The 61548-nt window shown below is 44.5% G+C and overlaps 4 protein-coding genes and 1 long non-coding RNA gene across 10 annotated transcripts; 3 read left to right on the forward strand and 2 right to left on the reverse strand.

Moving 5' to 3' along the window:
• Positions 1-8278: 8278 nt before the first annotated feature.
• On the reverse strand, positions 8279-25670 carry LOC125712771 (kielin/chordin-like protein). Its single transcript, XM_048983239.1, has 17 exons — positions 25527-25670; positions 23276-23829; positions 22309-22381; positions 20418-20563; positions 19943-20090; positions 19702-19784; positions 19177-19270; positions 15819-15971; positions 15648-15745; positions 15294-15387; positions 12352-12507; positions 12098-12180; positions 11814-11907; positions 10610-10780; positions 10363-10415; positions 9840-9876; positions 8279-9593 (listed from the first exon to the last, which is right to left on the reverse strand). The coding sequence occupies exons 1-17, from the start codon at positions 25648-25650 to the stop codon at positions 8716-8718; spliced, it is 3039 nt and encodes a 1012-aa protein (XP_048839196.1). The 5' UTR covers positions 25651-25670; the 3' UTR covers positions 8279-8715.
• A 2676-nt stretch (positions 25671-28346) lies between these two features.
• Positions 28347-34612, forward strand: cdhr5-rs (cadherin-related family member 5, related sequence). The gene is made up of 13 exons (XM_049020360.1): positions 28347-28434; positions 28991-28996; positions 29121-29329; positions 29926-29982; positions 30166-30255; positions 30337-30423; positions 30508-30618; positions 30735-30905; positions 31051-31141; positions 31455-31561; positions 31864-32064; positions 32507-32638; positions 34607-34612. Exons 1-13 carry the CDS (start codon positions 28347-28349, stop codon positions 34610-34612), a joined length of 1356 nt encoding a protein of 451 aa, XP_048876317.1.
• A 117-nt stretch (positions 34613-34729) lies between these two features.
• On the forward strand, positions 34730-36566 carry LOC125713365 (uncharacterized). The gene is made up of 2 exons (XR_007383575.1): positions 34730-34841; positions 35292-36566. It is a non-coding gene; the product is annotated as an uncharacterized LOC125713365 (long non-coding RNA).
• A 3094-nt stretch (positions 36567-39660) lies between these two features.
• Positions 39661-46555, forward strand: irf5 (interferon regulatory factor 5). 6 transcript variants are annotated; one of them, XM_048983766.1, is made up of 9 exons: positions 39661-39940; positions 42835-43027; positions 43579-43765; positions 43869-43900; positions 44032-44059; positions 44374-44766; positions 45031-45420; positions 45758-45876; positions 46120-46555. In XM_048983766.1, the coding sequence occupies exons 2-9, from the start codon at positions 42854-42856 to the stop codon at positions 46318-46320; spliced, it is 1524 nt and encodes a 507-aa protein (XP_048839723.1). In that variant the 5' UTR covers positions 39661-39940; positions 42835-42853; the 3' UTR covers positions 46321-46555. The 6 variants fall into 6 exon arrangements, with proteins under 6 accessions (XP_048839723.1, XP_048839627.1, XP_048839456.1 ...); XM_048983670.1 differs by having other exon boundaries at positions 39661-39936; positions 42752-43027; XM_048983499.1 differs by having other exon boundaries at positions 39662-39936.
• Positions 46556-47444: 889 nt separating this feature from the next.
• Positions 47445-60709, reverse strand: tnpo3 (transportin 3). Its single transcript, XM_048983370.1, has 23 exons — positions 60425-60709; positions 57968-58168; positions 57381-57454; positions 56869-57025; positions 55553-55696; positions 55199-55374; positions 54723-54861; positions 54475-54621; positions 54202-54309; positions 53799-53890; positions 53287-53426; positions 52899-53090; positions 52397-52488; positions 52235-52311; positions 52076-52136; positions 51802-51942; positions 51596-51712; positions 51403-51497; positions 50735-50891; positions 50481-50648; positions 49666-49778; positions 48541-48616; positions 47445-48158 (listed from the first exon to the last, which is right to left on the reverse strand). Exons 1-22 carry the CDS (start codon positions 60542-60544, stop codon positions 48556-48558), a joined length of 2772 nt encoding a protein of 923 aa, XP_048839327.1. The 5' UTR covers positions 60545-60709; the 3' UTR covers positions 47445-48158; positions 48541-48555.
• Positions 60710-61548: the final 839 nt, after the last annotated feature.

Here is a 61548-nt window from a genome sequence, read left to right on the forward strand (position 1 = left end):
GCCATGAAAAATTACAATAAAACTTCTAAAACGTGCGGGCAGGCAGTAGGTAGGTCAGCCAACAAAGACACTGTACTGTACAGCGCTGCCTGACGTGTAATGTTACAGTACAGTACTGGACTAAATGTTTTATATTATGCTTTAATAATCCAGAATAAAGTTTACAATACAGCGCAATCTGCAAAGTGTCGTGATCAGTCGCGGGGAGAGCGGTGATCGTGCGGGCAGGCGTGCAAAGAGCAGGCGAGACAGGCGAAATCGGGGCAAACTACTGGTTTTAATCAGGGAACGAAGAGCAGGAGACATGAATCACAACTAACCACATTGAATCCACAATGACGGACAAGGGGAACAGGTAAGACCAGGACTTAAATAGGACGTGACTAATCAAAATAAGCAGACACAGATGGGTACAATCGGGGAAGCACACGTGGGTAAGCAGGGGGCGTGGCACACACGAGGAGCGGACGAGCCGGGCATGATACAAAGTATACAAACTATTTCATACTGTAGGCATCTTGCACTACAGCAGGGCAGACTAGCCTGTGACTATGGATGTTAAACGGGGGATACCTGTACTTATCTGTAAGTATTGTTTGTATGTTTGTCCATCACTGCAGGTAGAGGGTATGGAGCATTTTGCCTACCTTGCTTGTACCTGTTTTTGGGTGTTAGGGAGATAAGGCAGCTGTACGTATTTTACCTTTCTTTGGTTTTGGTAGGTAAGTGTAGTGTGAGTTGGGTGGAGTCAGTTCGCGGACTTTGTTTGTTATTTTGGTCCAGCTTGGCTCTGGAGAAATAGTGGCTGGTGAATCTCATGCTGTATTGGGCAGGCACAGGGCACAGAAGTGGCCGCACAGCAGGCGTGGGACGAGGTGGGAGAGCACAAACCGCTGGGGGTTAATGATGGAGCAGAGGCGGCTCCCTACTCTGACAGGTACTGTGGGCCGGCCATCGGCGAGGAACTCTGCCCAGCCGAGATGTGATTCTTCAGCTTGTGCCACTTTAAACCCCATATCCTGCAGCAGTGAGGCAGCGGAGCACGCTGCCCCCCCCCCTATCAGGTGTCAGCTGCCTCCCCCATGACATCCTCCTCTGCTGGACGCTTTTATTTTCAGCTCTCTTCATCCTCCGCGGCCTCCAGCAGGGAAATGTCAATGACGGCTGAACTCTGCCGCGTGATTTTCCCCCCTAATGCCACAGTGCTCTTCGTTTCACCCGGTTAATATTTGTTAACGTTGTCGAGAAGGAAGCTGCTTTTTTTTTCTGCTAATAAAACAAGTACACAAACTCAGGCTTTTACATATAATTTATATGAAGTTAAAGTATGAAGAATTTGGGTTTCTGAGCTTGTGTCCTTAGACAAAGGGAGGAGGGGCCTATCACAGTAACCCAGGTGACCAATAAAGCTGGAGTGGGGTGTCTAATGTCTAGACCAGACTTTATTTAGCGATGGTACCTGTTATTATATCAAAGGAAAACAAAGTAAACCTGTGGCTGGTCTTATTCCTACTGGTGCAATTAGCTCAATCAGGGCCTGACGTGCTTCCGGAATTAAACGGCATGGGGGATTATTAGCGCTCTCAATGGAAAAGCAGTATCGCGCCGGTCATGCCGTTAAACACACCCGCTGCTGCGTCACGGTTAGCATTGATGATGCTAAATGAAGCGAAATGAAGGTAAATATACACAAGTGGCTGAATGCACACGGTGACATATCTGAGCTGGACCCCCCCCCCCCCCCCCCCCCCCGCACTGCCATTTCAGGCTAATACGAATAACAAAGGGCCGTCTGTTTATCAGGCAAGCAGATGCGGGTCTCATTTCCATGAGTGATTGTTCTTATGAATGTACGGCGGAATGTCTGTCCACAGAGGCAGGGCTCCTTCATCTGCGCAAGCCTGATCATCCTGAAATGGCAACCGCCCCTAGTCCCATGGTATGTCAGGCTTGGGTCCTCCTAATGTGGTAAATACACACACACACACACACACAGGTCTGTAATTCTATCTTTGTGAAGACTCTCCATTCATTTCTATGGGAAAACTCTAATCCCAACATGACGACCTTAACCCCTACCCGGCCCTAACCTTAACCATAAGTAATCAAACAAAATACATGGCATTTTTAGATATTTCACTGGATTCTCAGATCTTTGTGGGGACCTGAAAAATGGTCCCCACAATGTAAAAATAGCAGGTTTTTGTCACATTGTGGGATACATTTGGTCCCCACAATGCAGTATAAATATAACACACACACATCCATACACGCACATGCAGACAGACAGATTGCTACACATCCTTCTACATGCACACGCACTGTTTACAAAGTAAGCTGACATAAACCAGCTATTTTCAAATATCCATTATAAACAAAACTCTCTAAAGAAAATGTTCTTGGTTAACATTATTTAAAATGATAAAAAAACTAAACTTTGGCAAATGACTGAGCTTTGCTTTGTAGATAAGAAATTGGCTTCCTATTCCAACAGCTATTTTAACTCCTCATAAAATGTGTTATTTACTGGTTGGTTGAATGATGGATTACATGCAGCTACTATGCTATCATACTGCCAGGATTGTGGGGGCAGTTCTTGGAACGTTTGTATGGAGTCTGCAGGTTCCTAACTCTGTTCAGATTCTTTTCCTTTGGGTCCTCAGGTTTTCTAGCACCTTAAATTTACAAGTATAAATCTCATGCTGATTATTCATCATACATTATTATTATTATATATAGTTTGTTGTCTAATTTTTTGTCAGGTAAACTTAACCAATGACATTGCTCCGTGCTGTAATTTTAACCTTACAGTGATTTGCTAGTTGTCATTGTCATTGCAGCAAATGTTTTATGTTCTGGTGTGGTGCGATGTCACCTGCAACCCTCCTTTGCTTGGCAGGAATTGGGGGGGGGGGGGGCAGCATTTGCTAGTTTTTGCCAGGGGGTGCTTGATTGGTACGCACCAGCCCTGAACCTACCCAAGATTACTGGCTGCACTATTCGTTACTCCTTCACGATCGGTGCTGATGGGCGAAATTACTCTTTCTAGGACACAGTTCAGCTAAAACGTTCGCTCTTATTCATTCAGCACCTCGTTCACTCCTTCGGGTCTCTCGTTCTCATTCTCCCAACAAAACTATTCCAACTACATAAGAGTCTCATCCCAAATTTCCTTAGGATGATTACATAAACACGTCACCCTTAATCGCACGATTTAGACCTATATATAAAAGGCACATTTATATATATTTTTATATGTACTATATCATTTTACATTCTGTTATCATTATAATGTTCCAACAAAATAAATGCAAAACCATTAATTGCTGTCAACTGCATTGTAATTATGTACAGTTACTGGGTTCGAGATTCACCTGATGCAAAGAATCGCCAACTGGAAACAGCCAGAAAGCACAATGGGAGGGAAAAAAAATCTGATCATATTGTTCATGATGGTGAGAAATAGAAGCTTCGAAAGCAGGAGGAGCTTAAAAGCACATGAAGTTCTTACCACAGCTAAGCGCGACAGCAGCAGAATATTCCACATAATTACCAGTTAATATGGGAAAAAGGGTAGGCGATCGTTTTTGACGGCATTAAATGGGAAGTGGGGATACAAATCACAGATGTGGATAAAAATGTTCGATTCAAAGAAGCAGTTTGGAGGGCTCTTCGTGCTCCTGCTATTTATTCTATTTGGTACCGGGATCGGACTGGGAAAACATGATATCATGCCATCTCTAATTGGTAATGGTGCCAGTTTGGGAGATGGTCTAAAGTCCTTTAAAACTTTATTTTTGAATAGTTCAATACTTTAATTCTGACTCAGATCTGCAGTGCATGCGCGACTTAAATCCACGGTTGACTCAGATCCTGTAGTGACATACCCATAAGAACATAAGAAATTCACAAAAGAGAGGACGCCATTCGGCCCATTAACTTCATTTGGGGAGAACTTTACTAAGAGCTCAGAGTTATTAAAATCTTATCTAGCTCTTATTTAAAGGAACTAAGGGTTTTAGCTTGCGTTACACTAACAGGAAGACTATTCCATACTGTAACTACATGGTGTGTAAAGAAGTGCTTCCTCAAGTTCATTTTAAAAAATTCTCCCGCTAATTTCCAGCTATGGCCACGAGTTCTAGGATTTAAACTAATATTGAAATTGTTATTTGGCTGAACAGCATCCAGACCTGTTAGAATCTTGTCCTCCCTTAGTCTCCTTTGCTCAAGGCTGAACAGATTCACCTCAGCTAGCCTCTCCTCATAAGACAGGAGGGGGTCGGTATACAGCACCTTAAATTGCCTTTAGGGGGGACAGGAAGGCGTTGCACAGACACCTGGCGCCAGGACGCCTATTGTATTATGTTATCGCAAGCAGCATCACTCGGACAAAAGGGGGAATTGGATAACACCTTGCCTGGGGGGAAGGGATGAGCCTAGCCAGCTCACCCCCTGCCCACAGGCAGCACCCAATTTAGTATAAAGGACGGGGAAAACTCAGTACTGACTGGAGCTCGGCCGTGGGATAGAGCGCGCAACACCCGGCACTTTCTTGGAACACACGTGTTGGTCTCTTGCCAGGACTGAAAAGGGCTCCCCAGTCCGTGTGTGAAGGTGGGTGATGAGGGCATGTCCGAGTGTAAATAGTTTTGCTTTTGCGTTTAATTGATCGTGGGGATTAAATTTCACCGTTTGTGATAATAAATTCACATTATCTCTATTTTATTGTTTCTTTCCTATATATATATTCATATAATTCATACTATTCTATATCTCTGGTGGTATAAGGTTATCTTGCATTGTTTTTAATTGATATTGATATTGATTTTAATGTGAGGTTATCTTGTATCACTTGTATTAAAGTGTTTTTGAGTGAACCTAAGCGTGCCTGTTTGTTCCTCCGAGAGCCCTATATCCCTCTCTCATCCATTTTAAGACACCAAGGAATTATATAATCATAGCATCTTAGAGATAATCACACATTTAGAGATATAACCCAACATCCTATTAGCCTTTATTATTGCTTCCCCACACTGGAGAGAGTGAGACATGGAAGCATCAATATACACATGGAGGTCTTTCTCATAATCAGCTACCTTTATTTCAGTGGAACCCATAAAATATCTGTACTTTATATTTCTGCTCCCTGCATGGATTGCCTTACATTTATCTATGTTAAATTTCATCTGCCAGGTATCAGCCCAGTCGCTAATTAAATCCAAATCCCGTTGTAGCCTCTCCGCTGCTAGATTTGTATCTGCTACACCAACCACCTTGGTGTCATCTGCAAATTTAACCAGGTTACTTTATGTATTGTTGTCAATATCATTAATGTAAATTAGAAACAACAGTGGTCCTAAAATTGAACCCTGCGGTACCCCACTATGAACGCAGGCCCACTGTGACATTGTGCCTCTAATAACTACCCACTGCCTCCTGTCTGTGAACCAGCTTTCGATCCAAGCTGCTACAGTTCCTAAAATCCCTGCAGGTTTCAGTTTAAGCAAGAGCCGTTTGTGAGAGACAACATCAAAGGCCTTCTGGAAATCTAAGATCACATCGTAGGCATTTTGTGATCAGTTTCTCTTGTAGCTTCCTCAAAGAACTCAAGTAGATTAGTTAAACAGAATCTACCTTTCCTAAATCCATGTTGGTTATCCCTCAGAATGTTATTTGAATCCAGGTAATCTACAATTTTCACTTGGATTATAGCTTCCATTATTTTTCCAGTAATGCTAGTTAAACTGATTGGCCTATAGTTTGCTGGGTTACTTCTATCCCCTTTTTTGAATATGGGTGTTATTAGCATGCTTCCAATCAGAAGGTACCGCATCCGCAGATGAGCATTTCTGGAATATTAAAGTTAAAGGTTGGCTAATTATATCCCTCATCTCTTTTAAATCTATAAGTAAGATGTCATCAGGGTCCTGCGATTTATTTATTTTGAGCTTAGCTAGGCTTAGTACCACATCAGCCTCAGTTATACATATATTGGTCATAGCTGACGCTGTATTCGTACTAAATGGTGGTAAGTTACTCGTGTTCTCTACTGTGAACCCCTGTGTAAAATAATCATTCAACTCATTTACTATATCAGTTTCATTTTCAATTATTAGGTCCTTACTATCCTGCAAATTAGTGAATTCAGCTTTTAGAGTAGTTTTGGATTTAAAATATTGGAAGAAACATTTAATGTCGTCCTTAGCCTCCAATGCAATCTTCCTTTCTACATTACTCTTGGCGAGTCTGTTATCTTTTAACTCAACCTGTAGACTTAGATACTCCTGATTAGTTTTGAAATCATTAGTTCATTTCCATTTTCCTCCTTCTTAATTTCCTTAGTAAACCACCTTGGTTGCAGTTTCCTAGATTTAGTTTTGCTGGAAACAGGTATGAAGTCCTCTTGCACTTGCAACAATGAGCTTTTAAAAAATTCCCAGGCCTCTTCAACCAGTTTGCTATTTAACTCCATCCAGTTTACAGTTTCTAGTTTCAGTCTCATACCATTAAAGTTAGCCTTCCTAACATTGTATACTTTTGTTTTGGACTTTGCTCTTTGGACAGTAAAATTAACCTCAAATTTAACCATGTTATGATGGCTACCATCCAGTGGATATAAAACCTCTAATTTTTTATCCTATCCTGGTTATTAGAGAAAACAAGATAAGAAGGGCTTCTCCCCTCTTAGGGCTATTAACAAACCGAGTAAAAAAACAATCCTGTACTAATTCCACCATCTCAAGTTCATTTACAGAAGAGCCAGAGACTGTGTCCCACTGAATCCCAGGGAAATTAAAATCACCCATAACCACCAGAACCAATATCTTGTTACAGCACAGATTGCCTCTTTTTGTAAATATTAACAGGATTTAACACACATAGTGAAAGGGCTTGAAATGCAGAAATCATCGGTGTACACCTTGCCCTGTGGACATCAAAGGTCTGCGATTAAAACCTGGAAGTATACCCTTTAGAGTCAGTCACATATAAGCCTCAATGAAATATTTTCCAACATCATACAGTAGTCCCCCCCTTATCCCAGTGGGATATGTTCCCTGACCCCCAGTGGATGCCTGAAGGTGCGGGTAGTACTGATCGCTGTACATACTAGCCTACTATTCACACATTGGTTGTTAGACCATTTTTAATACAACCTTGAATGAACAGTGGGTGTTGTCATTGTAGTGTAAATGTTTTTGGGTATTGAATGTTTGGATATTGATTTTGGTAAAGCATATTTCCACTTGCATTGGTCTAGAATTTAGCTTGAAGTGGCATTAAAAGGTCTTAAAACGTCTTAAATTTCACATGAGGATTCCCGCAGACACTCTGGATAAGCTGTCGGCGATGTAGCCGGAGAGGAGACGCTAACTCTTGGTTTCTCCCTGGGTTTTTGCTTCTTATGAGAGACGCACTTTTCTGCCGGCTAAAAAGAGACCATCTGTCCAGGCAGCCGCGCTGCTCACAGAACCTGAGTTTTGCGCTGATTCACATCCTTGGTACTTGAATTTTTATTTGGAGCATTTGGTTGCAACTATTTGTTTTTTGCCAAAATGAATGACCATATTCCTGCTAAATGAACATAGCTAATTGTGGATCCATGGTTAGTCACCCTTGCTATCCATAAGTAGCCTCCAGGGTTTGGGGCTTGATTCCATAGTTCAGAGACATGTTGTTTATATTAACTGCTATCTCTAAATTGTGTGTGCGTACCGTTACGCACTGGAATCCTGTATATGGTGTCCCTTACCGTGGGTCCAGTGCTTCCTAGGCAAGGCGCGAGGTTTACGGAGAGATTCTAGGATGTGACTCTAAGGGAGCCCTGGAAGAAACATGAGCCCCCCACAAAAAAATGCAAAAAGGGGGTGGGGTGTAACTATATAGTTTTTAGAATGGGGGGTTCAACATTTATAAGATAATACAGGGCAAATCATTAAGTGCTATTACATTTTTTCAGGGGGGACTGAGACAAAAACTTGGACGGCTGAAGCACCCCCCCTAGGGTCTAGAACTTCATAATTGTATATTCTGTGACCCTGTATTGGACAAGCAATATGGAAGATTTTATAATGATTATACTAAACTTTAAGAAATGTACTGATTGGTGAGGTGAGGCTTGAAATACCATATGCGTCAATATACTTCTACAACAACTGTACTCTGGCCTGGTATGTGTGACATGTTGGGTCAAGCTGGGTTGGCACAGATTCTACCAAAAAGGTGGGCACTGCACTTCACATGATCAAACTGGAATAATATCACACCAGTGAGTCACTTTCAGTAAAGGAGGCTTTTAATTCCTCTTTATGAGAAGATATACAATACAGTGTTGCTTGTGTGACTACCTTAAGCTGTAACCCACATGACATCAATAAGCTATGGTCATAATAAATCAGAGGATAAACTGGTACACCATATAAAAGTATTCTATGGAAGTATTTAACCTTCCTTGCACTATGATAATTTTCCAAAGTGTACAATTCCTACAGTGAAACTTACAAGCCTGTAAGAATGATACACAAAATTATTTTGTGTTTGCACCTGTACCTTTATGCTAGCTAAATGAAAAAGATGTCGCATAAGAGACTTGGCATAGTGAGAGTGTTTAGAGGTGGGAAGATGCAAATGGAATCGTGTACATTTGCTCCAGAAAATAACATATCCAGTGGTCTCCTTTCGCTTCCATTTCTTCTGACAGGACTTAGATGCTACTTAAGTCTTAGCCGTTGGGATTGGTTGGAATGGATTAGCTGCTGCAGGATTGCGGGCCTTCCTAAGTCTTAGGGATGTGTGACGTGTGCGGTGATTTTTATAGCGACGGAGGAGAGGATTGGGAGCTGCAGGTTTGCTGTTGACAGGGGCAGTGGATGGGCATGGATTGTAGTCAATGGGACGTGAGCAGGGGCTTTGAGTTGTGCTAAGTTGGTGCTGCTCGCTAGAACCAGGGCAATGTCTGTGTTGCTGGCAGGGATTTTGGGTTTCATAAGGTTGGTTCTCCATGCAAGGCTCGGAGTTAGGGGAATGTTGTGGGCAAGGATTTTGGGTTTCGCAAGGTTGGTGCTGCACACAGGGTCGGGGGGTAGTGGAAGGTTCCTGTTGTGGGCAAGGATTTTGGGTTTTGCAAGGTTGGTGCTGCACACAGGGTTGGGAGGTAGTGGAAGGTTGCTGTTGCTGGCAGGGATTTTGGGTTTCACAAGGTTGGTGCTGGACACAACGATTGGAGTTAGGGGAATGTTGTGGGCAGAGATTTTGGGTTTCATAAGGTTGGTTCTCCATGCAAGGCTCGGAGTTAGGGGAATGTTGTGGGCAAGGATTTTGGGTTTCGCAAGGTTGGTGCTGCACACAGGGTCGGGGGGTAGTGGAAGGTTCCTGTTGTGGGCAAGGATTTTGGGTTTTGCAAGGTTGGTGCTGCACACAGGGTTGGGGGGTAGTGGAAGGTTCCTGTTGCTCGCAGGGATTTTGAGTTTCACAAGGTTGGTGCTGGACACAAGGATTGGGGTTAGGGGAATGTTGTGGACAAGGATTTTGGGTAGTGTGTGGGCACTGGTGGACTGGCTGTGGCTTGCAGCGTGGTTGGCAGTCACCAAGATCTATTGCAAGTTGTGTAGGTAAAGGAAAAAAAAAAACACAAAAACAGACATGAATGGTTCATATGATTCACAGAGATAAATGACCTTACACCAAAGGTGAAAATTAGATTACTTTAAAACACAACACAGTACACTACAGAGCACATTTTTGCGCCAATCCAGAATTAGACTCCATTAATTTCCTGGACAGACTCATTTAACGGTTCCCACCCCTCCCCTGGTTCAACCCCCTTGCTGGCACTCTACCTTGGTGCTCAGGGCAATAGCTTCGGGGGGGCTCGAGCTGTGGACACAGAAAACACAATCTCTGACAAAACAAATTCTGCAGATTTTCCATGCAGGACATACCTCCATATACCACCAAAAGGTCCGAAAATAAAGTCAAGTCACATTTAAAGCCAAATTAATTTGTATGAATATTTTCCAAAAACACCACTGGTAAATTTCATGTGGTGTATGTTATAAATCAAAGTATAACAGTTCCTTGTCTGTGACCAGAGTTTTCTTGGTTACTTTAAGAGTTCCTGATACCAAAAATTCCCATCAGCTGTCATTTGCTGGTGATGGGAATCCTGTGGCAAAAGCAATATCAATTTAAATGTCCATCAAATAAAGCAGTTGTACCTTTATCTGAGCTGAATGAAACTGGCCATAAGTTTCACAGTAAAATGCAGCTTTTGCACAAAAGCGATTGGAAAAGAGAAAACGATGAAGCACTTTCGATTTCTCAGGCAAAAAGAGCATAGCTAATGATGAGTTATCAGCTTACCTTCCTTTGATCGTCGGTTTGTACACATAACTCCCCTTCGTCCCCTTTGAGGTCTAAATGGAAAAGAAACAGTATGGTTGCAGGGAAGGGCTTGTGTGTTGGACTTACATTTTGTTTGTCAAATGGCTATCTTAAAACAAGGAAAATGTCTAGAAATGAAAGACAAGTACATGAAACATGGAAGATCTGCGTGTGACTGATGTCTTCAAATCAGAGAACCTGAGTTTTGACCCCACATCATACTCACCAGGACCTGTTGCTGTTATAACTTCAGGATAGCAGCGGTTCTGGGGGGCCAGCTGCTTGTTGTCCTGGCAGGTCACTTCCCCATTACTGCAGAAACATGACCTGCGCCTATCTTGCGGGTCACGGAAGTGCTCTGAGTGTCTATATATGCGTCCCACGTAAAGGCATTCATCTAGGGGTACCAGAGGCACTGGTGAGTATGCCCCATTTTCATTTTCTATCTCAAGTCATTGGAACCATTAGACCAATGTTTCTCAATGTGGTTCCCAGAGACCCACAGACAGTCCACGTTTTTGCTCCCTCTCAGCTCCCTGCCAGACAGTCCACGTTTTTGCTCCCTCTCAGCTCCCTGCCAGACAGTCCACGTTTTTGACAAAAATATGGACCATCTGTGGGTCCCCAAGAACCACATTGGGAAACAGTGGTCTTTGGTACAATACATTTGTCAGGTCCATTGTTAGGGGCTGCCGTAGACCAAATATATTTAAGCTTGTAAACATTGTTTTATAAACAGGAAATAAGAGCTCTGATTCTGTAAAGGGAAGGACCAAATGGATTAACACATTCCACATGGAGGGAGGTGGATGGGCAACGCTTATCATCCTCCTAAAGAGGTACTCTCAGACTGAAGGTTGACATGTAGACAGACTTCAAGACTTTCCAGAGAAAAACTGGACTGAAAGGACTTCATCATTACTTGTCTCACAACCCCATGGCAGAACTCATAACTTCATTACATTACATTCATTACTTCAAAATGCCAGATATATACACACATCCTGGTACTATGATAGCGGTTACAACTGGGTAAGTTAACTTGGGCTTTGTCTGTCCGTCTTCATATAAAAGGGGTGGTGTCGGCACTGTAAACTAATTAGTCAAAGAGTCGGCCTTTTATAGGCAAACTTTATCATCATCACTCACCAGTTACACCAGTTTAAATCTGAAAGCCTTTACTTAAATCTGCTCGAAGCAGTTTAGGCATGCAGTGTAAATTACCAATACCAAAACAACTTGACTTAATATGAGTATGATTCGTAGTACTCCAAACATGGAAGTAACCCTTAAGAAACCTCAGTAAGCCAGTAAACCCGCTTCATCATACACTCCTCTGGACATGAGGACAGAGCGTAATCCCCAGAAAAGGGTGTTATTTTCGTGTGTTATTTGTTTTCAGTCTTGTGGTTCCAACTGCAGTTCCACACCTGAACATCGAGGGTGGCACTCTCCAGGAACCAGATGAGGGTCGCTGCACTGAGATGGGGGACGAGTCGTCATCAAGCACTGGACATGGCCATTCTGCAACAAAAACAAGGCATCAAACTCATAGGATGACCACTGTAACCAATACTGTGCCTTTTCACAGAAGACCATTCTAAACACCACACCCACTACTGTACATTAAACATGTTGGAAGTTTGTAGCCTGTATCTTAAAGTGTTACTCATGGACCAAGTGATCTGCTGACATTTTCTTGACAGTAACTCACAACACAGCGGCACGTCTTGCATTTGTTGGTAGGGTGGACAAACTCCATTCCATTGAGGTACTGCTCCCCAGCATAGTAGCAATCTGAAATGTAGAAACATCTCTGTTGATGTTATTGACATAGGTGCCCACTATTAGGGTGACTGTGGTTTACTATAGTATGAAATAAGATCACTGACCAGAAAGGTGCTTGGACAGCATGTGTGGACATGTGAGGTGCCATTTTAGGAGGCCAAATCCAAGGTTTGTAGTTACCGTTGCGGTTGTCCTGGCAATAGGATGCAGGCTGGGGGTGGTTACAATGGGACTCGCAGGTCACCTCACCCCCCAAACAAGTGCACTCTTGACATGGATCCCTTGGGTTGGAAAACAGCTGACCATCGAGGTACACAGCATTCTCAAAAAAGCATTCTGGACCAGGACGAGGAAACACACAGGGAGCAGAGCATCAGCATTACTAGAGAATGGAAAAACACTAGAAGTGACATAGGCACAATCGAATCGTACAGTATTTAGCCGAGCGTGCCCACCCCCAGTGATAAACAAAAATCAGAAATATCAAAATTACTGTCAAAACAGGATTTTTCTTTTTTTATCCAATCAGGCACAAGCAACAGCTTGAATATGCAAATACAAGGTATACGACTGAAAAATTATTAATCATGGATGATATTTACAAGAGAGTGGTGATCATGGTCAAGTAATTGGTTAGCTGGGGGCAAGTTACAAAAATTTATTTGTAAGATGGTGATCAAGTTATTGATACTATGGTACTTTTTCCTATAGTTGTGTTTAATAATTCATCCATAGATCCACCTCTCTCTTCGCCACGACAGAACGATACAGCGTCTGCCTTATCCATCTGTTAATCTCCTGCTCTCTTCTTCTGCCCTCACTCATGAACAAGACCTCGAGATACTTAAACTCCTCCACTTGGGGCAGCAACTCAGCCCCCACCAGGAGTGGGCAATCCACCATTTTCCGGTCAAGAGCCATGGCCTGAGACTTGGAGGTGCTGATCCGTATCCCGGCCACCTCACGCTCAGCTGCAAACCGCCCTAGTGCCTGCTGCAGGTCACCGGCTAACGACGCCAACAGGACTACGCCATCCTCAAAAAGCAAAGACGCGATTCTGAAGCCGCCAAACCGGACCCCCTCCACCCCTTGGATATGCCTAGACCTTCTGTCCATAAAAATTGTGAATTATGATTGGTGACAACGGGCAGCCATGATTGTCATGATTGACAAATGGCAGCCCTACACCTACCGAGAATGAGTCTGACTTACTGCTGGCAATGCGAACCAAGCTCTCACTCCATTTGTATTGGGCTGATGGCCCGCAACAACGGACCCTGTACCCGATACCCCTGAAGCACCCCCCCCCCCCCCACAGGTCTCCCCAGAGGGACATGGGATTTTCCAAAAAGTCCACAAAGCACATGTAGACTGGTCATGCAAACTCCCATGAACCCTCCAGCATCATTGTGAGGGTGAAGAGCTGGTCCAGTGGTCCGCGGCTGGGACGGAATCTGCAGAGTTCCTCCTGAATCTGACGTTCGACCAACAAATAGACCCTCCTCTCTCATGTGTCAGTGCCCCAGCATAGACATTCCCAGGGAGGCTGAGGAGTGTGACACCCCTGTAGCTGGGACACATTCCCCAGTCATCTTTCTTCATACATAGATGCAACAGAAAAAACAAAAATGTAACTTCCATTGATTTATCATTCATACCTTAATAAGTCCAAAAATAAATCCTTGACATGCATTAAGGACCCCTGACAAACTGACACTGTTGATGCCATACATCGAATAGTTGAATAATCAAACAAACACTTTAGCTACCGTTTGTCCTATTTGAGGAAATCAATTAACAAATGTTGATCATGCTACAGATTCACTGGTATTAAAATACCATATTGTGAAGCAGTAGGTATTAACATATAAGGGCTTCCTGGATTCGGTACAGGGAAGTATTTGACTTTCAAAGAGCCTTGGCTAATTCTCCAGCCTAAGCTAGCAGAAAGGTCACTGGCTGAGGACAATGACTAAATCATCACAGCAGTGAAATCAAATCAAGTGGAGAAATCGCCCTTTCGAAGAGAGAATCCTGCCCTTGCTATGCTCCAGCAGTGAGGCTACAGACCACCGAGGCAGCAGTCTCAATCAGTCTTGATGGCTTTTTTGAGCAAAGCATAAATGGTTTAATAACATACAAGATGTACGATGACTCAATGGGAATTTTCTTCATGCATGATAAAGACGTAACAAAACTACCATGAAGTTGGTCTCTTTTGGAAATGGGAATGTAGGCATTAATGACTGGTTTTCACACCTAAGAATCAGAATAAGGGCAGCAGATCAAATACAAAGTCATGAGGAAATCAGATGTCCCCCCCCCCCTTCCCAATTCACTGCTTGGGGTGGGCTGAAGGACCCATTAACTGAGCTGGCTTTCAGGCCTCGTACCCTTGGTCACTCATTAGACTCTTCCAGTTCATAGAGGAATGGACACTGTAGAAACAGGATGTGCAGTGCCCCCACTACTTGAGAACAGTCTGGTCCGTCTCATGCTAGTGATTACAGCTGTTCAGCTGTCATTTACACAGTCAGAAAATCTATTTAAGTTCAACTAGCCACTACCTTTTCTACATACTGGCATAAATCCTCTTTGACTACCAATGAAAGTGTCCCAGATGTTCTCAGCATCATAAGCTTCATCACACCCTTCCCTCCAAGTACCCATTTTGACCATGCTGTATAAGACACCAGACATCAAGGAGATGGTGTCAAGTCTGTAAATCTTGTTCACATGGTTCAGTTCTCCTGAAGGAATCATGGAACATGGTTCCTTATCACAGGGAAATGAACATCCTCTGGATTATAAAGCCAAGCGGCTGTATCAGCTTCAGGGTAACACACTAAGGCCCAGACTTCACTGCATACAACCACACCTGCCTTGCTACAGACGACTACAACCGTCCTGGGAGACATTAGACACGCCGCACTGGACAGGTGAAGATTCCAGTTCGAAATAAGTGCAAGGCCAAGATTGTTCATTATGTATGCATTAGCAGTGATTCATGTGTGTTGGCTGCACAAGCTTCACTGATTTGATGTCTTTCCCACACAGTCTCCAATAAGACAGTTGGGAGGCTGGTGCTCCGCCCTTGTGACTGCTGAGGTCGACGGGCCTACCTGAACACCTGGGACAGCACTCTCCTCGTGGTGTATAAGGATTGGAGCAGGTCACGTCCGTGCAGGGCACTGCCCTGCAGATCACTTCGCCAGTCTGTAAGGCAGATGGACTTGCTGAGCCAAAGATACAGAGAGCACACACTACCAAATGGGTTTACAGGAATCGCAATGCCGCTGAACTGTACTAACTTATCCAGCCACAAGAGGGAGTACACTACACGGAGCACATGGTCCACAGGCGAAAGAAACAAATTATTTCCCATAGTCCGCCTGAAAAGTCCCTTTGTCTAGATAGTTTTGCCACCCAAAGAAAAAGAAACACTTACAAAGCAAAGAAGTTACTGCTGTCCTTACCTGACAGACGCAAACCTTGCAGTGGTCACTGGGGTCACTGAATGTCTCCTCATTTTTATATCTTCGTCCATTGAAGCAGCATGCGTTGGTACATTCATCTGCGGGGATGCAGTTACGATCAGGAAGGCAATGGCTGCCCGGTGAGCAACATGGCATCACAGACAGACCTACCATCCCCTCGGCAGTCTTCCTGGCAGGATGTCTGGGGGCACATAACCTCGTGGCATCGGGCCTCCCCGCGTAGGCACATGCAGCTCCTGCATGGCTGTTGATCCACCATCCAGACGGAGCCTTCCTCACGCATCACGCCATCCATCATGCAGCCTGCGTAGGAAGGAGGTGGAAGGAAATATGCCTGTCGTTATGTACTGTCTCAGCTCTCCAGCAAATTGGGGTGTTTATAAAACAAAAAAGGAATTCATAAATTTCTCACGAACCCGTCAAGGAGTGATTTAACCGGCAAGGATGAAAATGATTATGATGTTCCGATACGCATGCAACGCTCATGCAATGGCAGCAGAGGTAAACTTTAAATGGGTTTTTAAATGCATATTAGATAAAAGGAATAATGATTAAAACTGAAAGCTGGCTAAGAATTTTTTTTCCTATGATGGTAAAAATGTTTTAGTGGAACTTAAACTCCCTGCATTATAATGTCAGTACAGAATTGAAAGGGAGAAAAAGTCTGATCTTTGATCTAGCAATGTAAGAATTGCATGTGCATATGTGATATTGGTATTAATATTATCGTCCAGCCCTTATAATATGCTACAGCCATTTTTTGAGTTCAGTACAAAACACCCTGCCTTGCGTTGTGATATCATTCAGCTCTGGTACCAGAAAACGAACACTTGGAAAGTACCAGAAGTTCGGCACCTGCTGCGGTGGAAAAGCGCCCCAAGACTATCATCATGTAAAGAGCTGAGAGTACAAAGCATGTAATCAGTCAAAAGCAAATTTCTGGAAACCTCTGAAGCCAGGTAACACTCTTTAGGAATAAAGAGCTCCTCACCCTCTCAAAGACTGACCCCAGACACCCTGCAAAGGAAGCTCATTTTGGCCGCTTGTGTCCACGATCTCATTCTTTCGGTCGCTACTCAGAGCTCATGACCATAGGTGAGGGTAGGAACATAGGTTGACCAGTAAATTGAGAGCTTAGCCTTCTGCATTAGATCCGTCTTCGCCAAAACAGAATGGTGCAGCGTCGGCAGTAATCCGTCTGTCGACCACCCGCTCCATTATTCCCTCACTCGTGAACAAGACCCTGAGATATCTACACTCCTCTGCTCGTGGCAGTAACTCATCCCCCACCAGAAGAAGGCAATCCACCCTTTTCCGGTGAGGAGCCATGGCCTCAGCCTTAGAGGTGCGGGTCCTCAGGATTTTTGAGATCCTTGAAATATTCCTTCCACCGGTTGACTATATATATATTGCCAATTGACCTGTAGTATATTATATGGCTGGACAATGTGTGATATCAGTACCAACAGCACATGTCATGCACAAGCAGTTCTTACATCACTAGTAAACTAGATTAAACTCAGCATAATCCTTACTTCACTTCTATACAGGCATTATAGTGTAGGGAGTTTTTGTTTCGCTAAAACATTCTAAAACTGTCATAGCTAAAACTGTCATGGAAAAAAATAGCAAGTGTTGCAATTTTAATGATTATTCTTTTTCAAGTTTATATGTTTAAAAAATCAGGTTAAAGTTTTACCTCCACGGCTTTTGTGTTGTGCTGCATATGTGCTCCGGATGGTGCTGTGTGACTATACCATAGAGTTGAGCTGCCTGGTGCTGTGTGACAGTACCATAAGGTTGAGCTGCATGAGGTTGTGTGACAGTACCATAGAGTTGAGCTGTATGATGTTGTGTGACGGTACCATAGAGTTGAGCTGGATGGTGCTGTGTGACTGTACCATAGAGTTGAGCTGGATGGTGCTGTGTGACTGTACCATAGAGTTGAGCTGCATGATGTTGTGTGACGGTGCCATAGAGTTGAGCTGGATGGTGCTGTGTGACTGTACCATAGAGTTGAGCTGGATGGTGCTGTGTGACGGTACCATAGAGTTGAGCTGCATGATGTTGTGTGACGGTACCATAGAGTTGAGCTGCATGATGTTGTGTGACGGTACCATAGAGTTGAGCTGCATGATGTTGTGTGACGGTACCATAGAGTTGAGCTGGATGGTGCTGTGTGACGGTACCATAGAGTTGAGCTGGATGGTGCTGTGTGACTGTACCATAGAGGTGAGCTGCATGACGTTGTGTGACAGTACCATAGAGTTGAGCTGGATGGTGCTGTGTGACGGTACCATAGAGTTGAGCTGCATGATGTTGTGTGACGGTACCATATAGTTGAGCTGCATGATGTTGTGTGACGGTACCATAGAGTTGAGCTGGATGGTGCTGTGTGACGGTACCATAGAGTTGAGCTGGATGGTGCTGTGTGACTGTACCATAGAGTTGAGCAGCTTGATGTTGTGTGACGGTACCATAGAGTTGAGCTGGATGGTGCTGTGTGACTGTACCATAGAGTTGAGCAGCTTGATGTTGTGTGACGGTACCATAGAGTTGAGCTGGATGGTGCTGTGTGACTGTACCATAGAGGTGAGCTGCATGACGTTGTGTGACAGTACCATAGAGTTGAGCTGGATGGTGCTGTGTGACTGTACCATAGAGTTAAGCTGCCTGGTGCTGTGTGACGGTACCATAGAGTTGAGCTGGATGGTGCTGTGTGACTGTACCATAGAGTTGAGCTGGATGGTGCTGTGTGACTGTACCATAGAGTTGAGCTGGATGGTGCTGTGTGACTGTACCATAGAGTTGAGCTGGATGGTGCTGTGTGACTGTACCATAGAGTTGAGCTGCATGATGTTGTGTGACGGTACCATAGAGTTGAGCTGGATGGTGCTGTGTGACTGTACCATAGAGGTGAGCTGCATGACGTTGTGTGACAGTACCATAGAGTTGAGCTGGATGGTGCTGTGTGACTGTACCATAGAGTTAAGCTGCCTGGTGCTGTGTGACGGTACCATAGAGTTGAGCTGGATGGTGCTGTGTAACTGTACCATAGAGTTGAGCTGGATGGTGCTGTGTGACTGTACCATAGAGTTGAGCTGGATGGTGCTGTGTGACTGTACCATAGAGTTGAGCTGGATGGTGCTGTGTGACTGTACCATAGAGTTGAGCTGCATGATGTTGTGTGACGGTACCATAGAGTACTCTGTGACTGTAACTAAATACTCAGCTGGTTGGTTAGAAAAAAATCTTGGTCTGGCCGGGTACTTTCTGGACCTGAACTTTCCACCTCAGCAGCTGATGTAGGCAGCCACCTAGCATGACATCTTTTGAGTGGGCATAGTCTTAGCCAAACAATTTCACTTTGTCTCGACCAGGGACGCTGGCGGTGAAGCTTGCCTTGGGTGCTACACAGACGTTGATCGGCACTGTGCTTAGCATCTGGAAGCTGTTCTTCACCTGTTCTTACATAAGCAATACTAGAGGCAGGAGGAAGGGGGGCTACCTGAGCATGGGAGACAGCAGGAACCTGAAGTGCTCTTGGGGTTGAGGCAGAAGGGAAACATACAGGTCACCGGGATACATTTCACAAGGCCGTCCTGAAAAATGAGCCAATGTGAGGAACACCTCCAGTCTCTGAGACCGTGGCTCCTTCTCAGTTTTGCAGAGTAACATACTGTCCTGCTAAAGCATGACTTTGGTTTTACACATGGTTTCTTGCAGATCAATCTCGGGGCAAGACTACTTCATCTTTTTTAATCAGAAGAGCTGTTTAATGCCGTAGAGTGAGAGTGACAAACTTTTACAACAGAAATTATAGTGTTTGGTGATACATTGAATTATCACACATTAAGATAAAAGGCAGGTAAATTTAGGAGATCTAAAAATACTTAAATGCAAAAATCTTCCTTGAATTTAGCTAGACTAGCAGCATATTGTGGAGTTTAATGTTGACTTGATAAACTTAAGCTGAAGTGTGAAACACCTGACTATAAAACAGAGAATACACTCATCCAGCAGTTACACTTACTATGCACGAGCAGTTAGTGCAAAGGCTGGATCTGGACAGGAACACGTCTCCATTTTTATAGCTGGTCCCTTCATAAACACAACCTTCAAAGAAAACACACAGGAGTTAATATACGAACAGACACCACCTCTCTCAGGAGGACCTCTGCTGTGGGTACAGAAGGATAAAAGTTTTAGCATTAAAGCATCAAAACGAGCTTTCATTTCATTACAGACGTCCTCCGTCATCAGTGGGAGCTCACCATTTCCGGACGGCATGCAGCGGACCTCTCCGGCATAACAAAGGCAGACTTCATCAGGCCCTTTCTGCGTCCACGTGCCTTCCTCAATGTCCTTTCCCTCCCAGAGGCAAATCACCTTACGTTGTGGAAAAGTCTGCGAGTTAACGCTCTGACCAAAGTGAGAAGAGAAGAGACAGAAGATGGAACAATCAGGCATAGGGGCAAGAAGAAAGAGCTTATAAAAATTTGTAGTCAGTATGGAATGAAACACCATTCTGCCCATGGGGAAACTGGGTCCTTTTCACATTTCCCATCATGCTCGCCATGTGACACAGACATATACAGTATGTTGTGGGGTCCAAGCATCCAACATTGTGGCTGAAGTACTTGCTTAAGTGGTGGCATCACTCTGCTAGCCGTGGGGTTTTATCTGGTGCCCTTACGATCAGACCCACACACTGCTGAATAGCGTTAGATAAACACCCACAATACTTACCTGAGGTAAGTCTAGTGATAGGTCAGGCTTCTGGTCATGTGACAAGTAAGACTGAGGCTCCAGGTGTCTGCTGGGAACTTGTCTATGGGAGACATTTTCTGGAGGGAGCGGAGAATCCTCTTTTGGCCAGAGAATCCCATCTAGATCTGAAAATGGTCAAACAGAAGAAATATCTATAAGAGGGAATTCAATAAAAAGACGTACAACCCCGTAAAGGCAGATATAAAACAAGGCATTACGTCATGTATGGTGTAAACCAAAAGAAACTGACACAAGCACAAATCATGGCAGGGAGAGCATACAGGTAGGGTAACTGAGCCCTCTTGTGTTGAGTCTCTTTGAGTCAGTTGCATTCTTCTTGCATGAAGGTAATTCAAAATTAAAATGGAGGGCAAGAAGGCCTTTGACGACACTTAGATCGCTGCAATGCCCGGCTGTGGATGGAGCCCTGTGATGTCAGGACTTTCAGAAGCGTCTTACATAAGACAAGCCACAAAGACCACCAGTGCCCCTGGGATTCACATTAACCAAAACGATTTTCCTTTTATTTAAACATTTGCATTTCGGCTCTCTCCTGCTGAACTGCCTTCTTCCTGATATGGGCAGTATCAACATCGTCAAGATTATTACAGAAAAACTCTCTGTTCCTTCATCTTCGGTCTTTACTGAACTTCAAACACCGATGGTTCATTATATTTCTGAGGGCATATTCTGTGATTTTTTTGTTTACAGTTTATGTCTATAGTCTTATCTTCAGGTTGTGTTTAGTCTTACTTTTAATGGTAGAGCATGTGTCTGTGCAAATCAAAGTCAGAGCAATTTGAGTGCTGTATCATTCTGGAATCAACTCCCAGAAGATCTACAAGCATGTGCCCAAGAGATGCCCTACAGAAACATCATGAACTTATCATGAGCCACAAAGTTCGACAGCAGAGACTTGCTTGTTATCTATTTAACCACCATGCAGATGTCCCTCACACATCTAAAGCAGTCATTCATGCATTTGACCCTCATTTACAGGACTGTGCAAAAGTCTTAGGCAGTCCAAAGAAATGTTTAAAGCTTTTTATCTGGGCAGCAAGTGTACTTTGGCTTAGAACAAAAAACACAATTTAACATTAGAACATTTAAGAGTTTAAATGTTTAAATGCAAATTAAGAGTAACACAATAAAAACTAGTAATAATTTCTTCTCAGAGTTACTGATATCTAGTTGGATGGCTAGATGAACACCGCTTCAGTTCCCAAACTTCTCCTCAGGGGCACCTCAGCCATTCTATTATTTTGTTAAATTTCACCAACAGCTCAATTAAATAATTAAATATACTGGTTTAAAAAGTCAGTGACAGATTGACTAGCTGTATGAGGTGTGCTAGTGATCAAGTCAAAAAATACATGGCTGCACTGGACGGTCGTTGCAAATACTAGGATGATTTTAGCAGAGGTTCTGAAATGGCTAAGTTGACACACTTTGACGGGCATAATATCTAAACATCATTTTCTTTGCCAGCCTAAGACTTTTGCACAGTACTGTATGTAACCAGGAAATTTAGACAAGTTGACATAAATTATGACCGCTGCTGTCTCCCAAGGGTCAGTGGATTAAATCAGGGAACTGATGTCATGCGTGGAAGGAACTTTATCAGCAAGGGGTAAGTTTGAGGAGAGTTGGTGCAAAATGCAATTTACCTGCTGCACTTAAAACAATATGTAAATTTTTTGTGAGACATGGTTTATTAAATTTATAATACTACAATGCAACATTCGTAAAAATGAAAAAGTACATAGGTACATTTTGATTGACCTAGGTGGCATGACTGATTTCACAAGTTTCCATACGGGACCTGCATGTGACAACCAACGTGTCACCACGATGAATCAGTGGGCTTTACCTGATGTGTTGGGGCAGTGCCACGGTCGCGTGCTGTAGCCGGTGCTGGAGAGCCATGCGGTTTGCAAAGAACCCTAAAGAAGGAAGGCTGAGCATCAAGTAACATCACTGTCACCCAGATCATTCTACACAAGGAACTGAAGCACGAGAACTGAACGAGAGAGACCAGAGCCACAATCATTTCCATTACCAGATGTAAGCACTGCAAATTCTCTTCTCTCACTGCTTTAATTTTACAGTAAAAACCCAAAAAGTATTTTACACATTATTGTTTCAAAAAATTCCAAACTTTGCTTAACAATTATTTGTAATCAGTAACAGTAACTCGCAATGAGTAATAATCTATTTCAACAAATTCTAGAGTGAAGGACAACATCAAAGTCTGGTGGTGTTGCTGTGGCAACTATCTTTATCTTCCGCGCCTAATCAGAATCAGGTTATTTTAGCGTATTATTTGTGTGTCCCACACCCCCCATCCACAAAACTGAGCCACTCCCTGTGTTTCCATATAATTATACACATTAGTTCATCAGTTCCCCACTTCACAGAAGGGAGATTGCATGCGAAATACAGCCCAAGAACAGCACTACACTGCAAAATCCCTGGCCGTTGTTTCATTTTCTATATACTGCCAGAGTCCTTCTGGTCGTTCTTACTGATCATCATCTTGTACCTTTCATTCACGTCATAGATACTTTTATCCAAAGTAATGTACGTTTCAGAAAGTAGAGTCAGCTAGTCACTGGTGCAACTGGGGATTAAGAACGTCCCTCAGGGCCCCAATGGTTAAATCGCACTGGCGACTCTGGGATTCAAACTGGCAACCTTCTGGTCACAGACACAGTGCTGTAACCTGCTGAGTCATACACCGCAAGGAATTTTTTTTGAGTGGTAGCCATACTTTGTGGATAAAATTACTGAGGATACTGTTGGTGACAGAGCTAATCTAATAAGTGTGCTTGACTTACCTGGAACTTGCTGTTATTGATTCCAGGTGTGCTGGCAAGGGTGATCTCCAAGTCATTGAGAAGCATGGAGCTGAATATATCCTCAAAATCCTTCTCCAACACCTTAGCCTCTTCACAGTTGACAAAGAGCACCACTCTGTTCCTGTTCAGGCTAAGGGCTATACGTGCCCATTGGCCCTTCGAGAAAGCCGTGCTTATGGGGAAATGAATGCTAGCAGGCTCCATACTAAGGGCAGTCATGTAGTATAGCTGGAGCAGGTTGGAGCGTCTGCTGGAAAACAGCTGCAGGAGAGGCTGGCCGTTGTAGCTCATGAAGGCCGGCATGGTGAAGGAGATTAGGGTGCCAGATGATTGCCTCTTCTGCTGGACAGCAAAGTAGAGGCCAAAGGAATCCGTAACTTTTCTTTGGAAGTCGATGGATTCGTGTTGTGGAAGAGTCAGGTGTTGAACATTCTTATGGAACCTCCAGGCTGGAAGCCCTCCCTCCATTCCCTTGACTTGGACAATGCCACGGATGGGGTGTGTAACACCTACAGCTTCCAGCAGGTCAACAGCTGGAAAAAGAGTTATTAATGCACAGAAGGATATTGTAAAGTGCATCTTTATGTTAATTTAGGTAAAAGTTAATATGGATAGTCCTGTAACGATATTCTTCTTTTCCTAGCATAACAACGTTAGCATTCACGCAACAAAGCTAATCCTGCAAAATAAATAAATAAATAAATAAATAAATAAATAAATAAATAAATAAAACTGTTGGATTTCAGGTACATAACTCATGAAAAACAAATCGTGATGTTGCGTAACACCGAGTAACATCGTCTGAATCAATTACTAACATCAGTCTTATCTAAGTAATTGTTATACAACCAGAAATATATATATATATATATATATATATATATATATATATATATATATATATATATATATACTCTATATTTAAATTACATATGTAATCTGTGAATTAGTTCCAAACCCACAGTGGGTCTAGCTTTTTTGCTAAAGTTAGAATAGCAAAATTACTAGGTAGCAATTTTTTTCTTGCTAATGTTATTAAGAACAACCTGCTGATATCTGTTACTTCTGCTGTTAGGCTTAAGAATGGCTAGGGCTCCCTGAAATCTCATTCTTAGCAGCTATTACATGCAATGAGGCACAAACTGTTAGTCTTAATGCTGGCTTTAGCATCACTTCTAAAGTGGAGGCGAGTCTCTTCCACGATGATGGAGAACACCTCACAGGGTGTCCCATACATGATGTCATTTGCAGTGAATGTCCTCACAGGATGCAGATCCTTTACTGATTTCCAAAGAAGCACCACTTCGCACTCTCTCCCGAAATATCCGTGGAGTCATTTCTGAGCCCTGAGTCACTGAGCTTGACTCCATACAGTCAGTATTCCCTCAGAATGTCTGAGATCTCACATCAGAGCATCTAGCACTGCTTTCCAGAAGAGCATCTAGCACGATGCGAGGGTCATTCCTCAGCTAACTCAGGAATAACGTTCACTGACTGAAATGTTTCCTTTTTGGTAGCTACCTTTACGAGTGTCCGGATAATATCGAAAATGAATGACATACAAAATGCCATACAAGCAAATAAATAATATATGGTTTTTATATAACTAACTCAGTGAAAGAGTCCTTTTGTGATAATTATCTGCCTCATTTGGCTACTGGAAAATTTGCTGGTTAGTGTTAGTATGAGTAGTATTAGTATTACTAGTATTTATCTAGTTACTTTGCTCCAGTTGAAATCAGAGATTTATACGCAACTGTAGCCTACACTTTGAAAAGTAATATTTATTGTGAACTTTGTTAAGATGACTAATTATATTTTATCTTCAAACTTTGATGTGTACGTTTTTAAACACTACACTTATATTTGCATTCTCAAACGTATATTGTTCGGTGAATTAAGAAAATACTACTTATTAAACCGATACTATGTTTACAATCGCAGTGCTTCGGCAATAATAACCCAACAAGTGAGTTTTTAAAGCTATTGGTGAAATGGTGAAAGATATTCCTAGATTATATTTCCATTGGAATTTTATTCCTATATATATTCTAAACAAATTTTAAATGAAACCTTAATACGTGGAAATATTAAGCAACTTCAAACGGGAAAAAAACTATATTTAGAAAATTCAGGGTCATTGAACACTAAAAGTAAAATTTTGCGTGAAAAAAGTAAAAGTAGTTTTTATATAGCCACCAAGTTTAAACAAATAGCCTTAAAATCTCACCATCCTCCTTGTCGAAATACTGATGCGGAATTTGTTGTTCAGTTTGTGCTAAGAAATTAAAGATGCACAACACTGTGAGGAAGACAGGCGGGCAGACCGCCGCGCTGCTAGGTGGCTCCTCCATTCTCCACTTCTGCTCCCCGCCTGAAGGCTGAAACGACAGCAATTAGGAGGCGAACATTTAAATGACAACCCGGTATACGTCAGACTGAGAAAATGCATAATTCAGAAAGTCGCTGAATTATGCAACATAGCCTAGGCGAATTTTTTAGGTAGTTTTCATACCATATTTCAGATCGGTGATCAATGCAAACGAAACGCTCATACAAGCTTAAAAGGGAAATTATAGCACTACATTACTCAAAATAGTCTAAATTTTATTCAATTCACCAGCTCGCCCTCAACATGGCTAGGTGTAAAGGACTTATTGAACGTGTTTGTCCTTTTGCCCAGCGCTGTATCCAGCTATGAAGTCACTGAGGTTCGGTAATTTTTTAAGAGCTAAAAATAAAATTTGAAGCTAAATATTCACTTGAATAAATATTATGCTAACTAACTTTTCGCATAACTAATTACTTTTAAAAATGAAGTAGATTATGAAGGGAACAGTATCAATAATGTGATTGATGAGACCCACCCCAGTAAAATCCCTGATTCCTTAGTCAAATGGCCTTTTAGCAGACCTGATCCTCACCGGTGTACAGGACTTCACTGAACAGGATCTCTATGAATGGATGAACCCTTACCAAAGTGAGAAGTTCTTCTCTAAAAATGCACTTGAACCATCCCTGTATGCAAGGAATGTAAGGTCATTCAAAACATGCCTTTATCCAATACTCCTCTCTCTCATTTTGATCTGATTTTGAAGGTCCTGCACTATGTTGTGTTGCATGTTGGAAGTCACAAAGAAGCATTTAAACCCCAAATAATTGAAGAGTCAAAATTGTTGATATAGACATGTGCTGTATAACTATATATATATGGTCCACACCTGCCAGTTTGTCAGTCAGTCATTGTTGTCATTACTCCGAGTTAGTAGATGTGGTTCTCTCCCAGTCTAGCTCCCAGTTCTAATCTGTCTCTTAAAATGTTACTCTGTGGTTACTGTTTAGTTAGTTTCTGTTCCTCCTGTTTTGTTTTGAACTTCTGTTCCTTTTTATTTTGAGATTTTCCCCTTTGTGTTCTGCTTTGGTTAATAAATCCCATTTTTCCGCAAGCACCATCACCTCCGTAACAAAAAATATGGTGGTGAACTTGATTAAAGTTTAAAACAATTCCGAGATTCAGGTCAGTGTACAATGGTGTGGTCAGCGTCTCACTGTCACATCGCCTGTCAAAAAAACTTCCTATCAAGGTTTATTCAATTCAGCTGCGTGAAGATATCGTTCGATAAACACCCTAAAATTCTTCACTGAAGATGGTTGCCAATGTCGATGTTAAATACAGACTAGGCTGTACCTAATGCCTTAACCACTGTCTCCCGGTGGCTGTGAATTCGGCTGAGCAGCGAAACCCCTCCCCAGCACTTTCGCTGACGCTGAGACACCAGGCCAGCTTGTCACTTCCCTCTCCCCTGAGTCACCGGGGGTTTTACCCTGTCCTGTCACTCTAAAGCCGCCCACAGCTGTCAGTTATCCTATCCTGGAAACGCTCCCTAAGTCCCTAAGTGCAGGGAGTCTGTCAGTCTCTGTGAGACACAGCGGCAAGACTTTCTGGAAGGAATTCTCCGGGTACATCACCAGAGCTGACATGTCATGAACCGTGAGAGGGAGCAGAAGATGGGGGGTACGGAGAAGTGGGAATGAAGACGAAAGCTCGGCTTTCCTCAGACGGGTACAGCATGAGCCGTAGGAATGTCCTTAGCGACAGCAGGTTGCTTTCCATAGCATGTCTACATGGGCTAGGGGTCTCGCTCAACCTGGGTCACATGCAAACTCATTAGGTTACCATGGTAACTGTTATGATTCCTTAACTTCAGTCACCAAATACCTTCGTATGAATACTGCCACCAGTAATTAATTCATATATGGACCATATGCCTTTATATGTCAAACTAAAATGATTGCATTGTGATTTATCTGTATATTTTTATGACATTTCTTAAAAGTATAAATAACATTTCATTTAAAATCACGCCTTCCTTTGGAATTGTGCACAGTGTATACATACATACACAAACATTTACATTTATGTAGTGAGAGGGATCAAAATAAAGGTGCATTTGATTTTTTCGTTTTATAGTGAGCGGGATAAAATCACCATGAAATATGTCGTTCTTGCATCTTTTGTTTTTCCATCTGGTACATGACACTGTGCACCAGTGCCTGACCTGAACAGCAAGGTGTGCGGTAAACAGCAACAGGAGATTGTCATAAGGGCACCATTACTGTCACAATGAGGTCGTGCGTAGGACCGGAACCTCGTGGTTCCTCTCCAGCTCTCCCAGGCTAAATATTCAGTTTGCAGAATTCGGTTTGGCTGTGTGCCTTGCGCCTGTAGCCTCCAGGATATGCTCCCGGCCCCTACAGCCATGAATAGGATAAGCGGTTACACAAGAGGGATGGATGGATGGATGGATGGATGGAGGGAGGGAGGGATGGATGGAGGGATGCATGGAAGGATGCATGGATGGATGGGTTCAGTTGTGTATGACCATGTGTGGGACATGGAAGGACGCTTCTGCAAACACACAAGAGCATGTGGAGAGAGACTGCTACTCCTGAGACTGAACCTCCTCTTATAAGCCTATAATCTGAGACCTTCATCCTACAGCACCGACGGCTGAACATGAAGGAGGAGCCTTAGGGTACTGAAACCTTAATGCTACTCTCTCCGCCCAACAGCCAGTGGGTCTCCTGCTACATCTACAGGACAGTGGGTGGCGCTGCACAGACCTACAGCCCTGGAGGTGTGAGGCCACAACACAACCTCAAATCAGTCTTCCGGTGATACTAAACTTCTCCAGCACTCCCTAGATGTGGGATGTAGGAGATGAGACTTAATTGAATGAATTAAACTTATAAGCCCATTAGGCAGGGTACCTATCCATTCTAGTTGTGGGCTCGTTAGGAAGGAGCACATAAAAGGGTCTTCTCCCCGGACAGACACATACCACCAGGAGCTACATCCATTGACCTTTTAACTGCTCTGCCCAGCTCTGTGCTACGGAGGGTCTGGAGTTTATCCCAGGCAGCACAGGGCACAAGGCTGGATGGGATGTAAGTAGCTAGAGTGACAAGAATCAGCAGGAAAACTATGATGAAGTTACTAATATATTTCTCTATCAACATGAGGGCTATGATGCAGCTACTAATGTGTATTTTTGAATGTATGCTTTCATTCCAGGGAACCTCCTATACCAGAAATGAATTAGTGTGGAGGAACAAGACCTGGGATTTCCACAAGCATGCTTATCTGCAAAGCATTTCTCTATCATATAGCAATAAATACCATTTACCATATAGTCCAAGGTAACTCACTTTTATTTCGCTGAGTGCGTGTTTTATTTTTACTCGTATTTGATTTGGTAAATTTTATACATCTATTGCTGAAATCAGTTCATGTAAATACCATGTGACTTGACTCAATCTGCAGCCAGCCAATGCTTGGGAGGTCAGGATATTTTTGCAAAGGTCAGAGAAAACAGCCCCTATGGAGCGGTTGTTGCAAAATTCAGCAGTGCTGAGGGCAAGACAGCCAATTCTGCCCGCTGGTGCCTCACCGGAGAAGATGCTGATTGGTTCTTCCTGGAAGGGCGAACAATCAGACTAAACACATCCTCCTCGAGGACACTGGATAGAGAGGTACCAGAATGACCCGCCGTATGCTCATTTCAGTGGCATTAGTCACATATCTGTTGGATAAGTGTACATTGTGTACACCCTGGTGCATTCAGTGGGGTGGCATTTAGCTCAGTGGGCTAAGCCTCTGTGGCTGTGATCATGAGGTTATTGGTTTGAGCCCCATGGCTTTCATGTAAGAGTAAGAAGCAGAAGAGTCACACCTTAAGGCCCTTGAGCAAGGCCCTCAACCCCCAGCTCCATGGGCACCACTGCAGATGGCTGTCCTTCACTGCCAAGCTTGCTCTTGCCTATTTGTGTCTCATGGAGAGCAAGGCATCCCTTAAGATAGGCAGTGGTGGCCTAGTGGTTAGGGAAGCACACTTATAAATCAAAGATTGCAGGTTCGAATCCCTGAGCAGCAAGATACTGCCAAAGTACTGCCCCCCAGGCGCTGAATTAGCTGCCCCCTGCCATGTCACATAGGGCTTAAATGCAGAGGACAAATTTCATTGTTGTGTGTCGTCTCTGATCACCTAATTCGAATAAAATATCGTCATTTCTCTTGCTCTCACTGTACATTAGGAGAAGAATTAACTTTTTCTGTTTAATTAATCAAGGTGCAGGGATCAGTTTTAATGGCAGCATTAAAATGCTATGAAGATCAAACACTACAGGTATGTTTTCAGCTCTAAAGGTCAAATTACAAATCCATTTTACTCAATATCACGAAACGATCTGCGCGCGATATAGCGGCAATAGTTGTTTTTAATGTTTATCTCCTTTTCATGTTACAATGTTGACTTACACGCATCAGTAGACAGATACATAATTCAAAAAGAGTTATCGTTCCTTTTCAGAGTGAATACAGGGTGATGGTTGAGATCCTTAATGAAAATGACAACAGACCCATCTTCCTGCAGGAAGGTCTGACGTTTGCCATAAGTGAGGTGAGGAGATCTTAAGGGCCATTCAACTCCACAAATGTCCCAAGACAAGTGATTAGTGTGTCCTTTCATGTCTATTGCCAGCTAACTCCCGCCAACGCCATGGCGTTCACAGTACAGGCCCGAGATGCTGATGGTGACACCATCATGTACGTTATTGATAAGTCACTGGTAAGTACTGCAACTTGAAACCTCTAGTGAAAAGTACGCAAGCAAAAGTCTAGCTGCCAAGAAAAATGTGTTTCATCCCTACAGCCAGATGCCAGCCATTTCAGGATAGATCTGCCCAACAGTGGTGATGTGATCTTGGATAAACCCTTGGACTACGAGACCAAAACCCAACTACACATCATAATTTATGCAGTAGTATGTTACCGATCAGGCTTGGTGAAGGACCTTAACAACTGAGAGCATGTGATCAAACATCTTTATATCATATAGATATTAGGAATGTGCTCAACACTGATCTAACACTAACACAGGAAATGGAGACCATGGAAAGGTACAGCAATACAACCACGATCACGGTCAACGTCCTGGATGGAGATGACCAATATCCACAATTCCGGCCATGCACAGTTCTTACCCAGGAGATGGTCCACCCAGTGTGTACTAACCCAGTCTACACAGCCAACATCACTGAGATGCAGAAGGTAGGTTCTCCAGCCAGGCTGACAGCAGACCTACCATAGGTTTCTGATGGATGGACAGACAGACAGGCAGATAGATAGATAGAGAGAGAGAGAGAGAGAGAGAGAGAGAGAGAGAAACTATAACCCTACACTTATCTGTTTTCAGGACGCTGCCTTATTCTTCTCTCCGGGTCCAATTCATGCTGAGGACGGAGATAAAGGCTTGGGGACCCCGGTGGTCTACACCATTTTGTCAGGTGTGATACGTGTATTTTCCCATTACTTTATCAAACATAATATGGCCATTCACGTAAAAAACCCCCCCAGGCATAAGAAGGTAGCTTAATTCGCATAATTCCCTGGAGAATCCTTCGTTGCAAATAAGTACAGGAAATAACGTGAGTTACATCAGTCGGAGATGTCATGGACTGTTGCATTGGATTATTTGGCAACTCGTTACTGGTGGCCGGGGAATAATATGTAAATGAATCTAAAATCTGGAAAAATATCTACTGTCAAGTGTAAGCAAATCTAAAAGCAAATTAACAGAATATGTGCCTCCTGTAATAGGTTCTGACGACGGCCGGTTCCACATTAACAACGAGACAGGAGACGTAGCACTGAGGCGGCCACTGAAGAACCGAATGCAGACACTGACATTCCGATTGCGGATCATGGTGAGGAGTGCATCACATTCACAGGAAGTTTATTACAAAACAAAACAGGACAGGGCAGTCCTTCCTGCCCGTGGGATAGTTTATTAAATCCAGAATACGGCAGATTGCAGCCTAGTAAATACAAAAGAAGGTTATCAGATCAGCCACGAGTTTTGCCAGCAGATAACAGACAGATATGAACTATGTCCAAATAATTTACTGAATAAAAGTAGCCTTGTGAGTTAAAGCAGGAACAGAGTAAACATAAAGCTAGATAAAGTAAAAACACGTTATAACCGTAATTGAATTAATTTGGCCCTAAGGCCTCTCAAGTCGATGACCCAAGAAAGTACACAGTGGCAACTGCCTTGATCCGGGTGCTGGCAGAGAACCGATTCCCACTCCACTTCAACAGAACCTCGTACCAGGGTTTTGTCACGGAAGGCAGCAGCCTGGCCACGCTGGTTTCCACCTACGGGAATGAGGTTCTAGTCATCCAGGCTACAGACCACGACTTCAAAGACGTATGCCATCTCATCTTTATTATCCCTAGCTAAATGCTTATATGATTACTATGGCGACAGATAGCGAGGCAACTACTTGTGTTCATTGTTAGAATGGGTAGGGTGTGAATTAAATATCCCATGTTTATTTCAGAACCTGTGTCATAATTCTATAGCTGTCCCTGCAGCAGTGAAGGCAGATTAACAGTTAATTCCTTTCAGCCTCGCAAGTCTACTGACAACAGCCGACAAGAATAGAATAAGCTAATTACCACACAAGGCCTTTATAGCAGCTGAGGGAACTGCAGGTTCTGTCAGTGCTCTCTCTGAGTCACACCATTGTCGCGTTTGGTCAAAAGTAGTGAAATGCTATAAATATTGAAATCTGTCCCCGTTCTAGTGAATACCTAAAAATCTGAGCTGAAAACAAATAATAAAATGTGCTTCCTTTGTTTTGTTTCAGGGAGTGAACCCAAAAATTAATTACTCGCTGCGGCAAACATTCAACAGCTCAAAACTCTTTCACATTACAAATGAGGGCTTTTTAGTAGCTATGACCAGTCAGCTGCGAGCCTTGGAAAGGCATGTCCTGCAGGTGAGCACAAGTTTGCGATTTCCGAGGAAAATCGGTCAGAGAAGCCACGTCGCTCGAAACCTCCATCTACAGCGAGGCGAAAGAGAAAGTGTCCCGTCTTTCAGCTGTAAAATGAGAAGCATCGTACACATATCAAGAATATCCAGTCAGCCAGTGTTCCCCGGAGGGGACGTCCCAGTAAATTCAGCCAAAGGTCAGACCATGCATGCTCAGAAAAACTTCTGAAGCTAAGAGCTACATCTAGGGATTTTCTGTTAAATGCTAAAATTAATAATCAATGATGTCAAAAACACTGTATAGGTATGGATTTCATGGAAGGGTACAAAGTAGAAAGACCCTCCCCTCCAAAAAAATACAACAAAACGACTGTAACCTCCAAAGTAATATCTGAACGAACCATTTCAGGCACAATGTCCTCTGGGAAAATGAGGCAAAAGTTGAAATGTTTCATCATAACGCACAGCACCCTGGTTGATGATAACGTGTGACCATAAGCGCTTTACACCAACCCTCAAGCAGGGTGATGCTGGTGTGCTGATTTGGGCTCTTACTGTAGCCAAATGCCCAAATCAGTAAAGAAGCTGACCATAAATTCTTCTCTTTGGAGGCAAATTTGGACCCATCCGTCAGACAGCTAAAGCTTGACTGAAAGAGGGTCATGCAACGCAACATGGAATCCAAGCACGCCAGCAAATCTACAACTGAATGGCTGAAGATTAAGAGAATGTGTCAATGTTTTGGAGTGAACAAGCCAAAGTTCAGATCCAAACCCCACTCATAGACCGTGGTGGTAACATTAAAGGAGATGCACATAGGCAGATTCCCAGGACGCAGGAATGAACTAAAGCAACGTAGCGAAATCTGGTCAGAATTCCTCGAAAATGACTTATAAAATCATACAGAAAACAATTATTCATGCTACTGCTGCTAAATGGGGATCTATGAGCTATTGAATCATAGGGTGTGCTTGGCTTGTGTTTTGTCCCCGAGGTCAGATTTACCTAATTTTAGGACCAGCTAAGGATCACATATTTTGTTTTGTTCTGTTACATAAGACCATAGAACAAAGTACTTTCTTTTGCACATCACTGTGCTATGATAAGTGTAGAAATAACGTGATTAATAAAATCTAAATTGGATGTGTAATTGGTGATTTCTGATAAGTTCAGTAGGCTGCTATGGGATTCGAACCAACAGGTTACTGGTCGTGCGACTTAACTACAGCAGTACAACATCTGCCGACCTTAATAAAACTCAGAACACTAATGTTTACCATCTACAGGTACTTGCAACAGATGAAGAATCGGGTGACGCAGCAAATGTTTCTGTGGACATTGAGGTTCTTCAGAAAGGTCAACAAGGTACCGTCATGCAGAGTCCATGCGGGATTGAGCTTTTTGAATATCATTCTCTTAAAATGTCCAGATGGCTCACCGTAACTTTTCCAGCGAAGCAGTAATGGACACCAATCATAGAACAGATCTTTACAAGCTCATTTTTTTAGACACACCCCCTTTGTAATTGTAAAAGTTTGGTGCCTTTAGTTCTTTAATTGCATATAGACCATCCACTAGTTTGTTTTATTTGTTTTTAATGTGTTTGCAGCACGTTTCCTGACTGGCACTTTCTGTACTGTCTTTACACTTTACATAAGAACATAACGAATTTACAAACGAGAGGAGGCCATTCGGCCCATCAAGCTCGTTTGGGGTGAACTTAACGAATAGCTCAGAGTTGTCTGTTTGGAACTCTGTGTAACCACCAGAACGCCCCCTGGTATCAATAAAGTACATCTTAATCTTAAATCTGTCTAGAAAAACAAATTACTTTATTCGTAACTACAGGAGTGTTCACACGTTTTTAGTAGACCTTTTTAACAGTAAACAGATTTACACCTGTAGCGCCAACTGAATATCGCGCACCCAAATCCCCCGTTAATTCCATATAACTCAGATTAATGCCCGGCAGGGATAGCCGCGCGTGACCGCACTCTTCCCCGATCGCAGTTCCGCGCAGCGCTTTCGGAGAGGAGAGTCTCTATGACGTGAACGTCAACGCGAGCGCGCTCGGCGGGACCGCGGCCGCGTTCCTGCTGCTGCTGCTCGCCGCATGTTTCGCTTCCCTACTGCTCGCTACGTGCCGGAGGAAGCGACTGCACCGCACAGAAGGGGGCGCTGCGGCACCAGAGGGACACCGGAACCTGGTGAGTAGGCGCTTTATCGTTATAAAAGTACCATGTTGGTATATGTATATGGTAGGTAATCCGCAAGCAAAAAAAACTCTTTCGGAAGGAGGAAATGCACCAGCTACACATAAGGGAAAATATTGTGTTCGTCAAATATATCAAAGAAGGAATTTCGTATTGTATATGTTTCAGCGTTGTTGAGTATAAAGTTGCTTTAGGTTAATTCTTGAACTGATTTGAAACGAAATTATATAATCGAACGAAAAAAATGATTTTCAAAATAAAAATGACTTTTTATTTCTATATTTCTTTTCAGGGACAGTTCAGGAGTTTTTATTTTTACCAATGATCCTAAATGCAAGATAAAACAAGCTTCATATAAGTGAACTGTGGTCGCACTTTTAATAAATCTGTGTTTTGAATCTCTTCCACGTGGCACTGACAGGTATATAAATGCCTTTTTTGCAGGGACAACAGATCAACCCAAGAAGACTTCTGACTTTTTCCGAGGACGTCTTCTGTCACGATGATGCATTGCAGGAATGTGACATATTAGGATCCATGCTATATGGAAAACAAGGAATTTATATCAAGAAGGAAGACGTGTCCACTGTGACGACGTGTGACGGAGTGCGATGGGTCTGAGGTCCCGAGTGTAATGGCCCCAGTGTTCGTTATCTCGCAGCTACTCACCAGAGGTACATCAATCATTCATGCTTCGAGGACTCCACACAGGTCCCTCACTGACCCCACCTCACGTGCGGAACGGGCCACGTCGAGGGCAAACGAGGTCACCGAAAGTGAACATCAAACCGCCGAAGACGAACAGGCCCCCTGACAGAGCTTTGCTGAAACGGGAACAGGGGAAAGCGAGAAACATGAGTGGCACATCATCGCCGGGGCCTGTGGCGTTACACGGGGCGACGTCGGCTGAACGGAAGGTGGAGACATGCTTAACGGAGCAGACGGACAGCGACGATGAGGGCGAGGATGAAGATAAGACAGAGAACGTGGAGAACCTCTATAAGTCTGTACAAACCAATTCTATAAAGAACTATTAGAACCCATCTATCCCAGGGTTGGTGGCATGATGTCACCATTGGGCTCCTGTGCGAGGCCCCTAACCCTCATCTGCTCCAGGACTGGCTCACCCTGCTCTCCTGAATGTGTGTCACTTTTGATAAAAGCATCCGCTAAGTATATAAAACTCAAATTCTCTCTACAGCACTTCGGTCCTGTGTGGTTGTTTTAAAGTGCTTTATAAATAAAGTTGGTATGGTATAAAGCGTGAAATGTAAATATGTACCCCAGTGTTGCACAGAAGTAGCTTTTCTCATGTCGCTTTAGTAATATTACATCTCGCGAGAATGCAGCTCTTTTTTAAATGAATACTTCACTTTCCAGATTAACGCTGTGAAGTTTAATGCTATTCTGAATGCCTAAGAACAAATTCTTCCTTCATTTGAGAATATATGTTTGTAAATGAATCAATTTTCTGCTTGAAATGACCGTAACTTTTTGCAGTAAAACATAAAAAATTGCTGCCTCGTTCCTCCTGATTGTCATCATCGGTCGCAGGATGTGGCCTGACTGCGCTGGCAGCGGGGGACTGATCTTGTAACCCTCCTGCCACCATAATTATCCTGATTCCACTCGGGCAGAAACAGACAACGCTGACAATTTGCCCACCATATCCTTCCTATAACAAATTCTGGTCAAAAATAAAAACTGGATTTAAGACTTTGCAGACTTGTTTTTTATTATAGGTGCCAACAGAATGCATTTTTTCAGTATTTAAATCTTTCTCTGGCTTAACAGGCTCATATACAGCCCTACTTTTTAGTCCCATAATGAAAAAGGTCATTTTCTCTTTCTTGTGGGCTTAATATGTTGATGAGCTCTGCTCTGATTGGCTGACTTACGGTGAGGCACTGTGATGGCTTTCATACAACCAACAGTTCTACAGGAGTGTTTCCCAACCCGGTCCTCAGGGACCCACAGCCGGTTCACGTTTTTGCTCCCTCCGATCTCCCTGCCAGACAGTTCACATTTTTGCTGCCTCTCAGCTCCTGGGAGCAGTAACGTGGACTGTCTGCGGGTTCCCGAGGAGGGGGTTGGGAAACACTGCTCTATGGTCATACGCTGCACGTTTAGGCCAACGACAGACCGCATTTACGACGGTTGTCCCATAAGATTATAAATGGAACTGAAACCTATCGCATAGTGGTGTAGAAGCACAAAGCATTACTCACGTGTCAGTGGTGATACTGGTGTAAACACAGCTACTCCCCTGCCAGTCGTGTAAAAGTGCAGCACATACAATTATATACAGCACATAAGGCTTGATAATAACTATGTTACTGATTCATGCATTAATGTACTTGTGACTTGGGGGGCCAGGGCCCACCTAGCCCCCCCCTTCCGTGAAGCGAGATCTGCTCAGAATTAGTGACTTCCCTACCAATCACTCCAGGAGTTTCACAGCGTGAATCTTTTCCTCTTTTCTTTGGTGCCAGGTAGGCCTGCTATCTCAGGCATACTAACTGGGGAAGTTACCCTGAGGCGAAGCCCTGAGCAGGCCCAGGAGAGGCCGCCATGGAGACCTGCTTGAAGTAATTTTTTTGCTAAGCCTGGGAATTATGCGCGGTTAGCCAGGTGTCAGGTCCTTATTTATGTGTGAGACAGAGAGACATAATTCACTGATCATCTTTCAGGGAACACCATGCAGAGGTGCTGCTTTCACTCCCTTACAATTCTGCATACTTACCTGTTGACCATTTAAATTTCTGCAGCCTACGGTTGATTCAAAGAGGGAAAGCACCGTATTTACGTTACATTCTCGGATCTTAATAAGAGACAAGCGTTGTCTCGTTTCACTGTGCGTCACCGTTAACGTGTGTGACATGCGACACCGTCGAGCGCAAAGTCGACATGATGAACAAAAATAACAAAAAAAACTGACAAAGGTGGCCCCACCCGTCGAGCGCAAAGTTGTACCCTGTGGTTCCCACTGGTTCAGCTATGAAACCTGCTACATCCTTTCACCCAGTTGAGCTTTCCCATGAGGCTCTGGAGTTTGTCTTTCTTAGAAAAAAATTCTCAGGTAAAATCAGACCAAAATTCAGCTGAAATGAAACAAAGGAACATTCTGGCAGTACAGAGTCACCTTTAAAACCTGCACTTATTCTACAGAGAGATAAACTGCCCACAGTGGTACCGGACCACAGGCTACTTAATTAGATCACTAAGAAGTGGTTTAAGTCCAGTGGTTTAAGGCGAGAAACTCTTTGATGTTTAAAATGTAGTTTTGAGAGAGCTCTGCTTGGTGCAGTGTAGGGTGCAGCACTGCAGAAGCATTAATCAGCTGACCCCTCCACCTTAATCAAACAGGTATCAGGGAGTGTAAACCAGGACAACTGCTAATAACGACCCCGATCAAGAGGCATCTTTAACTCAGTAACATTTCAGAAGTCCTTAACCAGCAGCTCAGAAGTACTAATCAGGAGAAGCAATAACATCAACTTTACTGATACGTTACTGCATTTCAAAAATCACCATATTTTCCTTTCCTTTGTGTTCCAGCACGGAAACTGCAACTGCATCTACATAAATTTTCCCCATTCATACACGCCAGGGAATATCCCATGCTTATATAGAGATGGACTTTCATGAAACGATCGTTTGTTATCCATTTAGAGAGAATTGTAAAATTGCCCAGGTTGCTGTGATGCGATGCGTACAGCAGGCAGGACACACCCGTAACGTAAAGCGATCATCTCCAACTGAGCTCTCGCATTCCTTTCCTTCCCCGCCTCTGTGTAGGGCTCCACCTGCTTGTTCTCCATCAGCAGGCGTTGCCGCTGTTGGTGTCGCCCGTGGGCTCGGAGCTCCATCGGGAGCACGGACGGGGCGGGACGGGTGCCTGCTCCCCTTCACAGCTGATCCTGATCATGTGGGCCGTCCCTGCTCCACGAGCTCAGTGGCTGCTGCAGGGCTGTTACAATAACGCTTTTAAAGTTCCTAGGATCTTCTCCAGAACACCTCCAATCATTCATGAAAATCGTAGGTGCATAAAGTGGGTATTTATTTAGCCTGTGTCTCTTGAGAATCAAATGACTGCAAATCTGTTTAGAAGAAAAACCGTTTGAGTTCAGACAGATGCTGATGTACTGGGGTCCATACAGATGTTATAGAGGAATCAGTTTGAAAAAGTAATAACATTGATCAAACGCCAACACAACGTCGCGATCAAGTTCAAAACATAAAATACATTTCATACCTAAGCTTCAGTGTAGATATATTATTTAAACTCGGGTAAAGGTGCAAAATAAACCACCGTTAATTTATCTTGCTTAAGTGTGAAACTTCACAATTCAGCAAGCATAAGCTTGGTGCACACTGCCATCTGTCGGTAGGCGGACCGACTGCATGTGCACCATCCAATATTGCATGTTATTATTTCTAAGGTGTACGCTGGGGTCAAACGCTCGCTTTTAAAATACCTGTTTAAAATGTGTCAAAAGAATCCGACGGCGATCCGGCTGACAAAAAAAATGCCCCTTTTCCACATACTTTACCCCTGGTTTACGTTCTCATGCCTCAGCACCTTACAAAGTGAAAACAGGTGGGACAAAAGCGGGGAAAGCACATGCATTAAGGGGAAACGAATTATGCTTCGTCACGAGTACACTACAGTAGCTGTTTTAGCAGTTATAACAACACCCAAAGAGGACCGAAACACTAATCAAACTTCTTCCGTCTCCAAGTACTCATGATACCCGGAAGGGTGGCACCGTCTTCAGTTTTGCGTCACTTGTTTCACATCTTATTTTACTGTTGAGTGAAGCTCTGGAAGGGATTGATTCACTGTTTTGCATTGATTGTTGAGGGTGATCCTTTATTTCCAGTAGCGTATTTCTTGTTGCATGCGGTTTATTTAAATTGCTTTTATCCAGCAGTGCTTATACCTGAGGATACGCAACATTGGCGTGTTTTTTGTTGTTGTTGTTGCCCGGACCATTGCGGGGAGGAGGCTTCGAAACCGGGAGGAGTACAGCTTTTCAATCTAAAATCAATTAAAACCACCGAATAGTTCAAACAAGCCTTATTAGAGGTAGGTAGGTACGATCACATGTTTCCGCTGCAAATGCGCCTGTTAAAACTATTCAGGTGATGCATGTTTCCATTTTGTTCAGTGCGTAAATGAAGACATGTTTGTTTAATAACTTCTCTTTTAGTTATTGTTCTGCACCATCGCGTTACACTGACTTTTCGCCGCGTCCTGCTGCTGCCGCCTGCTTTTCTGACATAGGCGTGCAAAACCGCGAGCCTATAATCACATAAAACGTGTACAGATGTTAAGAAAGCGGCGATCGAAATAATATATGCGGAGTTTTGGTGTGATTTGTCTCTTTATTAAACAGACATGTATTATTCTTGCCCCTGCACGTCCGTTTATTTGAATGTATGGCGTATATTAGGCTACTTAGAGAAGTCATATTATAATAATATTTTTTTATAAAGTATAAGAATCCGCGCATAAATAAACGCACATCTAAACTGTTTATCTAAAAGTGTGTGTTACATAGATGCGTATGCATATTTAATGTACTTGTGTTTAGACGTTCGTTTTTAAGAGTGGGAAAAAAACTTGTTCACAGTTGGAAAGTGGACTATATCTTTCACAGCAGCACATCATCATCTTATTTAATATGTTTGTCTTGGGAATTGGGTGTTTAGTCTCTTGTGGTTTTGCCTGGTTATCTTCCCTTTTCTGCAGTAACATGCCAGCTCGTCTCTCCGCCGTTAGTTTCTTTAAGACTTATTAAACCAGATTTGCGTTTAACGTTCAGGCAAAACAGTTGGCATATTGTGCGTGGTTTGAGGTAACAGAAACGTTGTAGTGCTGCCTGATTCGGAGTATTTTTGGATATGAATACATTTTTGGGTATTAAATGCTTGTTGACTCACCTGCACTATAAACGCTTTTGTAATGTGGCTGAGCTCATTGAGCATCCTGAAGCGAATTACAGCATTGAATATATTCTGTTACATATGTTGCAATTACGATCTGTTTATAATGATGGATTGATTTTGTATGGATTGTAATAATTAGCGAAGACAGCAACCTTCGCTCCAAAGTAGGCTTAGTATTACCATTTATGCATTATTTTATGTAATTTCATATTAAGGGGAACCATTTGTATATGGTGCACATATACGTTTTACAGTGGCTATAATTACCATAGAATCAGTACTGTAGCAGGCAGTGCCTGTTGCCAAACAGTTTGAGTGATTTTCATATATCACCAAACACAAAAAAATCGATATAAAGTTAACTATGAACATACGCGCCGGGACTTCTGATAACGTGATGTAGCATTACATAGGTCTGGCTATGACTCCGATTAATCAACCACAAAATAAATTCTGCAGATGTCAGGAAAGTAAAAGCCCCTTGACGGTATAAATTTGGAATCTCGCTTTCGCTTAAGCCGTGTGACCCTGAAATGACTTTCTCAGTATCTGATTTCACCTGAATACCCTGTGATCACTTTGTGTTTTCCCCAAATCTCTTACTTCATGGTGATAAATATTTTCATTTAACCCCAGGTAAGGAAACTAGTGCTTGAACGTTGTCTTAATGCCATCTGCTACTCTCACTTTTAATCAGTTTTTATGTTCAGTGTGTAACATTGGTACTTTCTGCACTATTAAACCAATTTAGTCTGCCTCAAAATACTCATCTCAGGGGTCAACTGGTTCTTCTAAATCCTGTAATATTTTGTTGAGCAGCAGTACATTCTCTTACTGACTGGGTTCTATGCCACCTCAGGGTTGCCAGCTCTCAAGCCTTTGGCTTGACTCTCATGTATTCAGGCTCTTGCACAAAATATCTTATATCGAATCTATATTAGTCTATTCCATTATAAACTTAGAATTAGCTACATGAAAAGCGGAGATGTAGGTTGCAAACCCTACAGACTATTTACAAGATAATAAAATTGCTACATACGTGTGCATGTGTGTGCAGACTCGTCTCAAATTCAAAATCTCACTCCAGCCAGCTGACCAAAGTTGGCAACCCTGCTAGTTGAACGGTTAGATAGTAGCATTAAGTATTTTTCGTGAACATTTTCTTGCTGTGTGACATCCCCTTTCCCCTCTTCTACAATTGATGTTGCTGCTTTCTCTACCATAGTGGGGATTTGTCCTTTTTTTGTGATTCTGTTTTACCTCATTGAGGAGGTTTTTCCTCCTCCTCTTCATCAGGAAGTATCTTCATCTAGTATCAAGTCTATGCAAGACGTGCCACCGTTCTCTTGCACTTCGGATTTATCCGAGTCAGAATCGGGCCAACTGCTCGTTGGTGTTTAAACACTGACTTGTCCTGCACCTCCTGTCCATGGTAGCGTAACTGAGCTATTTAATCAGCCAGACCGCTGACCTTCCTCTTATGCAGATTGCAATAGTGAATCATGTGATTTAGTCCCTGAATGGCTGAAAGCTTAACCTCGACTGTGATTTTTATTATTAGTGGTGTTGCAATGTAATTCATGACTTAAGTATGATTTTACTTTATACAAATTGCTTGCTGAGTAATGAATGTTGCTTGCCGAGTAATGGTTAGCAGTTTTTTTTTATGTGAAACGTGATTATAATGGATCATAGATATTTGTAATATTTGTGCAAATGACATGCAAGGCCTATACCATACGCATTGTGGTCGGCGCAACCCCCAAGATCAGTCAGTCCACATGACTGCTTGACACTATCTTGCGTACTTTGCGTTTAAGGTTTTTTCCAGGATTTCCATTGCCTATATTTCATCCCATGGCTGTTCTATCACTATGTTTGAAAACTGGCTCCTAGAAGGTTGTGATTTTATGATGGTCGTCTGTTCCTTCTTTTTGCTGCTCAACTCCTAGGCATCCATCAAAAGTAGAGCCCTTTCTGTCATGAGCTCTCCTGCCTCAGATCCATCTCTCCTTCCCATTCCCGCTGAACCCAGGGCCGGCTGATCCACCGTCATGAGCCTCCAACCGCGGAGGATCCGCCTGAAGCCGTGGCTCATCGCCCAGGTCAACAGCAGAAAGTACCCAGGCCTGCAGTGGCTTGGGCTGGAGCAGAAGCTCTTCCAGATCCCCTGGCGTCATGCCACCCGCCACCTGCCTACAGCCGAGGAGGAAAACACCATCTTCAAGGTGAGCCTGTACCTCAAGCTCCAGACTGATGGCCAGAGATTGAGATGCCGGTTGGGGTGCGAGCTGTTACTAGCAATGGTCAGACACACGAAACTTCACAAGTGTACTGCGAAAATATTGAAGTAAATGAAAGATTACACCATGTGAGACGAACACATGGAGGCCAGAGTAAGCTGAGGTACGTGAAGGGGGCATCGTAGCTTGTTGCATAATACCCATGACTGTAATGAACAGTAAGACCTTGAGTTTCATTTCATGCTTCTCCATCCTCTTGTGGGTGGAATTTCCTATTCAGGCTTGCCAGCGGATGCACATGATTGCGCAGCCTAGCACTCCGTGTACTGGCCGGTTGAGGATCTCAAGGGGATCTTCTTTTGGTTTTTGAACTTTAGTGAGCTGAAGAACAGGATTACATAACAGAGACTAGCTGTTGGCTTTTTGTGGGTGTACGAATCAGGTAGTCTAGCAGAGGTGCCAGAGTTACTCACAAATCCCTCCACCCCTAAGTTTCATAATAAATGCTTCTCCCCCACCTTCTCAACCACCTGCAGGCCTGGGCTCTTGAGACAGGGAAGTACCAAGAGGGGGTGGACGAGCCCGACCCAGCCAAATGGAAAGCCAATCTGCGGTGCGCCCTCAACAAGAGCCGTGAGTTCAAGCTGAAGTATGACGGCACCAAAGAGACACCCGTACAGCCCTACAAGATATACGAGGTGTGCGACCAACCAATTACAGGAGGTAACCATGAACCGAGCCCCCGGCTGGTCACCCGCTCATACACGGGCATCGAATCACTCTTCACGAAGTAGCGTTATTGATCATGTCGTGCTTTTCACTTCAGATGGAGGCGATGAAGACGATGAAGATGAAGAAGTAAAGTTCATATTTCATCTACTAGTCATAGTTTTCGTCACTAAGCAAACTGAAACCACATGTACAGTTCACTTTTTGTCATTTTATTACTGTGACTGATTCAATTAACTTAATTACATTTCTACTTTCAGCTTCCAAACATTGTTGAACTATCTATTGGTAAGACTCTTCTTCTATTTTGGTTACATTGGCAGCTTTTTACTGGGGTTCAGCCAGAAATATGTCCTGCGTTTTCTGAAATGAAATCAATTTATACACGCCTTTCTTAATACAATTTTAAATTCGATTATCACTTTTTTTTATATGAGATGAGGTCAGACAGAACAGGTAGAAAACAGGTGTGGGTGGGCGTGGAATGTTCCTTAAGGGAGCGGTCGGGATTAGTCAGACGTGTGTCACGTGTGGGCGCGAGTGCGATGCGAACATGTGCTCAAATCCCAGTGGCTGTATTCATCCTCTGCTCTAATTTGCAGACAATCGAATCACAGAGGCTTCCAGCTACTCAACACTGCATGCACTTAACAATGAAGTACCCTTCATCCCGTCCCCAGTGACTGATGGCTACGTCCCGGGCCACCTCCCGATGATGCCGGTCCCCAGCCACCCCAATGGGGACATCTCCATGGTAGCCGTCGCACCATCCGCCATGGCCCTACCGGAGTATCCGTGCCACGTTCCAATAGCGGCGGACCCGAGGCAGGGCAGGTTCATGCACGGTGGCAGAGGAGGCAGTGGCATCGCTCAGAGACAAACGGACGTACCTGTGACTTCGCTCCCAGTGACCATTGAGGACAGCCCCATGCCGGAGGTGCCGCAGGGGCAGCCCTGCATTTACGACCTGCTAAGCAGCCCCCACATGCTGCCCCGTAAGTCCGACAGTGCCGTGGATGTCTTGTGTAGTGGCCAACTTCAGTTGGGAAATCCAACCAGATTGATTTGTACAATTAATTATTGGTAGTAACCTACTCTTATTGAAAAAATTGTGGTGATCCTCACTATTATGACAATCTAAAGTCTTCCTGGCATAGACCCTACTGAAGACAAGAAATTCAAAAGCCTACCCACCGGCACAACTCATCCTCTTTCACAGATCAAACCAACTGACGCGGCTCTGTGCCTCTTCCCGGCAGTGACTGACCTGGACATCAAGTTCCAGTACCGAGGCAGAACAGCCGGCTCGCTGACCGTGAGCAATCCCCAGGGCTGTCGGCTGTACTACGGAAACCTGGAGGCCACTCCGGAGCAGGTGGACCTATTTGGGCCAGTCACTCTGCACCAGGTTCGGTTCCCCATCGCTGCCGAGATCCCTAATGAGAAGCAGCGCTTCTACACGGAGCATCTGTTAGACGTGATGGACCGTGGCCTCATCCTGGAGATCCATGGGCAGGACATCTACGCCGTCCGCCTTTGTCAGTGCAAGGTGTTCTGGTCAGGGCCGGGAGTGCCGGAACAAGCCATGCCCAACCCCATGGAAAGGGAGAAGAAGATCCGGGTGTTCAGCCTCGACACATTCCTCCACGGTGAGGGGTAGTTCTGCAGGTCATGTTGTTCATTTCGAATTTTTAGAATCTCTTAGTCAAACCTCACTTTTGGTCTTATGATGTTGCCCTTGAATTTGTGTGAATTTCAATGAGGCAGCCCCCCCCCTCCCCCCTCCCCAAATCAACCAGCTCCTGCCTTTCAACTTTGTTCCAAGTGCATCCTCAATTTCCACAGCCCCAAATCTGCTCTCTCCCCTGTTGTTCTGCTTCTCCTAGTGCCGGCAAAGGCATTGTGCAGACATCAACAGGGAGGGAGCCTGTAATTATGGGATTCTGTTAGATATGTGTTACTCAAATGCCTCTTCTCTTGTGGCAGAGTTGATCATGTACCAAAAAAGCGAAACGCCAACCCCGCCTCCCTTTGAAATCTACTTCTGTTTCGGAGAAGACTGGCCAGACAAGAAGCCCAAGGAGAAGAAGCTAATAATTGTCCAGGTACACAGTTAGTCCTCCAAAAAAAACGAAGCAGGCAGATGAATTAAACAAAAAAAACAGAAGCAAGTAGTCCGATCTAGTTATTTTTAACTATGGCTGTGATCTTTCGCGGTTGCAGCTTCAGTGACACTTGCGTGGGGGGGTTCCCCATTGTTAATTGAGAACATGATAGGTCTCCATGGATTTTTTTTTCTCCCTGTAATAAGATTACAGAAAATGACACTTGCACGTACCTGCTTGTAGGTGGTTCCGGTGGTGGCTCGGATCCTGACGGAGATGTTCTCGGGCGAGCTGTCCTGGTCGACGGACAGCATCCGTCTACAGATCTCCAACCCTGACCTCAAGGACCAGACAGTGGAACGCTTCAAGGAGCTACACAGATTGCTGCAGAGTCAGCACGTTCAGGCCCCATGGATTCCTCCCAGCCAACAGATTGGTCACTAAACCCTCTCTGCATCATTCCCCACACCAGGACAGCATCTCCTACTCTCCTTGCTGGAAAACATCCATACTGTTCCATCTGCTGGCAGCTGGTCTAAACACAGCTGTGGTTCGGCTGTGCAGCCTTGGATCTAGGCTGTTTACTAAATGTACTTGTTATTCTCTGAACTGTTTGAGTGTACAGCTTCATGTTTGAATTTAATAATGGAAGGAAAAAAATAAAGTTTAATAAAACTGAGAGGCACTGGAGGTACGGTTTGGATTCATCTTGGAACAGCCACATATGATGTTTAACAGCAGGAAGCAAAGAACAGGTGAACCAAATCAGAAAGTGACATTTGGTCAAAGGTTGTAGTTTATTTCGCTGACTGCAAATCAAAGAAATTGGTCGTATTTCACAGATAAATGCAAGTTAAGTATTTGAGTGAAGAAAGTTCTGAAGTTCAAAGAACTTACAGATGCCCCCAAAAACATTTGCAGTCATTTTTTGGGTGAGCGGGTATCACAACAGGGCAGGAAATGAACCAAGCTGCACTTGCTTAGCCAGATAAACCTGAGTACCTTAAAGCCAACGTTAAGTGGACTTCCTTTGTTCACTTACACTCAACCCAGACTACCTTAAATCCAACAAGTTACCTTGTTAACCCAAAGATCCAGCGTTGTAATACAGGAATCCCAGGCATGACCAGCTGACTTTATTCTAAAGGCACAATATCTTAAGGACCTAAATATGAAACGTATGTGTGGGCAAAAATCATTAACAGACTGGATTTTTAACCAAACAATTTTCAATTAACCTCCAGTTACTCAATCTCAGGTGTGACATACTGGATTGCACCAGTGCTCGAAAAACGGCCAATTGTGTAACGCCACAGATTATTAACGTTAACCACACCATGCAGGACGCACGGGCACCTTCTCATCATCCTCGTCAAATGCGTCGGCTATGTTGCAACTGCGGCATGTAACGCGTGTCCCGCGGAGACCAAACCCAAGGGCTCCGGAACACGGAACCCAAGGGCTCCGGAACACGGAACCCAAGGGCTCCGGAACACGGAACCCGTCTTACTCGTCTTCCCGCGGACTCCGGAGCTCGGCACTAAATGACACTAGCAAGCCAGTCGTCCTCCAGTTTGTTGTGTTCTTTTATTGTTCTCAAGATGGTTACAACACTGGATGGCACAGCGTGTGTCCAGCTGTGGACCCCCTGTTGGTGACACTGTTCTCACATCACAATTCGGGAGGGGGGAGGGGGAACAGTTCTGCCAACTAAAACAATAAAACTCCCCACCGCTGTTTAAAAAAAGCATTAAAATTTACCGAACGAGCGGAAGTGTCCTTTTAATGAAGACCCCAGATCCCCCAGCTGGCTGGGCTGTCTGTCCGGCTGGCGTCCACAGCTCTGTGCTGCCTCCTAGTGGCACGTCCTAGTGGCTGCCTCCTAGTGGCACGTTCGGACAGTCCATGAAAATAAATCATTTATTAAAAAAAAAAAAAAAAAAAATAGTCTTTTTCATTCATAGCCAGGCACATCCTTCAGCAGCGGCCCGCCCAGCCTGTAATGGATCCGAGATCTGATGAAATCCAGCCGAACGAGTTCACTACCACCCCCCCCCCCCCACCCCATAGTTTTATGTGGACAAAGACGTGCCAGGCCGTGGGGGTCAGGGTTGGGGATGCCGTCTCTAAGGGACCTCACACGAGCACGTGGTCTGTCCTGCGTCAGCGGTCCATCGTGTTGGCTCTCCAGCGAGCAGAATCATCTTGGAGTTACACAGTTCCAACGGCGGTCATCCTGTTAACACATCGCTGCCTCTCTGCATCTCAATCGAAAGATTGTCCTAAAGGAGAAACAAAAAGGCCATTAGACTCAGAACCAAATTACAAGTAAGGTACAGATAAATGTATGTGCACGTTTACACCTTTCCTTTATTTTCGCAGACACTTTTATCCAAAGCGATGTATATTTTTTGAAAAGCAGTTTCTGGAGTAATAGCAGGGTCAATCGTCATGCTAAAGGACTCAGAGGCGCAATCTCAGCCCAAAATGTTGCACGATGTTTGCAATAAAATCTTGTGCACTGTTAAAAACCCCAGAACGGTTCAGTTTAAACTGGGCTGGGCTCTTGCTGAACATGGATGATGGACAGACTGTAATCAGGAACATGGATGACTGGCTGCCAACGATCAGAGGTGAGTGTGAGCGAACGGACCTTGCCCTTACCTGGTCTCGTGGCAGCTATCGGAACAGCCTTGTGAACTCTCTGATGGCCCAACACACCTGTTTACACTCTTCAGCACTGCAAGCAGACAGTAAGCATGTAAGAAAAATGAAGGCGGACATCAACAAAGACCCCTTGCTGTCAGGCTCTGAGTAGCAAATTGTCAGTTTTCAACAGCTCCGCCAAGCTGAACGATTTCGTTCCAGCTGCAGGGTACCGTGACTCTCCGGGCCGGCTAGTGCTGTGTTTCTCAATCCATTCTTCAGGGACCTCCATTCTACATTTTTGCTCTCTCCCAGCTCCCAGCCAATCAGGAACACCAAATACCTTGTCCAGATGGTGGGAGGGAGCAAAAATGTGCACTGTCTGGGGGTCTACGAGGACTGGGTTGGAAAACACCGGGCTAGTAAGTTTAACAAAAAAAAAGTAAGGTCATGGAACCGGTGTGTATCTAGGATGAGGTTGGGGGCCCTGACATGCAGTCAGACTGCTGAAGCTGGCCTACTTTCTGGAAGCGGGAGGCCAGGGAGGCAGGAGCTTACAGCACCAGGTCCTGTTCAGACTTGCCCAGGAATCCAGCTAGATCTCCTGCACAGGTTCTCCGGCGTTCCAGTGACCCGCCTGCCCGTCTATGCATGCCCGCACCCCAAATTATAAATAAGTCATTAAACAAATAACCCAAAAATAACCAGAGGGGCTCCTGTGAAAGGCTCCTTCCTCGGGCCGAGGAACTTGGGGCGGCAGCGAGTTTTAATGCACTTCAGCGCTGGATGTGTTTATCAGGACCAGAAAGACGATGGGCTCCCGGGTGCGGAGACGCCTCCCAACCTCAGAGGGCCTCAAAATGGGCATAGAAAATCTCTCACTTCTGCTTCCCATTCTTGGGTTATTCAGTTCTGTACTTACAGACTGTGCTGCGGGCCCCGTGTACCGGTGCAGTGAGTCACGGTACATCACTTGGCATCAGAGAAATGCGCATGATCCACAACGAACAGTCTCCTTAACGGTCAGGTATGACCGTGCCCAGACGTCTCGGGTACAGCCTGTCTCGCACACTCCACGTGACTGAACGTGGCAGACGAAGCCGGGATGAAACCGCAAGACGGACCCTGAGTATCGGTGCTCACCTGGTGACCTGCTTGTGGAAGTCTGTGAGCTGCTTGTTGGTGACAGTCACGGCCCCCCCGGACGTCTCCTTGGGGAGTCCCTTGAGGGCATTCTCCAACCACCGGCAGAACGTCTGGAATCACCAAAGTGACATCATAAAGACTCACTAGACGCTGTCGTTTGTACTCTGTATACCCGCCCTGCCGGATGGCTGACAAATGACGCAGGCGATATTAATTATCTGACAAAAAGGTATCGTAGAAACTGTCGGAACTCTGGTGTCCAAACTGCACACGATGCGCCACCTTGTGGTCCCTGCTGTGTGCAGCAGTTTAGCTATAACCCTCCCAGCAAAACCTTCATTCCGTATCTGGGGTACAGTATCCAATACGTACCCGCAGTCACTGAGCTTTCAGGCAAAATGAGTCGGAATTAAAAAATACAACCGATTGACAGGGTGCTACACAGAGGGCTGCAAGGGAATGGGGGAAAACCGGGAATAGCGTGGATGTCTGTGGGAATGGGGGGAAAACCGGGAATAGCGTGGATGTCTGTGGGAATGGGGGGAAAACCGGGAATAGCGTGGATGTCTGTGGGAATGGGGGGAAAAACGGGAATAGCGTGGATGTCTGTGGGAATGGGGGGAAAAAAAATAACTTTCCCATAGAACAACAGGAATGGAGATGAAGTTTATGGCATTCCCACAAGGACGTTTTGGGGACTGTATTGGTGGACATAGGGACAGATGGATATGGGCACAGATATCGTCACTGCGCCGCTCTCTAGTGCTACATACAAACACAATCCTCATGTTAACAATGGTGTGATGACTCACAGGCCGGTCGAAGAGCATGACCTCCCAGATGACCTCGGCCACATCGGGCAGCGTGTATGGAGGCAGGAAGAAGCAGCACGCGTGGATTATCTGCGTGATGAGCTGCTGGCCGTGCTGCTGCATGGCCTGTGAGATCAGCTGCTTGCGGACCTCGAAGTCGTCTTCATGCTGGGGGACACAGGGGCAGCACGGGTGAATTCCAGGCTTACGGTGCGGATACATGGGGCCACAGCGGCGGGCGCCTGGGGACTCACATCGTTGGTGATGCCTGTGTGGATGAGGTCCCTGATGAACTTCATCACACTGCAGTTCGCGTCCCGGTGGTCCAAGGTGGCGGCTGCAATGGCGCACTGGACCAGGTGCACGACGACCTGGCTGCTCAGGAGGGTGACGGGGCTGCGCTGGACAAACCTGCAGCGGGGGGCGGGACAGGTGAGGGGGTCAGTCTGAGCAGGACCAGCCACACCGCAAGCTGCTTCGAAATTTGATGCGAGAGGGAGCAGTAGTTAATCATAGGACGGAAGATGGGGCTCGGGGCCACAGAGGATGAGATTAAAATGGTGCCGCTTTACAATAAAGCCCCCGTATAAAGCGTTTATGATTGGTTTATAATCTGGTTCATTATTAGGTTGTAACACTGTAAATTATTAATAGAATTTTAAACAAGTTATAACACAGGTTCTCTTTTTATTAATGAGTTACTACCATTTACAAGTGGCAAAGGGAACCTTATTGTAAAGTGGTAGCATTAAAACACAACGTCAGTGACCAGTAGGTTTAACCCACTTCCCATTGGCTCCCAGTGCAGCCACAATGCACTTCTCAATCACCTAGTTATGCGTAAAAGCAGCAGTAGTTGTTTATTGGAGTTGTGTAGAAGAAGCCAGAAAAGGGCCTCTCTGACAAGCCCTGCCCTCAGTACCTGGTGGCCAGTCTGAAGAGGTCATCGACCGTGTCTGGATGGTTCCTCAGGCCATTGGGCTGCTCCAGCAGCTGGAAGGTGGGCATGCAGAGAGCCTGGTGGGGGGGGGAGGGACAGTATTAAAATGGCTGGCAAGGGCAGCAGAATCAATGAGACCGATTTTAGAAAATTCCAAAAGGTGCGAGCCGGGCACCTGCAGCATGTCCAGGAGTCCCTGCCGGCAGCCCTCCTCCATTCCATATTCGTCCACCAGGATGCTGCCCAGGTACAGGAAGCAGGAGTGGGGATATACCCGGTAGACGTTCACCATCTGCGCAGAAGATCGCTCACATAGATTCACTCACGAAAAACATGACGCCTTTCGGGTCAGCCGAAAGAGACGCGGGCGTTTGGATGCACCTGTGTGACCAGCGGCTGCAGCAGGGAGGCGGAGCCTTTCCCCACACAGCGCACTGCGAAGCGAAGACAGCGACAGCAGCGCTCCACGATGCGGTTGTCGCCTTGGTGCTTGTTCAGTGTCTCCGACAGCACAGGCCAGATCTAGGAGCCAGGGGGAGATTACAATCAGCGCCTGCTCCGCCAGCCATCCCAATCAGCGCCTGCTCCGCCAGCCATCCCAATCAGCGCCTGCTCCGCCAGCCATCCCGTCACACACGGGGCAGAACCCACTTACATCATGGATGACCTTCTGGCACGGATGCATTTGCCCATTTTCCACTATTGGGTTTGTGTGCCTGGAACGCAGAACAGAGCTGCTCAACGGACCTCTCTCAACAGCCGACGAATCTACCGTGTTAACAGCACCACCTACTGGATGCAATGGAAATCTTACCTGAAGATGACCGCTAACCTGTCCAGCCAAACCGTGGGGTCGGCGGACTTGGAATTGCTGTGGTCCTGAGATAGCAGCTGCAGGGGTGAACATGAAATGTCAGCATGCAAACTTCAGCTGTGAAATATAGAGCGGAAGGTTCAAACAGCGAGGGGCACCCACCTTTTTAAGGGCAATGACCTGCACAGCGCATAGATCACTCAGACATTCGGCTATTTTCTCAAGTGGGAGACGTGCCAGAACTAAAGCAGTACCTGCAAAATGTAATCATTTATTACACACTCAATTTACATTTGCAACAGAGCCGTACAAACACCTGAGGCTGATAAACCCAGTGATCCCAGACTACCGAGGTGGTACAGAGCTCACAGACATCAGTGATGCCCCTTACAACTAACCGTCACACTTGTTGCTTTTTAAAATATTATTTATTCAAATTCTACAGTCCATTTTATTCCTATGTGTAATGTTTGCACTAAAAAACATTCTACTTGAACTTATACTTCATTTTGTTATGCATGTGCTCAATGACATTAGTTGAAGAGTGAGCATGATCCATGTTTGAACTAGGAGCCCTTACGATTTTTATGGGAGAGGAATGCGTGTGTGTATGAACAACTTCATATCCCACGGGAGGTTCTCCGGACCCCTTTGAAGAGGGTACCTTTGAGGAGGCCAACTGCAGCTTCTGTAGATAGGGCGAAGGAGTCGAGGGAGCGCGCGATCTCCAGCAAGCCCTGGAAGTGCTGGGCCATGTGGTCCCGGCACACGGAGCAGATGCTGAGGATGGCCTTGGCTGCCATTGAAGCCAGGGGCTTCTCCCCCAAACCTTTCATGAGGTAATTCAGCACCGGGTCTGTGAGGAGAACGTCGCTTCCGTCAAAGGCGGGCAGATGCGTGATCGCATTGAGAGGTAATCAGGGGCATCACCGGAGACAAGGCAAAAATGTTTCCGTTGGACCAAAAGTCAACGGGAGAAGGTTGGCAAGACAGCCAACAAGCCTGAGGTCCGGATTCCCCGACTGCATAGTTTTATTAAGCTAATCACGTACCTAAGAAGCGGGGGTTGTGGTTCACCGCCTCACTCATCTCCCCCACCAGCTCGATGCTGGTGTAGCGGACGGCGATGTGGACCGTCTGGGGGAGCAGGACCACCTGCTCCAACACTTCAGTCAAGGTTGGGTTGTTCTCACTGGATGGTGTAGAAGACATTCATACGATCGCGCAAAAACCGACGTAGAAAACATGGTTGGTGGAGATTAGCATGAAGCTGACAGAAAAGCAGACATCAAAGGATCTAATGAGAAGGATAACCACTTCAAGACTGCAAGAAGGGGACTAAATGTGTATCACTAAGCATGGCACCTCAACTGAATTACTCCACCAAACTACCCATCAGTATCACCTGAAAATCAGTAAACGTTTGTGCTAGCTAATGGATTAACATTGTTTTCCTATAATGGCAGAAGTATTTCTCTGGAATAACTTCATTCCAGCCCCAAAAACTTCCATGGGCGTTCGGCTCAGACACCAGGCTACACCAAGTAGACCTTATCCAACTCACGGATCGACACTCTTGGCGATGGCAGCCATGATGAAGAGCACGGCCTCAGTCACCTCCCAAGGCGGACTGCCCTCCTTCAGCGTGGAGTACAGCTGCAGAGTCAGGCGATTCAAAGTCTTAGCTATCGTGCATTTTAATCATGCAGCCCTGCCAAAACTTTTGTCATGAGCAGGGAGATGTTTTGGGGGGGGGGACTGCAAGGGATATTTCACCAACGCACATCCGGTACTTATGAAAAACAGCCAGCGATGCAAACTGCGGAAATGAGGAAGTTGCACAGAAGTGACACTTGTTCATTACAAGGGGAATGCTTGTTCACACTCGCACTTTGCGTTTGGTATTTGCATAAAAAGGCCACAACTCATTTCCAAAGCAGCAGAGCCTCGGTCATCTTCCTCCTCACCTGTGAGAAGCATTCCATCGATCCCACTAAGAAAATGACGTCCTTCACCAGATCTGAGACTCTCATCCGGAATTCTCCAAAGTCATCTGTGTCCTCAGGTATTCCTTCCTTCACGTGAATAAGGGGGTGAGAAAAGATTCAATTTACTTTTAGTATGATGTATATAAAACATGCGAAAATAAGTGTTTTAATGAAGGATCAGAACACAGTTGTGCACCTATACAATATGTCGCTATGTATATATAATGCATATGTGGTCACATGACCGCTCACATGGTCAGCATCCAGCTGGCAATGGCGAGCCAGCCCATGCAGCAGCCTCTGGATGTAGGGCCGGAAGATTCCGTGCAGCACAGCGTCGTTGGTCTTGTACAGGCGCTCCCCCAGCCGGTACCAGAAGTTGAAGGAGATCTCAGCGACCTAACAGTGAAGGCGCCACGATGAGGTGAGGACACGGCAGCTCCGCGTTGCATGAGCAGAAGTTGTGCTCTTGCATGCTTGTGGTTGGGTGCATGCCTCACCTCATACTGCGGGTGCCCCGCACAGATCAGCAGCAGCTCCAGCGTCCGAAGATCCCCCATACCCTGGCCGGGACTTTGCACAATTGTCTCCAGGAGGGTCTCGCACAGCTCCGTGAAGATGCGGCAGTAGTTCAGCACCCTGCCACATGGGGGCGCACATGATCACACACGTTGGTCCTCTGGAGCTGACTTGCTGGTCCAGCTAAGCCTCAACCTCCCTGCACGCCTCTCTCCTTCACCAAAACTGATCCCAAATCAGACTTGTCCCCACAGAGAACTATATTAGCAAAGAGCAGAATATTTAGGAGCACCATCCGTTTGCTGCCTTACGAATACAGCAGGTATTGGAAAAATCCCACCACCAACCGGGCAGCAGAATTCCATTTGGTTATTTTTTTTAACAGAAGAGAGCCACAAAAAAAATACAGAAAAGAAAATGAGGGGGGGGGTAACGGAACAGCCGAACCCAGACTTACTTGTCCAGGTCCTCGCGGGCTACAGCCATGTGATAGGCCGTCTCTAGGAGGAGGACACCCCGAAACAGCTGCAGCGCCAACGCCATGTTGTTGTCCACATTCTCGATGGCGTACAGCGCCGAGCACACGCAATCCGAGGCCGCCTCGTGCAGGTTGGTGGGGGTCTCGTCCCTCTGCTGCAGGAGAAAGAGCGAAGTGAGGATAACGTGTGTCCAAGAGTGACACACACGCTTGGCCGCTAAGGTTACACGGCCTGCACACCATTTCACGGGAGGAGTGCACAGGCGACCCCACACGTGTGGAGATCAAACACCCGCAAGATTCTAGAAGATACTAGGCAGAGGGAGGACCCACCAGCACTTGGAAAAGGAGAATAAGCAGCTGGCTGTTGGCCATGAAGGTGGTGTCCAGGACCCCGAGGTTGAACCAGCTGCCCAAGCACCGGAAAACCTTGATGAGCATCTTCTCATTACTACCAGTCTTCTCCACGCATGACGCCTGGGAAGGAGGTGAAGAGAGGGGTCAGGACAACACCCACACATTCAGATGCCGTCTGTTTTAATCGCCTTACCTTTCCCAGGATGAGTAGACCTTGTTCAAACGCAAAAGCCTGATTAAGCAAAGACATGAGTTTGTACATAAAAACTATACGTGCATCAGTTGTAAATTTCTTGGCCGATTCCGATTTTATTGCAAGTGCGACCGGGCGATACCAATTTTTGCCAATTACGATTTTCTTTCTACAAACTATAATTGACAGCATATAAACAAAATTCAACTTTCCTTCAACGTAGAATTTTATTTTAATAATCGTTGAACTTAATTTCCTCCAAACTGCACAAGTTATGGGATCCAGTCCAGGTGCAAAATTTAAATAAAACAAATGTCAGTTACTTATGTCATTTTCTAGTATGTTTAAATTCATCCAATAACACGACATTGACCTTTTTCTCTTCGTTTTCCCTCATCATAAAATTTAAAAAATGTCCAAAGGCTACAAAGTGTACTCTACTCCTACAAATAATAATAGGTGCAGGGTAATATTATTAATACAAACATCAAATGTTATGCATATACAATTCTTACATTGCTAGTAAGGTAGATTAAGACCCGGATTTTTCAAACCTTCATACTGTATAAACGTTACAGCACAGGCGGCTTTCACTAAAACATTTTTACTCTGTCATAGGAAAAAAAAACTTAGCTTAGCTAATTTTAATGGTTATTCCTTTTTCACGGTTATCTAGTATATGTTTAATAATCAGATTAAAGTTTACTTCCAGTGTTTCACCACGTTTTCATGGTGGTTCCCCCACAGTATACTTTGGCTTTACATGTATTACAGATTGCAAACTGGTGTTGGCTACACTTTTTGTGAAGAACTTCTATGCTAACGACGTGTTAGTGTGCAGCTGTGAGCGTGCACCACTGTGCATATGATGTGCAACGAATGTGTAAAATGGACCGGTTTGATATCGGAAATACATGAAACTGCTCGGCCGTTCTCCGGTCCAGGCTGATCATGCTGAAAATCGGCCAATTCTAATCCCTTGTTGATCGATCTGTTCATATCTAATAAAAACCCATTTTAATGTCCATAACGTACATATATACGAAATTTGAAAGTGGTACACTTATGGCTAAATTGAAACATTGGCAAACAGCTCTACCAGCAGGGCAACGACGGTGCCAGAGTAGTAGGCCAGGTCCTCGATGATCTCCGTACGGCGGTTGGCCCCGATTCGGAGGGAGCGGCTATGGACCTCCTCAGGCAGCACGGTCAGAATCTCCATCAGGAAGGTCATGGAGGAGACATCGCCGCTGTACCTGAGTGCAGGCAGGATGACACTGAATTCAACAGGCCTCCTCCATGTATGACCGGTGAGGCCACGTCACCCATGGCTATTATCACCCATTATGCTTATGGTGCAATTAAGTCCGTCAAAACTCCACACCACATTAATATTATGTGAATTACAATTGGTTACTTATTCTTTGTTTATATATGGTTGTTCTTTGTACTGGGTGTGGCCAAACAAATCAGCATTCAGATGCATTTGTGGTATGCGGTCAATAAAACATTCTAAAATCCTAGGTTCTTAGATGCATTAAAAATATTGCAAAATATATTAGGGAATATGCTTGGCTTGACCAAGTTAGACCGGCAGAGGAGCAAACTTACTTTTCGATGAGTGTGTGAACGCAGCCCTTCCAGGATGCCATCTGGAGAGCCAAATCCGCGATGGCGAGAGCGAGCTGAGGGGAAGGACAAGCACATCAGCCCAAAATCTGCAGCCACCCCCCCCCCAACCACAACCCTCAGTTATCAGTGAGCCAAGACCATAGGTTCACAAGAGCATACATTCAAATGGGAGGGAGTCACAGAGAAACTTATCACTGTCACCAGTGGTTTGTTGACTTTTAAAACCACATTGCAGAGATGTGATAAAGGCGACAGGCAGGATAAAAAGGTCAAAATTATCAAAGGGACCAGTAAACCAGCAACTGGGTCTACAAACAGTTCAGATCAGGTCATGAGAATGACAATGGGTACTGCTGACCCAATCAGTTTGTAGAAGAAGCAGATCCTCCCTGGGGTTAAAGACAATGCGACAGAAGGCAGGCGATGGAGTTCATGTCAGTCATCAACAATGACCAGTTTAATCACAACACAGCCAATAAATCTCCACTGGCATCATTACTTGCTTCTACGATGGTAAACCACCACTCTATGGCCCACTGGTGGGTCCAGTGAGCTTGAAGCGGTACCTGGGTGATGATGATCGGGGAGAGGTCCTTGAGGTTCTCGATGTGAGAGAGCAGCGAGTCACGCAGCGCGATGTGGGTGTCGGCCGGAAGCTCATAGAACGAGGTCTGGATTTTCATCTTCATCGTCTGCGCTGCAAAGTAGCATGACTCCACATCTTGCTTCAGCTGGAGGAGTTGGTCCGAAATCTCCCAAGCATACATCTGCAGACACCGGGGAGGATGAAAGGTACTGAAGGATACTGTCATCGTGTCAAGAATTAGCAACAAGACTAAGAGGCATCGTCAAGTCTAAATGGAGAACTAGGAGCCTGTGAAGTTAACAACTTCACAGCAGAAAGGGAAACTTAAGCTTCCAGATGTAACTTAATCAAGTCAGACTGAAGCTTATCAATCCAAACAGTTTAAAAGAAATACTGAAAAGTGATCTGAACAAATTCCCATCAATAAAGCTACAAAACTATGTTACACACAAATTAGAAATACTCCAAGACGAAGAGCAATATTAATAATAGTACTCCTGGTTTGTACTATAACTAGCATGTCTAGAACCTTCTTCATGTAGAGCCACTAGTATGTTCTGGATCATCATCTAGTGATGTGACTCCGCCACACTTCATCTTAACCTCACATGCAGAAGAGCTGTAGTGTTCTCTGGTACAAAACGAAGCAAGTCTTCCAAAGGGAGACCCCGCTAACCCAATGACACTGAAATTACTACCTGCTACAGCTAACGTCCCGACACTGGCAAAGAATTATACTAACCATGCAAGTCTATTAAGAAAAGACATGAACCAGTATCATAATCATCACCAAGCATCACTATGGCACGCATTGAGAAACAGAGCTTGATTTTCATCACATATACATCAGCCAAAATGCTGCACTGTTCCACAGCCCAGAACATGACACTGACGATTTCTGACCTACTATGATATGTATCCTGTATCCTCCCATCCTTTCTTTATAACAGTAGCTATCAACTCGGATTTTAGGTTAGGCAAAGGAGGCCAGCAGACCCCTCCTATCATCACAGGATTCTTTGGAACTTCCTGGAAGATTTCATGTCTTGCACATAGAGATTCTGGCAAGAGACCTACTCTTTGGAAGGTACACCACTGCCTCAAGACTTTTTCAATTGAAGGGTGGCTTTGACCGTAGTTCAATAACGACCTAAAGTTTCTGAATGACTGACAAGCATCAAAAACTGCCTACAAGAAGTACTTGTGCCAGACGGTCCCTATTTAAAGCTATACCCGTAAAAGGAAGATCTCACAGAAAAAGATTTTTTGCAATAAACAAACACACTTAAAAAAAAAAATCAAAAACATAAATCACACAAATATTTTTGCCAATTCAAAGTATAGCAAACCAAAACATCACTTTCACATAGAGTGGAACAAGCATGACAGACAAGTCATATCACTCACATCCTTGTCATGTTCAGCCCAAATATTATCAACTGCTCCTAATCTTGTATAAAAGGCTTATTAAGTACACAGAGGGAATCACTCGGTTTACTTCTGCAAAGGACTTTTCACCCTTTCTAACAGCTTAAGAGTTCACAGTGCGGTAATGGCCATTTCATAAAAATGAAAGAGCAGCTGACTTAAAACTTGTTATGGCCGTTTCCTCAAGTCTTTCGGCCACCACGGTGCAAATAAAAAAGTCCGGCCTTTCATTCTCTATCAAAACTTGTTAGGTGCAAAATGACAAAATCACCAGAAGAACGGTGAAAATTTTAATCCCTCGCATTCAGCAGCAGGCAGGAGGTTTTCAGTGGTCGGTCTGCCTGCTAATAATAACTATTCGAAGAGTTCGCTTTTCCTGTGAGGTACAGCCTCATGCATGTGGAAACCGGAACGATACATAAAAATTAATAGTCACAGCAACAGCTACCCTACAAGGAAACGGATTTTCTTTCAAAAAGAATCAAAGTAAAAAAAACATCACCAACACGTATATTCTCCTTAAAAAAATAGAACTCCAGTTATACTCCCCAAACTATTATAGAATTACCAGACTGACCAGCTTAGCCGTCAACACAGGTTAGCACTTTTTAGCAGCTATCTGGGCTTGAATGTAAATAACTGTAGCACAAACACACGAAAACACTTTTATTATTGCCGATATTAATACTGGATACATTTCAGAGAGGAGCTAGCAATCTCGCTAATTCAATCCTTGCTTTCCAGCATCGCTTCCTGTTCAAATAAATCCCCAAAGGACTCTCCGGCGTGCCATAATGTGCTTATAAAGCATTTAAAATCTAATATATCTTCATGACTTAATTTCAAATTGCCCAAACACATCAGCCGCAGATGGCTGCCTGCGTATTCATTTCAGAGACGGAAAGGCTTAGTTAGTTGAGCTAAATGAGGCGCTCAGTCTCAGCCGCATTTTGAGGCTAGCTACTTGTCGGCCTCTTTACAGCCTCGGACTTTCCTGAGCGATTCTTACCGACTTCTGCAGCTCCCCGAGCCACACTGACGCCCTCTCTTTGCCGGCGGGATCCGGATCGTGATACAGAGCCTGCACTGCATGGTAAACTAATGCAAGGGACGGCTTTTCCCCCTCCATGGCTCCGTACTACGAGGCTAGGCAAAAAAGTGTAATGCAAATATATTGTTAATTTAAAATATACGCCTTTTAATATCTACTTAGCTCTCGTGCGAACTGGTCTAACCGCCATCTCAGTCACACACACACACAGCATCCCCGCGTGTGCTCGGTAAACGCCCCCGTCTAGAAATGAACCAGTGGGAACTAAAATGAGCGTTTCGCTGGCCGGGGGGTGACCATTTGAGGTTACACAAAATACGCGCGCTTCCCTTTCTTCTTCTTCGCTGGAATTTTATGGCGGGTCGTGAGCTATATCAATGGTACATGGCATTCACAGCGCCATCGGAATAGATTTTTTGGAATTGTTTCTTCATGAGCGTCATAAAAAAAATCCTCAACCGTGGGTCAATACCTTAACAAATTATGACGCGCATATACATATAGGTTGGTGAAGCCACTGGCCTCAATAATAATAAGATGTGTTTTAAATACAGTTTTTTATTCTCAAATTATAAAAACTAAATTTAAGGGACAAATAAAAAGAGTACATTCTCTGCAAATTCAGAGTACTTGTCTGGGCCATCCTGAGCCTCCTTGCCATGCTCTGAATCCAAGTCCAGTAACAATTGATTACTTGGGCTTCGATTTAGGAGGTCTTCCCAAACAGCTAGTCATCTCTCTAATTCCCCATGTGTGTATTGACATCTCTTTGTAGGATCACAGAGTCTGTAGAGGGGTATCCTGTCTAGCCCCTCACCCACTTTCACTAAGAAGGCTGATCTGAGCTGCTGTCAGTCAGAGATACAAACCTACTTTTTGGGAAAAATAGAAAAGGTTGAGGAGGAAAATTTGCACCTGATTAATGGGATTCATCTTTGTGCTTTCTCAGCCAGTCAAGCCTGTAACAGGTCACTGTTTCCTGGGGATTGTATTGTTTTCTTTGGGAACTTCTATGCTGTCAAATGTAGGCACACACACATGAGCTTTAATAACAGCCCATTCTTAATACACAGGCTTTAATA

This window comes from Brienomyrus brachyistius, chromosome 1 (genome assembly GCF_023856365.1).
Source record: "Brienomyrus brachyistius isolate T26 chromosome 1, BBRACH_0.4, whole genome shotgun sequence".
In the NCBI taxonomy this organism is placed as follows: Eukaryota; Metazoa; Chordata; class Actinopteri; order Osteoglossiformes; family Mormyridae; genus Brienomyrus; species Brienomyrus brachyistius.

What these genes read in the sequence shown, in the direction of transcription:
- irf5 (XM_048983766.1), top strand. Translation starts at nt 42,854, where the DNA reads ATGAGCCTCCAACCGCGGAGGATCCGCCTGAAGCCGTGGCTCATCGCC. An exon ending in CAGCCCCCACATGCTGCCCC is followed by an intron (nt 44,767 to 45,030) that starts GTAAGTCCGACA and finishes TCTTCCCGGCAG; the next exon opens with TGACTGACCTGGACATCAAG. An exon ending in CCTCGACACATTCCTCCACG is followed by an intron (nt 45,421 to 45,757) that starts GTGAGGGGTAGT and finishes CTCTTGTGGCAG; the next exon opens with AGTTGATCATGTACCAAAAA.
- tnpo3 (XM_048983370.1), bottom strand. Translation starts at nt 60,544, where the DNA reads ATGGAGGGGGAAAAGCCGTCCCTTGCATTAGTTTACCATGCAGTGCAG. An exon ending in GTTCACACACTCATCGAAAA is followed by an intron (nt 57,026 to 57,380) that starts GTAAGTTTGCTC and finishes GCCTGCACTCAG; the next exon opens with GTACAGCGGCGATGTCTCCT. An exon ending in CGATGGAATGCTTCTCACAG is followed by an intron (nt 53,891 to 54,201) that starts GTGAGGAGGAAG and finishes CTGACTCTGCAG; the next exon opens with CTGTACTCCACGCTGAAGGA.
- LOC125712771 (XM_048983239.1), bottom strand. Translation starts at nt 25,650, where the DNA reads ATGGAGGAGCCACCTAGCAGCGCGGCGGTCTGCCCGCCTGTCTTCCTC. An exon ending in GTGCTGTCCCAGGTGTTCAG is followed by an intron (nt 12,508 to 15,293) that starts GTAGGCCCGTCG and finishes GTCCTGGTCCAG; the next exon opens with AATGCTTTTTTGAGAATGCT. An exon ending in TTGCCAGGACAACCGCAACG is followed by an intron (nt 12,181 to 12,351) that starts GTAACTACAAAC and finishes TCTACATTTCAG; the next exon opens with ATTGCTACTATGCTGGGGAG.
- cdhr5-rs (XM_049020360.1), top strand. Translation starts at nt 28,347, where the DNA reads ATGCTACTCTCTCCGCCCAACAGCCAGTGGGTCTCCTGCTACATCTAC. An exon ending in CGAGGACACTGGATAGAGAG is followed by an intron (nt 29,330 to 29,925) that starts GTACCAGAATGA and finishes TAATTAATCAAG; the next exon opens with GTGCAGGGATCAGTTTTAAT. An exon ending in ATGAAGATCAAACACTACAG is followed by an intron (nt 29,983 to 30,165) that starts GTATGTTTTCAG and finishes GTTCCTTTTCAG; the next exon opens with AGTGAATACAGGGTGATGGT.